Raw genomic sequence first — 53,971 nt, forward strand, 5'->3', positions numbered from 1 at the left:
TCAGTATTTATATCATCTTTACTGACTAAGAATTTCTGCCAAACAACATGGCAACGGAGTCTATGTTGGAGTGAAGCCTGTGCACACTCGTCCACACTGAACTGGATACCACATAAGGTCCTAGTTGGACTGGGGACAGTATAATTACATGCTCGCTCACTTCACTGACTGCCCTGTTGAACATATAATGAACACATCACATCTACCAGGAATCCAGCTGGTGTATTAACCACCTTATCCGTATTAGCATTGGCTTGGACGGACTACATCCTGAGTGCTGGTAAATGATCACAGTGGAACAGTTGTCACCACAGCTCCCGAGTCATAGGGGAGTTTATGTGTGTTAATGCACTTAATAGAGCACAGCTAACACTCAATACTCCAGTTTAAAGCAATCTATATGTAAATTAAAACCTGCTTCTACTTGTCAAATTGATTGACAGGTCTTTTAAAACAGGTACAAACAACTACCTCTAAGATGTTAATGTTTTCTGACGCTGGTATGGTTGGCTTGGGTCAGAATTTGTTCTACATAGCAAGAAACACGCTTTAATAGTGCTCAAGTGAGGAATGTACAAAATGCTTAGTTTAAAAATCAATAACTCATTAATCATATATGTCAATGTGTATCAGTTGTATTTGTCTACTTGGATTTTTTTTTTCTAATTGCAAGATATATCTATTACATTTTTGATTGGTATTCAACTGATGAATGTTTTTTGCCCAAATCAATTGGGATTTTGAATATGTTTACATCTATGATCATCATTTATACTGACACTGTGTGTGTTATGGCCTCCCCACAAATGACTCAGTTTAGTCTGTCTAGGGGCTGGAGGCAGCAACATATGTAAAACAGAGGACGCCAATACCGGTCGTGATCTTTTCACCCAATCTTTATTTCACACACACACAAACCCCAAACCACCAAAAAGGTAAACAAAAAGGACTGGAGACCCCAGCCAAAAGGAACAAAAGAAGGGAAACGCCAGGCCAACCCTGCAGCGGATCGTCGCTCCTGACGTCTCCGCCTAACCTAATAAAGACAAAAAGAAACTAGAGTAAACCAAAAGACGAATAACATAACTACCGGCGATTTCCAACCCAAACTAAAACAACAAAATCCCAGCCTCTAAACGGGCCTGGAACTAAAAGGGTGTGGAGAAAGGAGAACTCAAAACGGAGGAGGGAAAAGACCCTCCTCTCTACCTGTATCAGGTAACGTCCGCCATGCGCCAGGTATGTCACTATGCGTCTGCGTGTCTCTGTGTGTCTCTTGTCTGTCCACGTGTCTCCGTGTGTCTGCGTGAGTCCTCTCCCTCTTATGCCCCTCCTCCTCTCTACAGTTGATCAATACCAAAGCTAGGGGAATTTCTTCATTCAAATAAAGTCTATTTTATCTATTTAATCATAAGTAAGTTGCAGAATGTGTATTATGTAATGATAAGTACCTCTAGATCAGGGGTGTCCAAACTTTTTTCACTGAGGGCCACATACAGAAAAACATACAAAGGGCTGGGCCACTCACTAGAAGTGAGCTATATTGCTAACTGTAATCCACTAGAGGTGATGTATATCGCCTCACCTCTAGTGGATTAAAGTTGGCAAACTCAATAAAATGTAAGTAAATTCAGCTTGATAACTGAACATGATTCAAGAAAAAAAAACAGCCTTTCCATTAGTGGGCTTTCATTTATTAGTTGTGGTACAAGCTGGTCTTTGTAGACTCTTGTTCAGTGTGTTAAGGTGATCATTGAGATCCACTAAAAATGCCAACCAGAGAGGGTCACTGAGCTCATGAAGAGGTCGCTCCTTCTCTCTTCAAAACTGGTCCATTTCTGATCTCAAGAAATAAAACCGCTGCAGCACAGAGCCACAACTTAGCCAGCGCACATGAGAATGATAGAGCAGCCCGGCCCCCAGCACCAGCATCAGCATCAGAGAGGGAAGCTTGAAATAGTCTGTGCCAGAGCCCTGGTGCTCAAATTAACAGCCTTACCTCCACTTTTTTGCCCCTCGGCGGACACCGTAGAGGCCATTCCTTTGCGCTTGCCTTCCCAGCTGGAGCCCCATCCATCGTACTTCCACACAGCTCGTCCCATTTAAGTCCCATCATGCCAACTGCATCTGGCACAGCTTCAAAAACATCCTCACCTGTCGTGGTGCTCTTTAGACTGCTAAGATCAAGCAGCTCCTCCGTAATGCAAAAGTGATCGTCATTAGTTATTAGCTGTGCTCTCATCGTACACCGCGTCAGAAACTTTCTACACTCACTTGCTCTCTTACGTTTCCTTACCTCTGCCATTTTGGGTCACCTGTAGCAAATTTCTTCTTCTATTACTCATTTTATAGAGAAGCTGCCTCGTTCAAGACAGTTACTCCCCCTAGCGGTGAGACTAAGAAGTACAATACAGTCCAGCGCAGGTTCCATGTATTACAATACATTTTTAGAATTTCCTGCGGGCCAATGAAAATTGGATCACGGTCTAGTATTGTCTAGTTTTACAATGTGCACATTGATTTGCATATGCTCAAAAAGATGTGGCATTAAAAAAACATAACCTATCAAACCAATATTCACATGAATAATGCAGGTGATGGAGTTAGATTAAAGTTCATATTCAACATTAAGATTTGTTAAGTCAAATTTCTGCAGGATTGAACATTTCTTTCCTAACGTTTTCCTGAGATGGAGGCCACCGCGGTCAATTTCAGAGTGTTTCTCCTTTTCATTATCCACCTTCTCCTTCTGAAAATAGTGAATTTCACACTTGGCCACCATTACAGCTCATGCAACAGGATGAGATATATTGTGTCAGAATCGAACTGCATAATGGTGACGCTTTGGAGACTAGATTAATGATTTTGCCCTCCAGTTTTTGCGTCTTTCAGCTGCAGATTTCATCTTTAGTGACACATCTGAATTGCACAACCACTGAAAGCCCTGATTTTATCCAGGCTGTTAAACACTATACAGCAGACGCCACAGCTGCACTGAAGGTCATTTGATGGGTCCAAGTAACAATTGGCATTGTACACAGAGCCTGCGTTGGAGCCTTTCCAAGGTACATACCAGTCAGACAACACACTAACTCCAAAATAGCAAACTACACAGGTCTTGGATGTTTCAAGAGCTTGACTCTATGCGGTTGGTCATGTTGTGAATTGTTGCTGCAGCCTGTCAATGGCAATCACCTGGTGGGATCTGAAAGGGGGTTGGCGCTGAGCTATGTAGGGCTGGATCCATTTATACTCGGACTGACATACGCAGTTTCAGTCTGTGTCTCTATGTGGGTTGGCTCAAGCCAAACACTGACAACTTCAGTCATGTGCTGCTTGAAAATAATGAGGAACAAACTGCAGCCATGACTTATTATTATTATTATTTTCTCCAGCACACGCTAATCTGGTGATTCTGTTATGCTCCGATGTCCAGTTCCACAGCAGACGAGTGGACGCACAGTGAGTGAGAGCAAGAGAAGCAGAGCGAGCCTAATTATTTTTCAGTGCGCTTCTCTTAATTATATCTAAATTATTCTTGTGATCTATATGTCATGTGATGTGTCACAAAGTCTCTCAGTCTTCAGCAATCATAAACCAAACCATGTAAATCCTTGTTATAAATTGTTACTGACAGGTCATGCTCATGTGAGCTACTATGTTAGTCTAAAGCCCATATTGTCTCTGACATCCTCCACAAGAATGTTAATTTAATCACCTAGTTTTGTTTTGATAAACCATGATAACTGGGTTATCATCACTACGGTGAAATGATCCCGCTCGGGATCCCACAATATTGTTGCTTATTCCAACCTGTCATTTCAAAGTAAAGGAGATCAGCTTATTTAATGTTCATATGGACCTCAAGCCTTTGCTTTTAATTATGAACAGGGAATTTCAAACCTCATTCTTCTCCTGTGAAAAGGCTGCATTTTAAGGTTTTAAAGGCAAATGGTTCGACATAATAGGAATGTCGGGGGTGCAGCATTACAAGCCCTACAAATGACAATGAAGGCCACGCTTTGGATGCACTTGCTTACAGTGGCTTTGCCAAAAACTCCCATTTGTCACTATAGACTTGATTGGTTGCCACTTTTGTCACATGAGATGAGTGGGAGCTCTTGCTTTAAATACAAGCTCAAAGCAACTGACGAGTAACATCTGTCAGTACAAGGACAAAGGGATGTAATGAAGCCTGTATGATCGTGGATGAGCAGTCAGAAGAGGGAAAAACACTTACTGGGCACATTGATAAAAGATTTAAGAAAAAAAACCTGGGGGCAAGGATGAATTTGTATTTATGGTATTATTAATGGTCGTGTTTCAGCTTGATCAAACTTTTGAGGTTGTAGGAAATGTCTTTTTCATTTTTTTAAGCTTTCATTCATCCTTCATCCACCATATGTCAAAAGATACTAAATCAAAACAGATTGCAGGCTGGCACAAAAATCAACCCCCCCCCCCCAAAAAAAAAATTATAGAAACAACAACAACAAAGTAAAACAAGGGAAAATACTGAAAAATTGTGTCTGGACTGAATCATACAAACAACTTTTAATCTCACAGGACTGTGGGCTGTTGACTAAATGTCTCAGTCCTCATAATTATGGTAATTCTGATTATTATTTATGACTTCAGTCTTACATGCTGTGATGAAATTTGAATTAGCTGGCCTACTGTGACCCAAAGAAATGACACGTTCTTCCTTTGGAGGATACTCCACTCTTAATTAATTTCCAAATCATTTAATTGTTCGCTCAGATTATTTACACTCGTATGATTTGTACTCCATAACAATGCAAACACCAAAAACATCACTTTGGCTGCCACTCTGTCTACGAGCTCCATTCAAGTGTGAATGGCAGCATCACAAAGTGGCACTTAGTGTCATCCCAGATTACTTTCTTGATTTCTATGTTCTTGACTCTCAGCTGCAAGAGAGGCTTGTTCACATACAAGTAAAGGTCTGGGATCATGCAGAAATGATCCTATTTTGGGGCGGATTTGAGTTAAATATTCTGCAAATCCTTCTGATCAGACCTGATAAGTGGTCATTATATCAAGGTTTGTCCTGGTACATCATGTGCACACTGAATGCCACCTCATTGGTTAAAGTTTTGAATAATAATTGAGGATAATTGCGTGGGCCCCCCTCGGCAATCAACATTTTCCTCCTCCCTTCCTCCCTTATAACTGCTACTTCAATGAACAAGGTCAACAGTCCAAGATAAGGGAGGTTACACAAGGTCTCACTTGTTAATGGAATAGCCTGATTAGTAGAAGGTGTCAGGCCTGGGTTTTTATGCCAGTGCAGTTTTGCATCATCTATATCCTGATGATGTACACACAACAACAACCTTTGTCTTAAATAGAAGCACAAAGGCATATCCTTTTATAGTCCTCCTCCTATTGTTGGCAGTGTGATTGGGCATGGAGGGGGGGGGGTTGAGATGACTCTTGTGGACAGTGGATAAAGGGATCGAGCCCTTAATGGCCCACCTCCACCCGCAGTGTGCTGGATCCCTCAGTTGTGTCAGTCCTCCCCTTCATCTCCTGAGAGCATCTTGCAATGGCCCCTAAGAAGAAGGAAGAACCGAAACCTGCAGCGGCCCCCAAACCTCCAGAGCCTGAGCGCCCCAAGACCCCGGAGTTTGAACCTTCATCAGTGACGGTAAAACAAAACAAAAGCAGCAATTATAAGCAGTCCAGAGACGAATTTTAATCTTTGAAACGTCCGATGATGACTCACACTGGACATTAAGCTATAGATATGAAATTGTTAGCACAGTAGACTTTCTATTTATTTTACAAGTAGATTATTACTAATGAGGATTTTTCATAGAAATGTTCAGTTGTTGCCAGTCAAGCTGGTGTTTAAAGAGCATCAGAGACCCCATGTGCCCTAAACTTGGCAGTGCAAGCAGAACAGGACTTTCTTTTCTCTTTTTTTTTCTTTTCTATTTCTTTTCTTTTCTTTTCAGCTCTTTATTAAACTTCAAACATGAATAGCATGAATTGTGTTACACTGTTAAAGAAGCTGTGACTTCTTGTTATTGGGAGGTTCAGAGGCAAACTAGCTGATACAAGACATCATGGAAAGATCTTCTGCTGACTTGGCCCCTTTTCAATGGCTAAATGTTTTCCTGTTACAATGGAGCGCAGTTAAAGCCACAAAATATGATTTTCATTATGTCTGTGAATAGCAGACCACCCGCACCATTCCTCTGAGGGCAAAAGGGTGGAAAAACCGGGAGGAACAAAAATACAGATAATTATATCCATCACCATCCATCTTTAAACATGCTTAGATAAGTGTTTGGATAATATTTTTACATTTTTACTAGCGGCTGGGGTTTGCAGATATCCAGACATCAGACAGACACCGAGGGCACCGCCTGACGAGAGTCCAAAACACACACGGAGCATAAATAGTTAAGATTTGTCATGGATGTTCTAACCATGATTTATTTTAACACATTAAACTGAAGTGCAATGCAGGCTGTTAAACTGAATTATCATTCAGATGCAGTAGCTGGTTTAACATTAATCCTTGATTCTGAAAAGTTTATAGAAACACCAAAATACTATATCGAGCCTACATTCGGAAAAATACTACATTCTTTTGAACTTTTACTGTTAAAAAATGTAAAGTATTTGTAAAATTTTTAACCACCTCCATGTTTCACTCAACAAGTGGTTTATGAATTAGCTACACATGCTCTAATTTAGTCCATCTCACTTAATTTAAATCTAAATAAAACTGTGCAGGACTTCATTTATTTTTTCAAGCATCCACTCTTGCTTTTCCAGTAACCCATCATCATTAGGTTGTAAATTTTTGACCCCGTTGAGATTGTATTTTACATCCTGGCAGTGTTTATAGTAACAAGGATTGTTTGCCACATATTGTTTCTAAAAATAAATTGAAATGAAACTGGCAGTAGCGGAGAATATACACAATGTAAGAAGAGGGTGTCAGACCCAAGGTCACTGATAAACAATCTCCTATCATCGCAACAGATGCAGCCTGTAACTAGACCTGTTGGACATGCATGATAAAGGTGGAGACGAAGTCAGGGGTCATGCTTAACAGTTCTCTATCTCGTTTTTTTAACTTGATTTCATCTGCAGTCAATCCCATTAAGCTGCCTTGTAAATTCTGCAAACTCCTGAATGATCAGCAGCATCTAACCGCCTTTATTGCTTTGTGTCTTTTCAGCTGGAATTCACCCCCGAGCAAATTGAGGGTAAGGTTGAGCATGTTGTTACAGTTGTCATTTGTGTTGCATGGGTGGACCATCACCTATTTATAGAGGGAATGAATGGTTTGTGTGTTCCATTAGTGTGTGAGCAATGCTCAGTGACAGCTGATGATACAGCGGTTGAGGGATATGCTTTTAGAAGTAAACACATCCATTTAGCTTTCCTTTTAAAAGGAGATGAAGGGACATGCCAGTCAAGGTGATGTAGAACACCTTAGGGTTTGTCCTTAACAGAAGGCCTTTTTATCCAAGGGATACCATTATCCATCATTACTTTGCAGCATCTTCAAGGCCTTTCCTCAAAGATTCGACTTGCACTCTTGCATCATAATGAACTGAATAGTAATCAACAGGATTAATCTGTTTTTCTTTGTGCTCACAGACTTCAAAGATGCTTTCCAGCTGTTTGACAGGACACCATCCAATGAGATGAAAATCACTTACGCCCAGTGTGGTGACTTGATCAGAGCTTTGGGCCAGAATCCTACCAACGTAGAGATCATGTATGTCCTGGGAAAGCCTAAGCCTGAAGGTGGGTTGTATGCACAGTCAATATGATGAGTGATTCTACTACTCTCTGTGCACAGGCAGATTGGATTACACTCTGTGTTGAATCTGATTCTGGTTTCTCTCAGCGCTTTCATTATTTTCACAGACATGCAGACCAAGATGCTTGACTTTGACCAGTTCCTGCCCATACACCAACACATCTGCAAGGCCAAAGACCGTGGAACATTTGAGGACTTTGTGGAGGGTCTAAGGGTATTTGACAAGGAGGGGAATGGCACAGTAATGGGAGCTGAGCTCAGGCACGTTCTGGCAACATTGGGTGAGTTTAAAAGTCACAGCAAATGCCACAAATTCATTTTTATGAAGCTGTGGTTACAAGGATAAATACTGAGCTGACAGTTCTCCTGGTTTCTTCCTATGGACCACAGGTGAGAAGATGAGGGAGGACGAAGTGGAGCAGCTCATGCAAAACCAAGAGGATGCTAATGGGTGCATAAATTATGAAGCTTTTGTAAAACACATTATGGCATCTTAAAAAGAGTACCTCATTGCCATTCTGGTGCTAACTCTGAATTATGACACTGAATTCTTGATTGAGATTATGATTCTGTAAATCCCATTTTGTAGTCTATATTTCTCCATGCGTCTGGAATGGACCTATAACTCATCAGTGTTTCACCTTGGTGGTCTAAGACAGCATGTCTTGACGCTGTGTGTACCTACCCTGCTCATGTTGTAGATCCTGCTAAATAAATAAAATGAATTTTGATGGTGTTGTTTTTCTCAAAACAATCCTCCTTAGCTTCTGGTCATTGTCTGTAACCCCCACAGACTGTTCGCAATGTTAGATAACTGATCTGCGGCTTATTAAATAGGGAATTATACACGCTTTATGTGTCTAGAAGAAGTTGAATCATCGCACACTGTCAGCACTGAGCTTATTAGAAAAGAAAAAAAAAATCCTTCATGGACCTTTGTCTGGCACTGGTGCTTAGGAACTCAGTACTAATGGCGTGCAGAAATTAAACCTTTTTCTTTTGCATGATGTTGGTGTATCCAATAACCAACAATTTCAGCTCCCAGAAATCCCACCCACAAGTGAACATGCTGAACATCTTACCCTTTTCTAATAAAGACAGATCAAAACTCCAAGTTCAAGATCAAGGACCGGAGAAGGAAAAAGGTAAAACATCAGACAAAACATTAAATATTGGTCAAAAATCCACCCACTGTATAATGATACAATACATACAGTACATTCATTCACAGATTTAATTCATGGATCTGTAGTAGTAATTCCCCTCTTTGACCAGCAGGATGAGCTGTTGCTCAAATAATATCATCATTCTAATTACGGGGATTCAGTACACACCATGGGAGAAAACAGCATGCCCTTCCTCTGCTGAATGAATGAAGAATCCATGAAAGCTTGACTCAGGTGTGTGACTCCGTCAGTACAGATTCAAAGCTCCAACCCAGATTTCAACACAGAAATGAGAGCATAAAAAATCTCTCAAATTCACCTGTCACAACCATCTATCCTGCTTGGCACAGTGAAATCCTCACCATTGATAAAGCACCTGTTTTAACACCAATACAGGCCCATTATCAGCCTATTTAACATAATGGCTGGAAACTTTTGCCCTCAAAATTGAAACACACACATTAACTTTCTTCTGGTTCTTTAATAACCCCCCTTTCTTTCTCTCATTCTTTCAAACCTTCATATGATGGGATTCATTTTGTGCTGTAACTTAGTTCACTGTGCTTTGCAAACTTATTTGTTATTAAAAGGGCTTATTACATCATGAAGAATCAGTTTCTTTGCTATAGGCTAGCATGGTAGCTATTAACAACGGCAACAAATGTCAGCGTGTTCACTTGGGGGTTGCTGAAGGCTAAAGACAGTTAGTTCCTAAAGTTTTCCCTTTTTTCTCTCAAGCAGCTTAACATTTGAAAAATTATTTTATTCCACCAACAGTATCATATCAACTTGTTTCAACTCATAATTGAAGCTACAGTAAATTACTCTTAACACATAACAACAGAGTGAAATATTCAAACCCATGTGTCAACTTTTTGACCACAATACATAGACATTTGCTATCTTTGGAAATGTTAGGCTATAGCCTAATGAAGTTAAACAATGTTTGGCAGCAGATCATGCGCTTGTAATGATGTTATCCCATCAGCTTGTTGGGGGATATATATTCATTTGGAAACAAATCCGCCCAAGCTATTTTAATTTGAACATTGATATGACCTTCACATTCATCACAAATAGCCTTTTCAAGCCCCTCTCCTCCTCTGGTCTGCTGACCCTCATCACACCACATCCTGTAATCTTTGTTGGTCAGCTCTCCTCATTCAGCCCAGAGTGTCAGATTATATATTCAGCCATTTTTTGTGCACAGCCAATTTTTCACCGGACCTCCTGGATGGCACCGGCTGCTGGGATATCTCGACTCAGCTGCACAGTCAGAGTAATTCAGTGAGTCAGCTGTATCATAATGGAATTATTTCCTTAATGTGATTCCAGGTAAACAGAAAGTTGTCCTTGTTACTGTGCACTTAAATCATACTTATCCCTCGCTTTTGAAGGCACACCCTTATCCGGTAAATATAATGCTAATGTAGATTGTTCTTATTTGACATTCTTTAGTTTAACTTTATTCATGATAAATTAGACTGATATATTCGGCATATTCTGCATATTCTGCATTTTTACTAGCCAAAGGTTTGATTTACAGTATATTATTGGCATTCCTCTGACATTCACATTCAGTGTCACAGATATCAACTAAAGGAGTACTCTACCTACTTTGTATTGCATTTCCAAGCTCCAAAGATACTGGATCCTGCATTTCCCACTCATTATGAGTTACCCCTGCATAGTAAAATTTCAAACTCCATGTCCAAAGCAGAGTTGTAGCTCCATTGAGGACACTAAGGTAAATATACACTGTGGAATTATTTTTCATTATACACAATATACATAAATGTGACTGCTTTTAAGCCAACAAAATAAATGAGTCAACAACAGATTCACTGTTTTCATTGTACTCCCCTGCAGTGTGTGAAAGGCTTTGAAACTCTAAAACTTGAAAACTAGAGCTTAGTGTTGGAAAATTTAACCTTAAAATAGAATTGGCCTTCCCCTTTGGTATGTGGTCTTAATTATCTGGGAGGGTTGGGGGGGGGGCTTACGATCCTAGCTATCCTGAACAATGGCTGTTTTAAATTATTCTACAAGCCAATGTTTTATCAGACTTGACAAAGCTCCTCAAAAGGCACAAAAGACATTATACAGCTCTTACATTAAAGGCTTAATAGTACTCCCAATGATAAATAATGTGTAAAATCTTATGCATATTAATGTGGTGCTTTTCAAAGGATGCCACTCAGAGTCTGTACTGTGAAGAAGATCATCCCTTCTAAAATAAATAACTCCTTAAGTGATAGAAGTGTGAAACATGATCTAATTGACCTTAAGATGAGTTGTGATTTTTTGTTCTCACATTGATGCAAAATGTTGTGGTATATACCTCATCATATCATTATAAATGATGAAGCATTGTTGGACTGTATTGGCAGCCTCAGGCTGTCATGCCAGTCATTTATTTCTAGCTGAGCTAATGACTGGTGAAATGCAGTTTAATATAGACACAAAGGAGCTTGAGGCTAACAATCCATAATCAAGTGTCGTTGTGCTGTTCGCCCCTGGCATCGGTACATTGCAGAACGTCAGATCCACTGTCCGCCTTTCATACTGCTGTCAACCATCAAAAGCATTAATTGTCACAACAAGCCTTTATTGGGCTGCATCAGAGTCTCAGCTAATTGTTTGGGGATGTATAACTCATCGAGTCCTGAGGGTTCTGGGCACAGGCAGTAGTTTCTGCTCCACTTCACTCCAGCATTGCCTGACATGTATGAAACTGTATCTCCATTCACATTACGTAACTTAGAAGGCACTCAGAGGGCATCTTCACTTCCCTCACTGAAAACTATATTTACAATTGAGACAATTACATGCCACAGTAGTCAGTAGACAGTAGTCTACTCTATCATAAGATAAGCATTCATCTCAAACAATGCTTGGAGATAGGGGGATAAAGAGCAAATTAATCAACTAAACACATCCAATTAGTGCAATCTGGAGCTTATGTCAGCCTGACCGGTGTGACTAAATAGACATAATGCATCATACATTCTGTTGTTTACAAACTGCCTCAAAAATATGAGATTTTTAACATGATAAGTCAAAGAGTAAAATAAGAGCATAACTTTATTGAAATCAATATTTTTCCTTTTACATGTGTTTGTACAAATGTATATCAGTAACACAATGATACATCATTTACAGACACGTTAGCTTCCTTTTCACAAAAAAAAAATGCATTTCCTTTTTGTTTTTAAGGCAACATGGGTGGTTCAACAAAGAGTTTTCCTTAAAATCAGCAGGTCAAATGTATTCATGTACAGTAATAAGTTAACAAATCTGACATCACAACGCACTGAATACATTTCAATTTGTAAATTTAATGGTGTACAAAATAAAAACAAGATTTGGTCTACAAAGTGCAGTGGCAACAATAGAAATATGTAGACAATAAATATTCTGGATGCTGGTAAACATGGTTGGTCTCTTTGGTGAGTTTGAACAAATGATTTCTTTTCTTATTTCTGTATGAAAATATTTCACGACCAGGTAATGTTCTTTTTATGTTTACATGATACACTGAGGTCATGGAAGGGTGTGCAGTATGAAAACTGCACAGCTTGTGATGCAGAAAACAGAAATGTAGGTAATTGTTACAATAAAATATTTTTTTTTTAGCATTATTATTTTTTTTTATCAAAATCGCTTTGAATGATCGTTTGATGTAACTGCTAATGTCAGTCCAGTCGCGCAGCACATTAAAAATGTCTTCGCCAATGTAGCAAAAATTACAAAATACAAATGTGAATTGTACATTTTACAACACGGAGTATGATATTTTATTCCTGATAAAAGTGTCGAATAATTTCAGAAATATGAATAAACAAATAAAAAAATTAAAGCCAACTAAAATAAAGCAAAATTATTTTTAAAAACTGCTTGATATTCTGGAAAACATGTGTATTTGCTTTCTTGCTGATAGTTAGATGAGAAGACTGATTCTACTGTCATGACTGTTGGCTAAATGTAAAACTAGCTCTTTCATACCAGCTCCTAAAGCTCACTTATTACACACTATCACGTTCTGTTTCAGTTATTTAATTCATACAAAACAACAAACTATTTGTATTTTTAATGGGGCTTATTTATGGGACTATTTCTTGGCTAGTAGCAGTGGAGCCACTGGAGTCTTCTTGTCTCCATGAGACCATGAGTCTTTATGCTAAGCTAAGCTAAGCTAAGATAAGATAAGATAACCAGTTGCTGCCTGGAGCTTGATAATAAAGAGACAGATATGAAAGTGGCATCAATCTTCTCATGTAACTCTCGTCAAGAAAGCAAAGAACTATTTCCGAAATGTCGAACTGTTCCTTTAAACCAGGGGTGTCCTGGTTAACTTAAATGGGACGAGCTGTGTGGAGGTACGACGGATGGAGCTCCAGCTGGGACATCAAGCGCAAAGGAATGGCCTCTACGGTGTCCGCCGAGGGGCAAGAAAGTGGAGGTAAGGCTGTTAATTTGAGCACCGGGGCTCTAGCACAGACTATTTCAAGCTTTCCTCTCTGATGCTGATGGTGGTGCTGGGGGGGGGGTGCTTCTAGTGAGTGGCCCAGCCTTTGTATGTTTTTCTGGATGTGGACACCCCTGCTTTAAACATTCTCAAATGTGCCAGTCAATGGTCAAAAATACTCTTCTGAGCTCTTCTTTTTGATTGTTTTGATTTTTGTAATCCTTTTCAAAGCCCATATTTCCTCTTCGCTTTTTATCCTTTTGCAGAAAACAAAAGTATTTTTGGAGTTTGACGCTGCAGATCGATGGTTGTTCCCATTATTGTGTGAGTGTCCTGAGCAGATGTAAGAGTTGGCATTACAGACCAGGCAAGTGTTTAAGGAAGCTATTGGTGCTCACTTCATTAAGCCCCTCTTCTCTTGAACCGGCAGCTTAGTTGTGACACTGATTACTAGAAAGCCACAAGGATTTCATAAAGCCAAAAGGATTTAATCTGCTTCCACTGCGGCTGCAAGATAAATCCTTGCATGGCACTTAACATAAATATACATTACATAAATTACTTAAAATCGCTTTCCAATAAATACTCTATGCCTGATTTGTATATATTCTTGTTTGGAGGAGCACTTTAATTTGGGACTGCTCATCCATTAGCCTCAGGTAGTTCAAATACATAACACATTAAATTGCTCTTGTTCACACCCTCCTTGTCTGAGGACAAAAAAGCAGATACACAAGAGTGAAGCAGAAAGTAGTGGTGGAAAGAAATAGCTGAATAGGAACAGAGAGGAAGCTTCACTTGTGAACAAGTATTTAACAATGTTTACAACAATACAGTACAAGACGAACTTCATATAAAAGAACACAGACTTAAAGGAGAAGGACTCAGGCTTCTCCGAAGACACATTATAAATTAGAATGGCTTGTTTGTATAAAATCATCATCACACATTAACCAAAATGTGTCATGTGTCATGTGAGGTGGAAACCAATTATTCACTTCACACTTAAGTATTTTTAATCCCTTTTCACAAGAGAGAGCAGCGCCTCTTTTGAATCTTTTATACTGGATCGTTTTTGATATTCAATTCACGCGAACCAGCCTCTTCCTCAAGCCTCTTTCCTGGCTGTCAAAAACAGCTGTTAATGCCAAAGAGCAATTCACTAAAAGAGCATTTTTGCATTTTGATTTTCATACTAAATACAAATGGCTCTTTGGGCAACATTTGGAGTACATCTCGGTTGATGTATCTAATTAAATTGCAAGTATTCCTTGTCACCCACGAAGTTAGAATGGAGCAGATGCCTACAAGTGCGTAAACTGTTGAAGGATCCTGCTGCAAATCCTGTGGGATTATCTTGCTTCACTAATAACCACTAAGCAGTCAAATGACAGTGATGATAACACTGTAAATTCAGATGATAAGACGATTGATGCTTTTATGCCTTTTAAATATTCTAATTTCCAGAAGAATTCAAACTCTGTACCTCATGTACAATATACTATTGGAGATAAAGAATCCAAGAATCGAATGTGTCCAAACATGGTTCACGTACAGTTTAAGTGTACTTATAGATGCTATCAATTGTTCTCACCACACAACAAAAAATGTGTGTCTCTTCAGTCACACTGGACACATTGTGGCCTTGTTAAAGGAATCAGTCTGCTCTGTAAATAACTTCATTGTTTGTACTGGACAAAAAGATTAAGTCTGTTCTCGTAGATGTTTGTAGTAGAGATTATGTGTATGCTCCCCAGGTCACACAGCTGTGGTCTGTTTGATGCTGTGGAAGCTGATCCTGGTTGGAGATGTGGGGATGGACATAGCTCGTGCCACTCGCACCCGAAGGGCGTGGTTGTCCTGCCAGCGGTGCCACCGCTTCCTTACTGCAGAACGCACCTAAAATGTTGAGGAGAAATATGAGAAATGTGATATTATTATAACTAGTTCACAGAAGAACAAATGTTCTAACATGACAGGGAACAACTAACTTGGTGCTGAACTTCTCTTTTTTTGTTACAGGATTAGTGAAGTTTTGGGAAATATGCTTATTTGCTAATTGAGAGGACCGATACCACTTTTATGTCTATTTATTAAATATGAAGCTGCAGCGAAGCCATTTTTCCACACATGGGCCCCTTTACATTAATCTGGTGCCGATTTAACTTGTCAGTCGTATGCCTGAAAAAGCACCCAAGTGCTACAGAAAAGTCACAACAACAAACTTTGAGTTGGATCTATTAACATTTCAGTATCACTTTCTTCACAGCAAATACTGTCAGAGAGGACACCTGCGTCTGAATGAATAAGAGCCATCACTCACGCACTAAGATGAAGCATGCTCCATGTCTGAAAAGTGCTTTTGATTAGCTGAGCAAAAAGACTGGAAGCACATCTAAAGTTTCCTAATCAATACGAAAGTTTTTATTCGGTTTTTGGATAAACAAACAGATGTGTCATATTATACGACAAAATGAGCTGTAAAGGAGCTGGTGGGTGGATTTTTATTTGGACAGAGCATGATTAGCTATTCCCCCTTTGTTTTAGATGAGAAAAATTGATACCACTCTCCTATCTGCTCGTTAAACATTAAGCTACAGCGAGGGGGTGGTTATCTTAGCAGAAAGATACCAGCCTGGCTCTGTCCAAATGTCTGATAAAAATCATCCTTTAATACCACACAGTGATTTTTGGCAGTGACTGTCTTCAAATTGTATTAAATAATTTTACAAGAGAGTGACTCAGATTCTTCACAATTCCTCATCAAATTAACCGCCTCTCCACCCCTGAGTTACAATTAATCGAGGGTTGGAAGAGAGCAGCAAGAGGGTCCTCCATTTTTCACAACTACTGACAAATGTGTAATGCTTGTAATGCCATTAATGACTTTCAAACAGCTGGGATCCCAGCAATTTGCTTTTATTTTAATTAGATGAAAATGACAGAGCTCAATTACAGTTTTTTCATCATATTTAAAGATCACTATCAAAATGCTACATTTTTCACTACTGATTTTTTTTTTTCTTTATGAAAGCTCCCTCATCCTACCCCTGGAAAAAATGTAAGTAGGAAAGTAGTTAGGAAAAATAGCATAAACTAATCAAAGAATCCATGTGGGGCTTTATTAAGATTATATATCAAGAAACAACCATTGAGAATTTAATTAGATTCATAAATACTGACTGTTTTGTAAAGCACCAGTGACTCACCTCTCCATTTAGAAAGCAGTAAAAGACGGAAACAAAGAACCCCTGCAGAACAATGCACATTATTAGAAGTGGTAAATGCAGATGTATTGTGTAATGGCACCTTAATTAGACATCAGAATATTCAGATGGTAGAGAAAAGGCAAGATAAATGAAGCACTTCTTTTTAGTAACACATTTTGTCGTGCCAAATGTAATTCTTGACTCTGCTTGAAATCCCTTTTTTCCTCCCACTCAGTCTTACATTTAAGCACAGATGATGGCAAGATAAAAAATAAAAAAGTGGCCACAGAGCAGAAATCGTGCCCACATGGCCGTGGTAATCCTGTCAGATGAAAGCACCGAACATGAGGCAGGAGGGCCATATTGCGTATAAGAACAGCCAGGATGCTACTTCAAATCATCTTCCCACAAGAAGACTCATAACCTGAAAACTCACCCCAGGAGAAGTGACAGAGTTCTGCGATAAAACGCATTAAGAAATCGGTATGATTCAGATTGTTCACTTTAATACAGTGTGTGTGGGTTTTCAAGCGTTGGCCAACGTCACACTGTATCATTATCGGGGTTTTTTTTCACCTGAAAAGACTGTAAAAAGGAGTTGAAATAGATGAAAACGATTTGCGAGATGTCGTCCTCCCCCGGATTCACAAAGAAGAGCATGTAGGTGATACCCAGCAGAGGCAGCAAGACCAATGTTGCTTTCACAGCTTTTCTGTGAAGACAAGGATGAAACGTCAGCTGCCTCATTTATAAAATTACTATAATAAGAACTTGGATTTCATCCCAGTTGATTTTGGAAAATGCATGACTCTGTGCCAGTGGTGGCAAAAACACACAAACACCCATCACTTTGCTTAACAAAATACCAACACATTAGTAGAGATGAAGCCTACTTTGCAAGATGAATACAATATGTTCTGTTAAGGTAGTCTCTATTAGGGTTATAAGATGTAACCAATAGCTTCATAAATGGTGATTAAATATTTTACAATGCCTTATAGATCAAGTGCTAGCCATTAACAAAAAAATTGGGTTGCCAGGTTTATGAAAAAAAAATCCTTTTGATGCTTATGATCATGTTTATTTGGTAAATGGCTTTATAAATGTTCATACTAAATGATACACTAATGGTTATTACTTGCCAATAAACCATCAGGTCTGCAAGTAAGAATGTTAATAAAGTTTTTACAATTATCCATAAAGTCTGCTCATGTTAATGTTAAGTTTTAACAAATTTATTCTGGTTGGAGCTTCTGCAGCAATTCCACGGGGGGTAAGTGGTTGGACTGTCAATTGGAGAGCTTTTCTGTTGAACTAGCTCAAATCCTCAAATGATGTGGAAATCTCAGATGTTTAAAGTAAAGCTGGGGTTTTAAAGATAAGAATATATATTCTTTAAAAATATGTCTTATTTAAACTTGCTGTACTATGCAAGCAATTCAAAGAACACTTCCATTCCATTTTGACTTTCCTTGTCAGAGGTTCCCCGCTGTTTATATTGTTCATGCAATTCTGGTAAAACTGACGGCATTTTGAAGGAGCCATTATATTCTATTTTTAGGTCAACAATTTATGCCTGACAGTCCTGTCCTCCACTCACTGAAATCTGCGTGGCTCATGTCTGCATATCTGTCACACAACAACCATAAATCCAGCTGTAGCCTGAAAACCCTTAATTAAAGCTGTCTGAGCTGTGATAATGCAAACACGCAATCAGAAAAAACACGGAAAAATACACAGTAAAAGTAAAAGGTGAGAAGACACTCACAATTTAGCAGTCAGGTGTGTAATATAACAATAAAAAGAAAGATTGCACGCAGCTCACCTCTCTCAAAAACATAACAAATCTCTACATCAATACTTGTAAAACACCACTAAAGATTACCTCTTTAAACATTGTAACTACCTTGTGCCAACACAGTCAGTTTGTTTGTCTAGACTTATGACTATAACTACATATCTAGCATAACATAACCAAAAATCCTTTCTACTGTATCTTTTAATTCTAAACCTGATGCCTGCCATAGGCTGAAACTGAACTGAAAAATGAATAAATTAATAAATACTAAGTAAAGAATAAGAGGGGAAATGACTTTGTCACAAAAAAGATGATTTACAGGAAATATTTAGCCTGAAAGAGGCCATGACAACAATAATTGATCTCCACTAGTACAGTGATTGGCAGTGCTTTGATCCCAAAATAACCCTCTAAGATATTTGGGCTCACAGATTTGTAAGAGACAAAGTCAGAATTTAAATGATGACACTAATTATGAGGGTTAAAATTAATCTGCTCTCTAAATTGGCTACTTTGATGCTAAATGCATTTCTGTACAGCCTTAAAGCACTGCATGCTGTCAGTGGAGGGAGCAAGAAGTCATTCGCATTATCACCTCACCTGTACTGTATCGTTTCAGATGTGGTAGAAGCTCTCAGTTTAGTCATAAGAATTCTTACTATATTGAAGAGGAAAACAAAGTTTATCTAGGAGAAAAAAGAAAAACACACAAAATAATTAGTTTTGAACCCCGTGCTAATGGCTTATGCTGAAATACCCCAAGAGCAATTTTCTGCTGAGAACAGACTCCGCTCATTAAACGCTGAGTGGGAGGAGTAGAGGGCAACACAAGTCAAAGCCACCTCCTTTCTCAACAAGACAGTGCTAGAGGAGCACACGCATCAGAGGTGGTCACTACTAACAGCACTACATGCTGGTAACAGCCTGTACATAACCATTAGCGTATACATACACAACTTCTCAATTTCAGCATTCTTGCGCGTGGAAATACCTTCACCCATCAGGAAGATTTATTCCACCTTTCCAACACACTAGGTGCAGGATGGAAATGGGTGTCATTATAAAACCATTTTCATTTCGAGGCAGAATTTTTTTCATCAGTTTACACCTTCAAGCACGCATTAGTGATGAATCTCATATTGGTGTAAAGTGCATTTTGTATGAATGGATGGTTCAAACAAATAACTGGATGTGTTTTATGCATTCTCCTCACCAGGAGCACAAGAATGACTGGACCCTGGTAAATGTAGTCCATATATTTCCCAGGCTCTTTACCAAACCAACATCTGTTGACAGAAGATAAGAAAGAATCAATCGAATTGCAAATTAGAGAAAACATTTAAGAAAAGATTAGAGGGACTAGGCTAGAAACTTGGATACTTACTGTTCATTTTCATAATATAACTTTCCTATGGCCCAGGCCACTATTATAGGGCATGGAATACCTGGAAAAAAGAAATAAAAAGATCCATGTAAGCCCGAAATAACAGAAAACATTTACAGTATAAGGGACATATAATATTGTTGAAAAAATGTTCGATATAAACGTAAATGAATTATTGCAGTTATCCACAGTAAAATACATTTGGTATCTTAACTCTAAATAGCTTTTTTTTTTGATGGCGCTGGAAGAAATAAGTCTCTATAATGCAAGTGAACGTCACAGAATAGTTTTTTTTCAACCAACAGAACCGTTTAACTTTGTGCTGCTATTATATGTCTATAATAATATATGTCTATAATAATAGACATATAATAATGCTGGTCTTCTCATAATGAAAAAATAACACGCTTAATATGAGAAACATTTGTTTTGCTATTTCGATAAGCGACAAAACAGATGCCAGATATGTATGAAAATCAATTAAAATCATCAACAGTCCATGTTAAACTCTCCATCGCTCACACAGGCCTACCACAGCTCTCTTGACACAACGTGGACCACATTTCAACAGTGATCCGTCAGATCAGCATGACTTGTCTAGTGAAATCACACCAAACGTTAAGCCCTGGTCATGGCAGTGACACTTTCTAAGGAGAGGATGGATACATGGCTGCAGGGAATTTAGTTTACCATGTCAAAGTTTAAAAAAGACAGAGTGAATGTAAGTCAGCTGTGATGAAATAAATCCATTTGAACTTTTAGAGCTAATTCCCCAATTTTGAGGACCACCTATGCAATACAGATTTCTTTTTCACACTCCAACACTCACATTTATTTTCACGGTAATGTGATCTGTGTTTCTTTATGTCTGCCTCACAAACTGTTTTGAGACTGAGCTGAATTTGGACTGCTTTTGCTGCTTTTTGCTGCATGTAAAAAAGTAAAAAACAAACCCTTTGGAATATTCCACCTCTACCCAAAGGTATTCAGGACTGCAATCGAAGTTTAAAAGAAGGTCTGCTTCTTTTAAACAAACACCTTTCTCACCCTGCCATTGAGCCGACAAGCTAATTACAGCAAAACATCTACCTAAAGTGACGGAAAGCTGACCAGATACAGGTGTTGTAAGGAACTAGACAAAGGGATCATCTCATCTGTTCATGAAGGTGAAATGATGAGTGAAATGACCTTTAATGAATACAGGTCTAAATCTATTTCAATCCCAGCTAAAATCAGGCCTCTGGTGGAAGACAGTTAATTTGACCCACTTCCATCATTTCCTAATGAATTATAATTAACAGCCTCTGAAGACATGCATCAACGGCACAATGAGAAATGCAATGCAGCAGTTGAAAGAATGAAAGAACAATCTAAACAGAAATTTCCTTCATTGTTATACCTATGGACCTGTATTTGTGTGATGTATAGTCTGCACACTAAACATGCCTCTTTCTACTTTCCTTTCCTGCAGTAACATGTGAATTTCCCTAACATTCAAACGATGCTGTTCACAGACGAAATGTAAAGAAAATGACACTATAATTTTTCAAGATATTGTGATAACTAAAAAAAAACACCCCACAGGGTAGGTGGCAGAACAGATATATTGGATTAAAATGAAAACCAAGTTTAATCTACACCTCCAGGAGTGCTTAGTGAATTTCAAGCACCCATGAGTTGATCTTTCTCGAAGAGGAAGATAATCTAATCCAGATAATCTAATCATCATAAGAATCACATTAGGTCCTTAAAACTAGATTGATATGTGTGATATCTGCCCTTGGTTACCTCGATTTCAAAGCAAATATGAGCTTCCCAATTATCATCGAGTCATCCATGTGTCATTACCAATCATTTGTCATCTGCTCTTCTGCTGATTATCTATTTATTTTTCAATGTTGTGCTCTTAAAGCTCTGCTGCATGACCCAGATACAGTAAAGTATGAGTTTATTTTTCTTCTTGCAAGAACACACAATGTCCATTATATAAAAAAAAAAAAGAAAGAAAATGCCAGACTGGCTGAGGGGAATCATTGTGTACAAGGATGTGCATTTTTCTGCCTCAAGATGGAATATTCTGACACTATGTTTTTTCCTAATAACTTAAGTAAGGGTGGGCATAGATAATTTATGTGGTCATGACGGGGCATCTGCTACATGCTCAAAACTTGTTCTATCACTGGAAGTCAAGCACAAAAAAATGACATTTTCCACACTTCACTGCAACTCTCTTCTCTTATGAAATCAAAGTGTCATCTTGAGTCTGAAGCACTATAGGATCTCCCTCGGCTTCACTCGCTGACCACACTTCACTTGAGTGCATTCACTCAAGCAAATGATCACTTTGAATTGAGGAGAAATGTCATATAAGACTGTGGTCCAGCTGTTTCGCAAACTACCGTACCTGTGCAATATATCAAAATTTGGAACAGACATCTGATATATTTATAATAATTCAATATCATGTGATAAAAGTTCCAGAAAAGCCACTAAATGGACCATGATTTGAGATTGTTCTGTCAATTAGTGTTTTCAAGGTCAAGAGTGAACTCAGTCAGCCAATTCAGATATAAAAGCATTTTCAATTAAAATTCATGAGTAAAACTGTGAGATCATAAGAAAACCTGTTTTTCTATCAATCCTCATGCATAGGAGGTAACAGGAGCAGTTAACACTTTGCTCACACCGTTTGCTATTCTTTAATTAATTAAGAATAAGCCTACCCATCTGTGAATCCTGTGTATTGTACACAACCAAGAGCTGAGTGAAACATTACTCATGCAGCGTCAACATGAACATACTCACACCAGCCGATGAAAAGGAAGACCCACTTTCTGAGTTTATCAGTTGAATAAGTCATTACGATGGCTGTGTGAAGGTAACATCCCTCAACAAACATCCAGAAAAAATTTGTCACCACAAAGTAGTTGTATATTGTTGTAATTAATCGACACCAAGGCTGAAAAAGAAAACAAGAAGACTCACGGTTACTCGTAAATTTCAACATAAATTCAAATACCTCTCTTGATATAAAACTGTTTTTGGCTGAACTTGTTAAGACTTCTTTATATCTTGGAATATAGATGGAATTTCCCCCTCTGGGGGATCAATAAAAGTGAATTGAACTTGTGTGTATGTGCAGCATGTAGTACTGTCAACCAATGCCTTGTTACCTCATTGCTCTCATGGATGTTGTGGTCAATCAACTGAAGCAAAAACCACATAACATTCCTCAGTATGAAGGTGGTGATCAAGTTCCAATGGATGATGTTTCGAAGACATCGTATGCTCCTGTACCACAAGTCAAATAACAGGCATGTTTTATTATCAGGCTTTCATAGTGGCAGCACAGCTTATCCAAAGTTAAGTGACATCCCAGGTCTAAATATTGCCAGACCTGCGTTGTTCATTGTACAGATAGACTGCTGTATTGGCTTGTTTGCTGAGAAATTAGGGCAATATTGGCTTTTCATTATCCTGTCCGTAAGTTATTGGCTGCTAATTTCACTATGCACTATATTCAACCTTTGTTTTTGCATAATTTAGACATAAAGCTATTTTTTCAATAAAAAAAATAAAGATTAAAACCATGCCAAATTAGAAAGTAGCAGTTCCTGTTTGGACCATACACATGGATGTACAGGCAACTCTCAGTGGATTATTTTCATACTGAAGAAAACTTAAAAATTTAAAGATTTTCAGGCAAGCTTTATCACGATGGACATCAGATATCAGAAAGTGCATATGACACTGAATTTAAAAAACTAAAAAAATATACAAAACTAAAATAATATGTGTCAAGTTTGCATGATCAAATCTGACTTATGACTCAAGGAAAAGGGAAGGCTATTTTTGACACAAATTGGACTCTATTTAATACTGTAGATATGTGGGTCATGATGCTTTCAAGATAAATGCTGAAGATAGATCATTTAATTTGACAGGCTTTTCACAGACATGTTGGGGTTCTAAATGTTGCTGCAAAGAATAAATGTCTCAGGGGAAAAAAACTAAGCAGTTGTAGCTTGTTACATGAAATCTAAAGAGATTTAATCTCAGAACAAAATATTGACTATTTTTGTTTTTGTCTAACCTAAAGAAATCAATATTTGCCTTCACAGGCCCACATTGATCAAACCATTGCGAATAACTCAGCTGAGGCTGTTTAGTATCTGCTTTGTTCTGTCACAGCAGATGTGTGTGTGTGTGTGTGTGTGTGTGTGTGTGTGTGTGTGTGTGTGTGTTTAAACCAGAACATGGACAGAGGTATGACTGCTTGGAGTAAAGACTTGTTATGAAATACATATTATGTTTTTCTTAGCCAGGGTTCCAGCTGAGCCGAGCTGCAGATATCTATTCATTTGACATAAGCGAGTTAATGATAAGCAGTCCAAGAATATTATATGAATTTCCCTGATTGTCTTCCATGAGGTCTCATGCATACAGGACACATTTAGAAGGGTACTATTTCTGTACTTGCCTTAAGCACAAGAAGAGAATGAAGGCCACGACTAGAGCTCCCACGGAGATACAGTGGCCTAGGTAGTTGATGATCAGCGCTATTTTATAATGCATTGGATATTTCCTCTGTAAAGTCAACAAATTAATTACTTCTTTAGTCTAACTGCTGGATGATAGAACAAAGAGAAGAGGTTAGGAATACATAAATACAGGCACAGAACCAGGATCTCTCTCTATTTATTTTCTAGGTTTCATCTTTTCAAGGTTTAATTTAAGTGACAGACAGCAAATGTCACTGACACACTTCAGATGCTTAAAATTATCTGAGAAAATAGAGCAAGACCCAGAAATACACATAATCAGGAGAAATGAAGTGAGGTAATCAGGCAAAAACTCATTACATACAATACATCAGTCTTACAGTTTAGCCTTAGGCTTATAGGGACATAGACAAGACTGTACTTATATTATTGCCTATTTGTTAAGTCGCCAGGAAACAGATGTGTAAACGGTTTAACTGCACTGCATAGAAAAAACTAGTTTAATAAGCGTTAAGCAATCAAAATACCACATTTTCTTTGCTGTATCTGATTGGTTTTCCTTGTATGCCATTAGTGTAGTGTTGAGGATGATGCCGTGATGAGCATTCATCTAAGATGATTAAGAGATTGTGTGAAAGACTGACGGACATAACAGGATTGCTCCGATGGTGCCACACTTACCTTCTCCTCCAAAATGGGTTCACAATTGGAGTAATTGCTCTTCAACGCCCACGTCCCATTGTCCATACATTCCCTGTAAGCACTCCCTGCAGGAAAAGGAACACCGTTAAGAAAACAATGAAATTGTTTTGAAATACTTGCTGAACTCTAAGATTTGCCCGTCTGTTCAAATCTCCCTCCTGTATTCATCAAACACACATCAGACACTACATTCAGCCGGGTCAGGGCTGGGTGAGCCAGCTGTTTGTTGTGGCAAGGTTATAGTGACATGTTTGCCAAGCAGTTAAGGTAAAACATCCTTCCTCAGAGCTCCGTTAAAACTCAGGCACCACTATTTGTCTGAGTCTTACGCAGAATACCAATTCAGCAATACACATTTTTATTCATGATGGGGTAAATGCAAAGCCTCTTACTCTGTCAGTTTATTTGCATATCTTTTAAAAGGCGCTTTCCACAATCAACTTTGAACTGGATTTTTCATTTTGCAGCTCCTCGCCAAACATTCAGTTCGCCCTTTATCTCCTTAACACTGAAAAACGTATAAAGAGTTGAGCAGAAAACAGAGCAGCAATAAACAAATGAATGAAATCTTTTTCTTCTATTATAACCGGTTACTTAAAGTGACGAGTTGAACCATTCTGCTGCCAGGACACACATCATTTATTATCTTCTATTATCTCTTATCTTATTTCATATCATATTAAAAATTGCTACTGTTTATACTATATCAAATTGTTTTACGTTTTCATTTTTTCTTGTTATTATACCAAACAATATTTTCACTAGTCAAGGCCTCCAGAGTGCATTACAAACTCAACTCCAAATAAATGCCTTATAGTAGTTGCTTCAAAAGATATTATTTTCTTTGAGTAAATGAATGATATTTCCATAAGAATGTGAACGGATGAATGAATAAAACTGTTTATCTCAGTTTTCAGAAAGTTGCATAATACCTCCCCTTGGGGATTAGCAGTGCAGAGGAATCTCACCCAGACTGATGTTTATATTCACTCATCCTGAATCGACGATTCTTGTCAACACCAAAACAATATGGTAGAAAGTAAGCACACCATCCACCTCAGACATGCCTTCAGCGACTCTCGAAGCAGCAGCAGCAGCAGAGGAAGAGCCTTTGCATTTGAATTAATGTTACGTAATGTGACATTTGTACTTGGGGAGCAGGGAGAAGAAACCTGCATGTGGCAGCTAGAAACAGAGGAAGATCCTCTGAAACAGGCTCACAGTATGCTTTCATTCGACTTACGGCCGCACTTACTGTATTGTGACTAGACAACACTTTGTGCTGTTCATATAGAACGATCCCAACTCTCAGCCATTTGGGTGGGAGCTGTTATCGCTGGACACAGGGATAAATCAAAGTCGGTTAAATCAGTGAAGCCCTTGAATGAGTGGAACGTGTATCCCCTGAGACGCAGTAAGACTCTGAAACACACTGTGCTTGTTTGTTTGACTTTGTGAAAAATAATGCCTCAACATGTTCATTGATTGTGGCAGTTACAGACTTCTTGTACAGTCTAATTAACTGTGATATGACAGCTAATGTCTCATGTCTCATGCATGGTTTGAACATGAACTAATTCAACTAAACAAATCAGAGCTGTGGTTTTTTGTTTGTATCATCTGCGAGGGCATCAAATCTTTTGCAGGAGGGACGTTACCTCTTTTCACTGCATAATAGTGACAAATGAAGTCTGAAGCCACTGTGCGGCTGACTGTTGTGCACACTAAGTGACAAGAGAAGGTGGAAATCCTTGTGCATTGTAATATTATAGACTCAAGTCAATGATAATTTTAAAAAGCTTTTGTGTGTTGTGAAGTTAAAGCTTAAAACCAACAAGAAATTGCACAGAGAATGTGAAAAATATGCTGTGAAATTTTCCACTGAGGTGAGGAAACATGCACTTTTGTTCACTACAGCATGATAATAATGACGGTGATGGTTCATCGTCAGAGCATTGTTGACTGGCACAACTTCTCTGATGGTATTTGTTGCTTTCTTGTTACCTTTCAGTTTCTTAGTGGGTAAGCAATGAAATTTCATTTTCCTCAACCCATCACAATCATGAACACAAAACACATCACGGAAAATCTGTGCTGACAAACAGTCTAAAGCCCTTTGCGTCATTGTAACTGTTTTGGAGGATCAAGCTGAGAGTCGTGAAACAGCGTCAACAGGACACTGGAATCACTTCAGTTCGTCAACAGCTAAATTTCTTCCGGTCATGAAAATCAAAATCATGAAACCTAACAACATTTTTATAGCACCTTTTAAATTGCCGGACAAGGTGCTTTCCAGACAAGATTCTCAGTCTCTCCAAGGCAAATATCACACTGTGTTTGTGAAACAAGCAGTGATGGTGAAGAAACAGAGGAAGAGGAGCAGGTTGTGAGTTTTGTCCCTGTGAGCTATTCCACTGAGGCAGGACTAATTCAAGGCACTGGTGCAGGGAGAACACATTTCTAACTAACCATCTGTGCATTACGCATGATGAAGCTATTTTCTTCACTTTTTCTTCACACAGTTGAAATAAAAGTCAACGCATGACTCAATAGTGCTTAAGTTTGGGTGAAGGTAAAGGATAAAGCTGCCGTGTGATGGTGTTAACAATGCTGTAAGCAGACTTCACTCCACTGATGTAAAGATGCATAAGGAGACGAAGTAAATGTGCAATTTCCAGCCGGCCTACTCTGTGCCAACATTGCCCACTTCTTAGCCACCCTGCCAACTTTCTTGCTTTTCTTGGATGCACACATATGCACACGCAAATGAACACCATATGACTAATCAAGGGTTGGAAGGAAGCTTGTTTGTTGAGAGCTTTGAATTAAACAAATTTAGCGCGGATCGGTTGTACGTTCATAAGTGGTACTTCAGTTATGGATTAAAAACATTAAAGATTCACTTATTAATTGTGACATAAATTAGTAATACATTCTCAGAACTAATCTGGAAGCTGCTGCTGCTGAGCTTGACCTGTTTCTTTTTAGCTGATTGTTGCCGTGGTACCGACCGTGGGACCTGGAACAATGCCACAGGAATATTACAGTACAACATTTTTCACTTAGAGTTTCTGTAAAGCGTCCTTTCTTTGTCTGGTGTTTTGTTCTGCCCTGTGCTTTAGTTTGTCATCTGTCTCTTTACCGCCTTGTTTCTTTTGAGCCAGTAGGTCAGTTTCCTGATTGACGGAAGAAAAAAAAAAATGACATGACTGCTATTGCCTCCTCAAACACCAAGCTGCTGCTCACGGTTTATCACAAATTACACACTTGTTTCAGTTACTTTGTGAAATAGTCAGTAAAGCTGGAGCCTTCTATTTGGATGAGTTTCAAATTGTAGTAAAGATGAAAGGCTATAATATCTCAAAGTCGAGTGATCAAAACAGCTCATGCGAGGCGTACACCTGAGTCAGACATGGCAGCGTTTCCTTCAAGCCATTCGAAATTTAATTTCATGTGTTGGGGACAGAGTAAACTAGGCCATACCAACAGCATGGGAATCTCACAGCCCTTTGCAGTCTGACATTTCTTTTAGGCAGCAAGAACTGGAGCAAAAGAGGACATGACGGCAGGACTCACGAGGATGCAAATACAACATGATGACATAAAGAGCATGACGAAGGAATGATTTGTTACAATTCTATCATTTCAGTCTTTACATATTGCGCCTGCAGTGATTTAATTAAGGTGAAAATAAAATCACTATCTTAAAAATGTATTTAACAATACCACAATTATTATCGTAATATGGATATATATATTGAATAATGTGTCAAGAAATGTAAAAGTTTTATTAAACTGGCCCAGAGGTATCTTGAGGCTGGGATGATTGACGTGATTTTGAAAAATATCGTAACTTAAGACGCTCTTAGAAGTGATCGTAGATCAACAAGTGCCTCCTGCACAGCAGTTTGACAACAGTATATTATTTCAGCCTCCATAAGCAGTGCTCCTCATGGTGGCACTGCACTGCAGGGAGGATCTCATATCAGCCAAGTGCAGAGCAGAGACCCAGGAGGGATCAGCCTGAGCCAAGTTATGACCCAGTTGACAGTTTTAGATGGCTGCAAATGTATCAACTTGTAGGAGGAGTTTTAACAGCCGGAAGAACAGAAAACAACGTTTCACTGACAATCTAATTTTTGTCGATTCTTAAATCTTTTGTCGTGACTGCTGATGCTCTCTGTGAGTAAGTGACAAGTGTGCCTGAGAATAACGTCTGCCTTTGTCTTTGATACACTTCCTTCCACCCAGAAATGAATCATAAATGAAGCAAGCTGAAAGCTTTTGACTGCATTAAAGGGGAACTCTGTCAACTTTACACATCAAAATCTGTTTACAGATCCTGGGAGGCACTACTGCATCTGTGAAAAGAGTTGCATAAAGCCTCTTTTATCTGCACAGAGAGTGGGATGAAATGTAATAAATTGCCTCTAATGATGTCACAATTGAGTCAGCGTCAGTTGCAGCTGCTTGAGGCTAGCGTCTTCAGGCTACGTTAGCCCCTGCTAGCATAAAACACCTGAATCTTTTTTTAACTGTCCATCAAGAGCTTGTAGGAGTGCAAACTTGAATCAGTGAAGTACCATTTTAAGTGTATACTTACGAGCTGCTTTGGGAAACGTGTAAAAACCTGAGAGCATTCAAAGAAATGCTGTTAGAAAACACTCATCTTTTTCCATTAATTGAGCTTTCAATAATTTCATACAAACATTTGCTCTGAAAATCATATCTTCATTAGTTTTACAATGACACGAATAATGGTATTTCTCCCAGATAAGTGAGTTAAACTATTCATTTATGCTCGTATCACTGTGTGAGCTGTGGGTTTTATGAGGAACCACATGAGTGCTGAATCTTTGATATTTTATAATAATGTAATTTTCTGGGTAATGGTTCTTACTATTCTGGGACTTGAAGGTGACCACCTGTGCCCTTGTTGTCTTCGATGGAAAGGTGTCCTTTTCAAAGGGCAAAACATTTCTTGACATGATTTCTAAATGATATGTTTGTTCAGAATACATAAGAGAGGACACAACAGAAGATGGTCTCTGTGTGCAGTTCAATAGAAAACTAAAACAGTTCTCTATCTGGACAGAAACGATTGGACTGCCTCCAGCTTCCAGAAATCACATATTTATGAATCAGATGACCTGTGGTTCAGATCATAAAGTGTTAGTCTTCAGTGAGTCTAACCTGTCAACACTAACATGCCAACAACGTAACATTAAAATGCAACTGTTCCCAAGCCCTTGATTGACCCAAGTTTGATCAAATACAACATGGCAGCTAAACCACTTCACAAAAAAATACTGTCCTGCCCTTGTCACACTCACTCTGTTACATTTTGTCAGTGTGCTGATCTTTTTCAAAGCAAAAAACATCTCTGGCTGTCCAAAAATGACTGGCTTACCTAAAATCTATCTCTGGGGTTACCCTGCAGGTACCGAAAGCCCAGACTACGGTAGGTCACAAGTCACATATACATCACAAATCATTTCAACTCATCCCACCAGCTAAAAGCTTTCTGGTACCATTGCTGCTATATAACTCTATTACTCTGTATACGCTTTTATCTTTTCAGATCAATCTATTTGACTGTTGACTTCAACCAGTAATTAGCTCTTCAATGCTTACAGATGCAAAAGTAAAAAGCCTGTTGACTCATAACCTATCTTGTATCAAAAAAAATCTGTTTGTTTCCTGGGATTATTTATGAATCTAATCATGTCCTTTGAATTAAATTGTTGCAACAAGCTCCACATAAAATAAGAATATAGAGACACTATATACAAAGTTTAGAAATCAAATACTAATTTCAACAAACTGATATGTCAAAGATTTTGGCTTTGCTTTGTCATCCGTTCCCTCTCACACTCATGGCTTCTGATACTATTTTGTTCCATTAAATAAATCACCATGACTGCCTTTTTCCACTTGTGTAACATAGCAAAAATTAGATCTTTCATGTCCATTCATGTCTTTGTTTCATCCAGACTTGATCATTGTATTGTTTTAACAAAATCTTTAATGGGCTCCCACCTTTATACTTGTCTGATCTCATTGTACCTTATATCCCAAACTCTGCTTCTAAGCTCTCAGAAAACAGGGCTTCTCTCTGTTCTCAACAGGCTGCAGGGACTTTTCCTATTGTGCCCCCAAACCTCCCTGCTGATATCAGACAATATGACTCTGATGTGTCGTAACGTAAAACTCATTTTGTTGCAACATTGACTTACAAGAAAGACCACCTTTCTTTCCGTCAGTCTGTGGCTCAGATCTTGTTTGGCCTCTTCCTAGATTCACGTTCATATATTTTATAACTTACATGTACTGTATAAGCAGTTTTGTCATTGGAATTTTATATATACTGTGATTCTGTTGGTCTCTGCTGGTTCTGTACACAACATCTGTTGCATTTCTGTCCATCCCAGGAGAAGTTTCTCTCCCCTGTTAGTCTTTCTGAGGTCTCTTCCACTTTTTCCCTGATAAAAAAAAATGTTTTTTATAGGAGTTTTTGCTTATCCCAATCAAGGATCTGAAGTCAAACTTGTACAGACTGTAAAGCCCCCCGAGACATATTGTGATTTGTGATTTTGGACAATGTATGATAAATTTTAACTTAACTTGACTCAATTTCTATAAATTGAACAGCCAAAGGGGACGAATGACTCAAGAAAGACTTTTCTGCCATGCATTTTTGTGGCTTGTGCAGAGATATAGTTATGCTGAAAATTAGACACCCACTTGTACTGTGAATAACTTTCGTACTTTGAAGTATACCTTGGGAGAGTTACGAATGTAAGTGTAGGTTTGGAAAACAGAAAAAACATCATTTATATTAGAGCCAAAAAAGAAAATGCAGAGAACCTGTCAGGGCAGAAATCCCACTGTTGCTTTACTATTTTCTCAGAGTGACTGAAAGCCTCTGTGTCATTTTCTTCCTCCAACGTCTGACAATTGAGATGGCAGTGGGAGATGTGGCTCTAGAAATGCTGTACGACTTTTAAAGAGAGAAATTTCTCAGAGTGAATTAGACCTTGTGCAGGCTCATGGACGACCAATCAGCCCAAGCTCGGGCCAAATGCCACTAAAAACAAAAACCAACAAAAGACATACACAGTTAGTCCAGAGGCTTTGGCTGCTTGCTTGACCAAGCTGCTAAAACATATGAGAAATTATACAGTTTAACAGTGGACAACAAATCGTTTGGTGTTACTGCATACTTTTTTCTTTAAAGGTTGTAATGAGCAAAGTCCTAGATGAAATTCTGTTACTAAAAGGGGAAAGTGAAAGAGAAGGTGGCAAAAATCTGAAAAGCTCCCTTGGTTATTGTGCACACAGATAGATAGATAGATAGATAGATAGATAGATAGATAGATAGATAGATAGATAGATAGATAGATAGATAGATAGATAGATAGATAGATAGATAGATGAGAACATGAAGAAATAGCTAAATCACTTATTGTATTATCATTCTCTTACTGTTTCACATGCAAGGTCATAGCCTCATCTTGTTAATCTCTACATTTTAAACTACAAACTTTCACATTATGTAATCGCCACCCAAGGCAAATATAACATTTTTATTCCCCAGATATGGGCCTATTAGGTCATCTGACGATCTTTGCAGATGGAGACGAAAATACTGAAAACGTCTAAGTCTTCAAAAACATGTTAATAATGTGTGAAAGACGGCTTCATTTCTGACGTGGAATTACATGTATTGGTGGTAAAATTAAAGCTCGGCTCATGCAGAGTCTGAAATGCGCTCTGCATGAGCTATGTATGTAATTACTTGTGATAATCCATTAGTGCACTGAACAGACATTAGCATACGAATTAATGATATGCATGTGCATTTCCTGTCTGTTTGTACATCTCCTGAGACACAGGATACTTAAATGTCATACGATGTAACTACTATTTTAATGAACTGTCATGAAATATGATAAGCATTCGTTGCCCCAGGCAGCATGGTGGTGTGGTGGTTAGCACAACAAGAAGGCTCCAGGTTTGGACTTGAGGGCTTTTTGTGTGGAGTTTGCATGTTCTCCCTGTACTTGCGTGGGTTTTCTCCGGGTACTCCGGCTTCCTCCCACAATCCAAAGACTGTGACTCTAAAATTGCCCGTAGGCGTGAGTGGTTGTTTGTAACTGTGTGTTGGCCCTGTGATTGGCTGGCGACCAGTCCAGGGTGTACCCTGCCTCTCGCCCAAAGTCAGCTGGAATTGGCTCCATCCCTGACGGATAAGCGGCATAGATAATGGATGGATTATTTGTCCCTCAAGTGTAAAACCTTGATGATCCTCTGACTTCAACCTAAGCAGTAGTTTTGTAAGTCAGACCATTCTCGTGTCACTCAATTTGACTCAAACAGTAATTTTTGAAAGCATGTCAGAATTCAGTGAGTATCCTACCAAACTGCGGTTTCTCAGACAGCCTGACGTTTGTACCCTTTCAAATCAGCATGTCGTTTGAAGGATCAATACAACAAAACATTGGGCAAATACTTCGGCCTTGGGTCGACACACATTGCTGTGTGGGGAGTGATGTTTTCTGAAGGAGAGGAACAAGCCAGCTGTGTGTGTGACTTGGTGGCCTGATCAGGGAGCGCAGCTCCTCTGGGTTGCTTAGGCTGTTTCCAGAGGCAAAGTAGAGAGTGCAACCTTCTGAAAATTATGCCACTTCACAAAGAGTGGCTTTTCAGTTTCAGGGCCAAATTTGAACACACCTTGGAGTAGGATTTCAGCAGGCAATTGGAGGTTACTGAACACCTTTGTGAGATTTCTGTTTTATCTTTGCTGGGAAATTGAGGATATTTCATGTCTCTTGACACCTCTTGTCAATTGTATAGATGGGACTGAAGAATTATTTCCCCCTGTGACAGGAGGAAGGGAAGAACTTGGCACTTTCATTATACTTGAGGTGGTTCATTCAATTTCATAAATGAAGAAATGGGAAGAAGCATGATGTACATACTTGACTTTAGTATTAATGTATTGCTTATGCCCTATGGCGAGGTCATATAGCCTTTAGAGACATTCGTAAATCTATCTATCCCCTCTGGTAAAACATTAATGAACCTGAAATAAACATGTTCATTTTGAAGTTGAGTGGTATTACTCAGATGTCTAATAGGGTGACTATTTTCAAGACGAGAGCTTTTCTAAGTTGAGTGTTTCTAAGTGGGCAGGTTTTGTTTGGGTTTCAGAGTCAGTCGGCTGGAACTGCTGGACACGCGCACAGAAAGAGACAGAACACTGAAAGAGAGAGAGAGGTAGTACAGCACATAACTCTTATTATTCCTCTGAGTAACGATTTTGTTTGTTTTTCTTTAGAAAAATAATATGCAGATTTGGAAGGCTGTTGAGGTCATTGCATAAAATTTTGTTTCCAACCACAGCTGGAGACCATGTCAGTGGCATGAAGCACAGTTCAAGGAAAAGCTTTTCATTTGAATTAATAATTATTCGTGGCGGTTTATTGTTGGCTTAATAAAACCCTAAAGCTTAATGTTACAAAAACAAAAATCTACTCTATGTTTATGCTATTAGGTCTAATAAATACATAAATGTTTTCCGTGTAATTTACAATATGGTTGATAAGTCTTTCTAATGTGAATATGTGCATAGATTTGATGTAGTTAATCTAATTCTATGGGAAAAGCCCTGAGATCACTAACCTTTAGATGTCGTGAACATCTGTACAAAATGTTGTCTATCCAATTGTCACTGAGACATTTCAGCCTGGACTTAAGTGGTGGACCGACAGACCGACATAGAGTCATGCCACTAGAATAGCTAAAAATGACAATTAATATTTTGTCTAAATTGTTGCTGGTTAATTTTCTGTTGACTGACTAATCAATTAAAGCATTTCAACATCCAGTTTAATCATTTGGATGGCTGAACAAATGGTTTGGATAAAAATACTGCTTGTGGCCTCACGACACATGTCTTATAAGCAACACACCATGAACAATAGCAAGGAGTTGACTTAAGGGAGTTTGAGTAACTGCCAGTCCATCTCCTTTTGTTCAGCAGGGAACACTGAATCTCTCTTAAAAAGCATTGTGCCTTGAGTGATGACCACTGAACCAGACAGGCCAACAGAGCCTGAAGAAGAGTTGCTGGGAAGTCTTTTACTCACAGCTGTGACTCTTAAGCTTCTCTGTTCCTTTATATGCCCTCATGACACATTAGTAATAACTACAATTGTAGGTCATAGATTCAAACGCTTGCCAGCATGTTTGCTGTCAAAGTCTCACACCCTACGATACTGAAGGCAGTTGGTGAGAGGAAACAAGCAAAAACTGATGCACTCCATGTCTGTGGCTCTGAGGGAAACCTTCGAGGCAAACATGGAGGATGGCAGGTTTAGATAATGGGAACATTATAATAAACTGAACAGCTAAAAAGAATACAGATGCTGTCACATCATATAAGCACTTGATCCAAGTCATTAAGGGTCAGGGCAAAAAAAAACCTTTTATGTATGAGCATTAATATTAAGATTAAACATTGGTCCTGTGGCCTTTGAATTTTATGTAACAGTACCACAATACAGAGCTCCCAAGTCTCATTTTTCACCGTCATGTGTAATTTCATACTTTTGGTGGGAAACATTTTGCTTCACTGGGTTACACTCAAGGAATTGTGGCATCCCTCTACTCCATGAGGCTACCACAGTAAAGCATCTGGTTAAGGTTACATAATTCAAGGTTAGGTTAAGAAGGACCTTTCGTGTTAACTATAATATTGTTTGTCCTAGGTTTGTTGCAAAGTGGAGCTCTCACACACACAAGTATATAGTATATGCCCACACATGAGCTGGGGGATTTGCTTTTGTACCTTTCTAAAAATAGCCAGAGACACATATCAGTGTCCATTTCGTAGAGGATGTCTGCAGCCAATCATCACCATAGATGTAAGCTGTAGAGTTCTTCATCTCAACAGAAGTAAAGCAGAAAAACAACACTGGCCATAATGGAGGAGAATGAAAATGATAAATATAGCTGAAACTTGCCAGGTATTAATGCACAATTACAAATATGAGGTAACTTATTGAGGCACATTTTTAAACTTTGTCGAAAAAGTAAAACTCCGACAATAAAAAAGCAACAGTGAGTAACCAGAGGGAGAAGGATATGGGGAAGCACTGAAAGGGTTTACGATCAATATCACTGAGATCTTTTGCAAGTAGGTGCTGAGATTTCTAAACAGCTCTAAACAAGAGTTTTCTCCTTTGAGTTTTGATGTATGAAATGGGAGAGAAAGGAAGGAAAGGAAAACACCTACCAAGTCACCACTTTCAGACTGATTTGAATGTAGCTTTTTCGGAGACATGGTTGGTTCAATTCAGTGTCATTTGGGGAAACATTCAGAATAAGATGAGAGAGACTGTCAAGACTTCAAGTCTGAGACAAGGACTTTGAAATGTCTTCTTGGAAATGTTCTTGGAAAACAATGGAATATTTGGAACAATTTAAACAATTTAAGTATTCACTGATTGATGGGGGACAATCCAGTGTTTAGTTTTATTTTGCACAGACACCAATCAAAAGTGGGTCAGTAAGACTGGGACTCTTTCTCAGCTGCTACTACTTAAATAACACCAAAGACAGAGCTCCATACTCAACAGTAATAACCAAGCTCTCTAAGTGTTCCACTTTATTGTAGTGTATGTGGATGCTAAGCCAAAGGAACGTGGTGCTGATTGGACCCCCCTGGACTCGGTGTGCAGTGGCTAGTGAAATGTTGCGACACATGCTGACCTGAATTTGCTGACTGACTGACCTCTTCCTCAGTCTCAAGGTGGAAAAGTGGATCAAAGGTTTTAAGGGGTTACTGTTCATTCACAGCAGGAGAGGTAATTCTCAGAGGTCTTTGGCGCAATCACTGGATTCAGTAATGAAACGTAGCGTAAATGCTGAGAGACAGCACATGGGAAGATGATTGCATTAGTAGGTTGAGTGTCTAAAAACTGTTCAGAGATTTTAGAAATTTCAAACCAATAAATATAATTTTAAATGTAGACTTTTTCCATGCATGACTTTTTAAGGTAGAAACATGAATTTTATAGAATTTCTTCACAGGGGAACCGTGGAGATATGACAGATGATGCAAAGCATTATTAAGCTCATTCAGACTGCCATTACACTTAGTGGTAAACATTGGTGAATCATTCCTTCATGCTACACTGAGTAAGCCTTTGACAAGCAGAAGGATTTCTGTTAACCCTCTTGGGTAAATATCGTTAACTTCTTAAATCAGTTACATAACCATACCTCCTAACGATCTACCTGACATCTTCAGACAGCCTACAGATCTATCCTCCAGTATCCCTGGTGGCTCCTGAACAATTGTAATAGGAGATTTATCTTTGAAATAAATCATTTAAATGATTAAACAAATCAAATTAAATTGAAAACAACAAAAACGCATCTTAACAAGCATTACCATGAACCTGTTGAACTGATACTTTGGTTTGAGAAAGCTGCCATTTTCACATTTGATGATCTCAAATGTGAAAATGTTTATTCAGTATCATGTTTCCCTTTGGAAGATAAGGTAATGTTGCACAAAATAATCTGATTTAAAATAAAGCCTCCAGCTGTACTGCCACACATGCAACGCTGTAGCAGCTCCGCTCTTCTCTCTGAATCTGATGCACACCATGGAGCTGATACGTCTTGGACTTTATTAATCCTGATAAGAGAATCAATAAAGTTCTTTGGCTGTGTTGACTAGACAGGTACGTTGTGTGCTGACAGGATGTCTCCTCAGTGACAATGAACAGAGATGCACGGAGAGGAGGTGAGTTTACCGAAGGAAGGAATATGATTCAGTGAATAATTACAGATACACTCTAAGAGTCTGAACAGAGAAAGCACGCAGGTCACTGAGATATGGCTCGAATTTGAAAAACTGACACATCAGTGTTGATATCATTCATTTCTACTGCTGTGAACATCTTGTCTTGCCTGAGGCTTGACAGAAAGCACATCACATGGTGGTGACGAAGCAGTGACAATGAGTGACTTTAAGCCACATCTAACAACTCTGCTCCAACTGTGGTGATGTGAATTTCATGTAAACCACAGAGCTGCATAAACACACCAAAAAAAAATGACAACGGGACACGGGAAGGTTTAAAAATGCATAAACCTCTTAAGCCACTCTGCAGAGACATTAATATTTATATATGCTTGAAGAAATGGGAAGGAATTTATAGCACCTTACTGTACCTGAATAGGCCTGTTAAGTCTGTGAAACCTCTGATTTTTGTGAGAGAATAGCAACATTTTGCTGACATTAAACTTACTCAGCCATTCATTTTAAAGTACTACAGAAAGCCTACGAGGTTACACACAAGATACTGCGTTAATGTCCTCCAGTGATCGAACAACTGGGAGTACAAAGCATAGAGGTTTGTGCTTAAAATACAACAGTAGCCCATCCAGTCATTCTTTTCTAATATGCAGGCCTGTAGCATTAAATGTTTAGCTCTGAGACATTCCAAGGAGGCAAATGGAAGAGAATCTATTGTTAGTCCCATAGGTCCACCACTGTATTTGGCCAAAGGGAGAGATTTCAAAGAACGCACATTCAGTGCGGCTTTAGCTTGCAAAACAGAGTGCTAACATCAGATTAATGTTCTAATTCTGTGTTGTTACACTCTGTGTGTGTAACAGTGTAATTGCACTGAGTTAATTATCACCTGCAACATCAACACTGCCCTCATGTGATGTTATCACCTATTTCTATTCTTAGTCTGGCCTATTTTGTGATTTTAAATGTCTGTGTGTCCGTGGAAGCAAATGTTTGCTGCTAAAGTAACCCAGCAGGATGAACCATTTCCATTGTCTCAGGACACGTGACACTTTGTTGTACAAGCATCCTGTGCAGCATGCTGTGATTTATAAGTTGATAAGTACGGATAAGAATCAATTATGCAATGAATAGTTTTGTAAATTATTCCCTACTGTGTTGAACCAGAACCTATTTAAGACAATGCTATGCTTGCACTGACTCATTCACTATTATTCAAACATTAAAATTGTGCCCCACTCTGAATGATCTCAACAACCAGGGTGCCATTGCTTTCATCCAGGGTTCTTAAAGATTAAGTTCAATAACAATTAAACTTGTTTTTGATCCATGAAAAGTCTTTGCTAAGGCAATCCCAGCCATAATCTGCAGAGACTCTAATGCCCTTTCACATGATCAAAAGTGCATTAAAAAGCACCATACAGCAAATTCCCCCCTGCCTATTAAAATTCCTGTGTTTTGTTGATCACAGACAGCTAAACCGATCAAGTCTTCCACAGTGGCTCTGATACACAGTTCCACAATCCAAAAGTCTGTTATCTTCCGCTACAGTGGGACTGGAACTAAGACTGAAAGTCCCAAGACACTGCAGTCAATGTGTGAAACAAGCTGTAAAATACTTTCTCTTATATGACTACAAAGTGGCCAAACAGTCAAATTCACACATATGCTTCTCTACTTCGCTCCCTGTGTGAAACCTCTTCCATAGCGTGGAGAATGCTCTGATGGACAAGCAAAAGAAACGGATTTCTTCACATGCAGCTGTAATGATGTTTATTACCTTTATGATATCAAAGCTTATTTCATGCACAGTAGAAAGCACATGTATGAGACGAATCAACAGTAATAACACAGCCCAAACTGTGCTTTGGATAAATTGACCTTTTCAATTATAAATGTTGTTGATGGTGCAAGATGAAAACCTGTGCAATCTACTGTCAGAAAGACTGATTCATGTAATTACCATACTCATGGGCTTTACACAAGGGAGCAAAAGAATCTGTCATTTAGTTTCAATCCACCTCAAAACTGCAATCTGTTTGATGATGTGACTCAATTTTCCAAAATGAATTCAATTTTTTCTTTGATTCTTTTACTCATTTCCTATTTGGCTTGTTAACACCTTCAACGCAGCAAAAGTAGTGCAATTATATCATCACATCCAGCTTAAAAAAATGCCATTCGACAGGTCTATTGTTTGATTGGAAGATCAATTTTACAGAAATAGTCAATCACTGCCATCTCACCACAATAGCAAACCCTGAGCCTGTCAAAAATATCATATTGATCCACAAGGGCGTCAATAAATAAAGGTTTACATCACTGAAGGTGTTGGCACATGTTGTCATGGCAAATCACTGCGTTTCTCACAGCGAGTGGATCAAACCACCGAGCATGTCCGGCTACCACCGAGCACCAGCAGAGCAAAGGGTGAATCAATGCAATAAGAGGTGACTAGGCACACTGCGGGGTGTGTGTGAGTGTGTGCGGTGGGGGGTTACTGAGTAATGACACTGCACCTGAGCCTGTTACAGAGATATCAGCTATGTTAAATGAAAAATCCAGCCTCTGACACCCTGTCACCCTGAGCCCGTGCACTTGGGTGCATTACAGGAGTTATTTTCTTATGTTATTTCGTGAAATTCATACTGTAATTTACTTTTTTTAATGTGTCAACAACAACTTCATCCGTCTTATGATTAATACAGGAGTTACATAACGTGACAGTGTTGGTGTTATACAGAGTTGTGATATGCTGTTCCCAGCTCTTGGTTAAAAAATGTTGGCAGGCACAGTCCTGGTTTGGCATTGGTCTTTCAAACCAGCAGATAAATAACATCCCATCTGCCTACTGTAGAGATCAACAGCAGGTTGAAAATATTATCGCTGAAGACTTCAGAGAGTAACTTTGGCTGTAATTTGATGTTAAGACTTGGTGTCAACGTGAATCTGATTAAAAGAGAACCAGCTGCATGCTGACTCCAAACATGTTTGTTTGAATACACGACATTTGGATCCCAGTGGGATCTTCCCTAGGTCATAATCACAACCAACGGGCTGATGGGCTCTATGATGACAGGCGTAGATATGGTGAAGCTACAGTGCATTAAATTTAGGCCAGCCAAAACACATCTGATTGGAGGAGACCTCATGAACTCAACTCTGTGACAGATTAAGAGGCCAGAAAATGGTGCAGCCAGGCTGGCAGTCGAGTATGTTACTGATTAGTAGCAGTCTGCATGTCTGAATTTCTTCTTTTTTATAATGGAATTCTTCTTTTATATGATTGCTGACCATTGCAGCAGATTCATACTCCTATGACAATGTATTTTACAGCTGAATACTAATATTTGTTTTTCTCTATAACGCTCTGTTGTAGCTACAACACATGTATCTCAACATGTTGACATATTCCCAAGTTTGGGTATCCTCCAATGAAACAATGAAAACTAAGCAGAAGAACATGCCAAGAATTGCAATCACATTAAGATTTCAAAGATGTTCAAGTGCAAGTTCAAGCACACATGCTCATGCTCTGATGCAGCGGCCCCAGTGACGGGAGGTGTGATGATCAGTGAGATTCACTGTCATCGCTGCTTTACACCAGAACAGATGGGCTTCAACAGCCCTTCTGTCGTTTTGGAGAATCATCATTAACAGGAAAAATCATACGGTGGGTCATCTACACAGCACTGACACAGATGAAGTAGTTGGATTAGTTTGCCCTTTGCCTGAGGACGTCTGTCTGTCTTATAAATGATGAACCAATTCTGCATAAAATTATTTCATCCAGATAAACGCATGATAAAAAAAAAAAATAAAAATAAAAATTTACTTTTTGACATGACAGCTAAATATCTTACTGGTTGTGTTGTACTTCACCCCGTTGATGTACTCAGGGCACGGTCTCTCTACAATCCTCCCGGTGCTGCTCCGCGGCCAGCAGGTTCCAATCTCATCGGTTGTGGCATTGCAATATAAACCTTGGGGACAAAAATAAAGTAAAAGAAAAAAAGGCGATCGCTTATAGTTTCCCTCATCCAAGACGAAAAACACCTCTCAATACTGAACAGAAAAATGAAGCAAATCCACCTTACCATCAGCGCTCAGAAATGACAATGAAGCGTTTTCCAAAAAAGTGTGTTGGAAAGCGTCTATCAAACTACAGTTCAAGTCCTCGAGCTCTCCAAATATGATCTGATAGATGGTAGCATCCATGGTGCGATAAATAACGAACAATGGGAGGCTTAATGCCAAGTCCGAGAGGAGATGGGCACACTGAGCCCAGCGGTGTTCACGGGCTTGTGAATCGGAGCAACAGTAATGACAAGTAGAGAGCACAGTGCTCCTGCTGGGAGCCGCGCGTCTGGCCAATCAGAGCCGCGCATCCGCTCATCCATTAAAGTGCTGCAGCAGCCCGGTGAAAGACAGCTGACACACCGTACCTCGTCCATCGTAGGGCTTTGTCACTCTGACATTTCGCACCTGCCACCCACCTGTTGTGTGTGTGTGTGTGTTTTTTTATTTTCATGGGGGGAAAAAGTCGCTGCATCCAGATGGGAAAGTAAAGGTGTGAGAGGTACAGAAATGCGCACAGAGCCCGTTGATGAATGTGGACGCTGCCTGAATGTGACTATAATCAGCGCATGTGCAAAGTGGGACACAACAAGGGAATAAAGTAGGCCGCTGTATTATAAGTTCAATAAAAGTGATCTTTAGTTACTTTCTGTTGATTAAAACTTAAATCCTAGACAGATATTAGTTGACTTCCAGCCTAAGGGTACTTCTAAAAAGCCTTATTCTGGGGGGAGGTTAAAGCTACATACGAAAAATGGCTGAAATTAGAAGGCATCCAGGTCACAGGATGTCTACAAGTGCTACATCAAAAGCAACTGAACTTGCCTCTCATCCAAAATCAAATTGCCTTTGATGCAGCTCCTCTTAGTTAATGAGTATCACTGTCTATGAGCATCCTATAAATGAATTTATCAAATGTAATGTTGATTTGTGAACGCAAAACGCAAGAATCTCTGGCAATTACATCCATATTGGACTTTCATGCCTGAGCTCAGAGCTCAGAGCTCAGATCTTACTGCAGATCTGTAATTACTGTAATTTCCATCAGCCGTAACCATAGAGCTAGCCTGAACACCTAGCTGTTAAATGTGACTTTCCATTGCGATGTAAAATTAGAGTGGATCAGAAAGGTAAAGCTCTGTATCTTAACAACAAAATACTGCAGGTCTTTGTCGTTGCCCTTAAGCTCTGTGGTTCAGGTTTGTTTAAGTGTAGCAAATTACTACTAAGTAAAGGTTGGCCATTGTTTAAAGAACCAACGTTGACTGTCAGTGGGAGACAGGATGAAAGCCACGGTCTCTGGTGTCAAAGTCAAACACTTAATACACTCAACCATCCACTTCAACCTCCTCCCTAAGTGGTTTTGTGGCATTAAAACAGCATCATGTTATTTTCACATTTGTCCCTGTGTTTAAACAACCAGAAAAGGTCAGTTATCCAGAAAAATATGAAAAACAGTCATCTTAAGCATTTCAACAAATGGCAGACCGTCGTTTTTCTTCTTCGATGAGGCATTGGGTTTTCGTACTGGCTCAAATCAATTAACAATGCTTAAATACAAACAAAATAGTTTAGTGTGACTGCCCTAACTTAGTATGACTCCACACCATCGGTGCTTTGCTCTTTTTCAATGGAGCAGAGCCTGATTTTACACTTCAGTGACAATAGCTTTAGAAATAATTAGCGTTCTTAAAATAAATAGTTCACCCCTTAACATTATATTTGCGCTCATTAAATGTGAAAATAATTATGACCACATTGAAAATCCGCATGAAGTTCAGTACTCCCAACACTTAACATTTTCCAAAACACTGCAAATTACAATAAGGCTGAAGGATTCTCCTCTCTAACAATCAACTGCTGTGTTCGCTTGACAGCACATTTAGCTGGGTATACAATTTAGTTTAAGTATGTGTCACATGAAAGCTAAAACCCTTCACAGTACAGCACAACACAACACATTAGTCAGCGGATCAAATGGATAAACACTTGTCAATATAGGCAGACATTAGTTTGAAGTTCAGTCAGAGGAGGTTGTTATTAATAGTGACCTTTACTCAGATCTTCTGAAATGGCTACTTCTGGCTGTTTATGCAAAAAAAAAGCACCATGATAAAACAAAAAAATCAAAATAGAGATTTTCTTGAATCAGTAATGTGCTTTTAATTTTGTTCTAATGAAAAGCTAAATATATGAAACTAAAAACAACAGTGTATAAATTATACAAAATATATTGCTTCAAAACGTTAAACCCGTCCAATGAAAAGTGTCTAGACGAGACATGTGCCTCATAACTGAGTCTAATATCTTGGCTGTTTACCTGTTAAATTTGAGACGCGACCTTTTCACCAGCGCGAGGCTTACTCTCAGAGCTCCCTCTAAGCCTCCGCACGCCGCACTCCATCTCATTTTACCGCCCTGTGCTTTCGGATCACGTACTCATAGATCTGTAGCGCACAGTGCTAAATCTGCCATTTAAATGTTAACTTGACCATGTGATGAATAATGTTATAATTGCCCCCACTATTAATAGAACACCAAAACATAAATTAATTCTCCCACAGCACCCTTTCTGAGCCACCCTGCTTTCTGTGCTGGGAGGAGAGAGGCATGTTTTTATCATGACTGTTTTTTTATAATGTGACAGAAAAGGCATATTATGATGTTAAAAGAATATTTCTGTATTGTTTTGTTATGTTTTATGCTGTCACACAATGTATTTTATGTGACATGTGAAATGCAGCAGAGCACTTGTGGACGTCAATCCCTCTCTTTGTTCACCTTGAGTATCCACTTGGAGCAGAGCATTATGAAAGCTTTTATGGTTATGTTCGTTCATTTAGGGACAGATCGTCAGTGCGGGGCATAAAGGTTTGTCAACATAAGGTAATTGGGAAAGCAGTTTAGTATGATGTAATTCTTAGACACAGGGTTGGAAATAAGATATAAATACATTAAAAGTTAAAAGACCCTTCTCTGCGCTCCTACAGAAGTTTGACTATATCCTCTCAGCTAACAGCAAATGTACCCTCCCCTTTTCCTTGTCCATCCTCCCGACCAACAATTTTCAGTGAGTCCCTGACATATATCCATATAATTAGCTATATCAACTTGGAGCATAGAAATCAAGTAGGAAAAAAGAAATTCACATTAGTACTTTTACTTTAATTCAGCATAAACGCAGTCTTGTATTGATTAATCCATACCTTTTGCAAAATGATCATCTAGCATTGTTTTTAGCTCAACATGACATGCCCCTTGCTAAAGATAAGGGAACTGTATATCACAATAATAAGATCTACTTGAGGAGCACGTTTCAGGATTTCAGCTTCAGCTTATATAACAGAAAAATACCCAAGACACTTTTCTCTTCAGACATTAGATGACACATACAGTATGTTTTCATGCTTCAGCAGCCTCTATTTTTTGCTAAAATAACAGACTATTCACTATCAGTTAAAATGAGGGACATTTCATGAGGGTTGCAGGGCTATCTCAATAAATAAACTTATTTCAACCCAATCCCACTTAAGTCAGCTCGACCATGGATTGTGTTGACTTAGGGTGTTGATTTTAAATGGTAAATGGTCTGTAGTCATTTTGACTACTCAGAGCACTTTTACATTGCATCCTCATTCATACAGGAGCAATCTAAGTTGGAGGTGGCGATTCTTTTACACGCATTCACACATTGAAGCTCTGCTTCAGGAACAGAACACGTCAACATGCTGACTCATAGGAGCCGGGGATCGAACCACCGATCTTCCGATTGAGCACGACCCACTCTACCCACTCTACCTCTGAGGCACAGCTCAGAGTGGGATTTCTCTATTGATTCTGATGACTTGATGACTTGGATGTTTATTTAAGTATGTGTATGTATAAGCAGCAGACAGGAAGCCAGTTTCATCTCACTGGGGATGATTCATCAGATGTACAGTGGATCGTAGTGCAGGGGTGCAACTCTAATTATTATTGGTTTACACTTGTGCTTTTTGAGGCTGTTAATATGGTTACAGACCAAATGAATCACTTCAAATTAATGGGAAATCCTCTTGTTTTCTTGCAGTTTTGTTGCCACTGGCATGTTGAAATCCCTTTGAAGGAAATCCTTTACCCTTTGAGTATAGTTGACCTAATTCAAATGAATGAAAGTGAGCTTTTTTGCACTATAAAAAGGGCATTTTTTTCTCCTTTGGCTGACAAAGACTGAGCCAAACTCCAAAGAATGAGAATATGCAGGCCGACTGTGTTTCGAAGGATCATGGAGGTGTGGCTCAGACCAAGGGCATGGCAAGGAGATACCCTCTGCAGAGAGGTAACTGGAGGGAGGGCACAAAGTAGTCCTTGGAGCCTCTGAAGAACCTATACAGTTCAGAAGAATTGGCTAAATGAGGCAAAACAAGCCAATACCTTTAGCCAAATTAAGAAAAAGGTCACAGTAACACATTGTTTAAAATATAAAAAGCCAACACCACTACATTATATTGCACACTGACAGGATTTGATTAAGCTTTAACATGACTCTTTACAGTACAGAAGGGCAAAATGCTCTCATGAGTCAGTCTGAGAAGCTTTGCATGACTGTGGGGTTTAGTATGAGCTACTTACTCTACTCAGTGAAATGACAGCTGCTGAATAAATATCCTCATGCACAGTGGAACAGGCCTCAAGGTGACTTAATCAAAGCCATTTGGCAGTGCAGCTCAGCATTCACATACTGAGCTCTGCTCAGGTGGCACAATTGATAAGCCCAGCTCATTGTAGCCATTTGACTCCCAGTTCATCTGACTGACGATGTGGGCCAAGTCCAGTCTTTTTCCGCCCTGCTGGCCATGCCCCTCTCCTCTGAATCACTGTGCCGCTAAACACTAGAACGGCACGTTGGACTCATGCCTCACAGAGAAAATCCTTTGACCATTCGTCTCTGTGTGATCTGAGAGGCAGAGCCTACATACAGCAGTGATGAAAACCTCCAGCTCAATTTATACAGATGTTTGTGTTTAAAGACCGAGGCAGGCAACTGCACTACAATTAATATGCCGAACTAAATGACCTGTTGTCACTGGTATCTGTGTAAGTCTCTGCCCACATCTCGCTGCGAGCTCTGCTTCCACGCTGAGCCATGACGTGCCCGGAGCCCGTGCACGCAGAAAACTGTCCAGGGAATATGAGGGATGAATGGAGATCCCATATCTTCTAAACAGTGTTTGCCAAGCAGATCATTACGATGGGCTGAACTTGAACTGTGATGCTGTAAATTCTACTGTAGGTAAACATACAACTTCATACTATTGATGCTGGTTTTGTGTCCTGGATCATTTTGTTGAACACTCAAATTTCAACTGGCCAAACTGTGAGTAAGAACACAGCTTTAAATGCAAGGACAAGGAGTCCCTCCTGGAGTTAGCGCAGCAGTTACATTTAGTGGGGCCTTATTGCTTGAGTGTATGTGGTGTGTTTGCAGTGCTATATGTGTACTGCATGCACTGTTCTGTGTGTGTGTGTGTGTGGTACACGTGAATGTGTAGCTGTGTGCATGTGTGTAAGGACTTTAGCACAGTTAAAAAAACAATACATTCATGTTTAGACTGAAATTGTATCTCAGGCCCTAAAAGCAAAACCCTGTGTTAAAGAGAGACTTGCCTGAGGATGGTACAGAACATAAAAAGCATTAAAAAATACATATTTTCAAGGGAGTGAAAACTCTGGTGGCTGTTGGTATAAGAAGCAACTCCAAAATGAGACCAGTCCAATTCTGTGGGTGGAGAATGAATACTCTCCCGCTGCCTCCAGCTTTCACCCCAACAAATACACTCCAAAGTTCAGCTCATGCTTTGACTTTTTATCCCAATTGATGTGTTTGCGCTGTTTGTTCATGCCTGTTTAAGTGCATGTGAGTCTCTGTGTGTATTTGCACGCGTTTTGTTTCTTTGCTGTTGTGAGGATAATCCAAGTGGTTGTTTTTGCAACGTGGAACTCAAGTGGATGATCTGAATTGAGGTTCAGTAGTTAGTGTTATTATGGGACTCTTGGGAGTCTGATGTGTGATTTATCACGGTGCAGATGCGAAAAGTCTTGCCAGCTGTAGTTATTGTTTTTCTAAAGTCTTTCTCTCTGAGTTTTTCTCAGTGAGTAAGTCTGAGAGCATACAGCACAAGAATGGTTCTACCTGAATTTTATGACTAAATCTTGTTGTTGACTTGTTGTTAATGCAAACAACACAGATAGCTATTTGAAACCAGGCTGTGGTCTCAGAAAGCTGCAGAGGTATGCAGGCGCATGCTGTGAATAATCACATCTGTTCTGAAAACACCAATTTTTATCAAGCTAAATATTTCAAAACATTTTGAAAGTTTTAAGTAGGATTTGTGCAGTAAAATATGGTGACATGAAATTTCATTCTGTGTGATTGTGAAGCATAATTTGTCCTTAAAGCAGTGCTTTTGATATTAGCACCAAATCAAATGAAGCGAATGAGCAGCCTTAAGCTCATAGTTTTGGTTTTCCAGACCATATGCTTCAATTCCAGCAGCTCTAACCAGCCTCCTCATATAAAATCACGGACAGCAACGTCTGTACACCACCTGCTCTGTCAGTGAGCGGTTGGTGAAGGAAGTCAAATATTTAGCAAGCCAAGGACAACCACATATAATTAAATCAGAAGAGACTAAGAGGGCTGAAAGAGTAATTCAATGAATTTTGACATCAGCTTTTGATAATTAAAACCCATCATGATGATGCATCTGGAGTCTAAACACTGGTAGGGATGAAAGAGTGAGAGAGCAAAGAACAAACCTAGCTGAAGATGTAGATGGATGTGACGTAGAGCTCACTTTAAGCACTGGTTTTGCTGAAACTCGAGGTGAATGGGGTGGAGGGGGGTCACATCATTCTTACACTGAAATGGCAGCTGACAACAGCACAGACAGCATTTGGAAATGGAAAAGAAAAACTAAACAAATTGAGCAACCATGAAGATAGTCTTCCCAATTGCATTTTCGCTCAGCTCAGTTTCTCAGGAGGTGGCGAACCATAAAGATAGTGTGAGCAGAAAAGAATCCTCTGTTACGTAGCTTCAGCTCAGGACTGGCTCCAACAGCATGACCACAACTTGTGGTTTTCCTAAATTATAGTAGTAGTTTTTTTTTTCTTGAGCCAAAGCAAGCAAAAAATTCCCAATATTTAAAATTTTGTCACCATAGTAGCTTGATGCGGTTGGTATGTGAGTGGGTGAATGAAAGGTAATTTGTAACATACATAACTAACTATCCTACTAACTATATTGTAACTATATAACATTATATCTGTTTTTGAGTGTCCACAAAATAAACAGCACCCCTTCTGGGATACTATGTGTCATGTGTTTGAAACATGAACTGAACCTTTTGAAGTAAACTCAAACTTTCAAATTTTATATGCATGATTAATGTAGGGTTTGTTGTATTCTGTATTCCAAGATTTGCAATATGGTATATACAGTATTTCAGAATGTTAAGAGACTTGTTTAAGACTTCATATTTATGGCATCTATATAGTTTCCTCTTGACATCATCATTCATCATTGTTATCCTGTAGCTTACTATGATTTAATGTGTTTTTGGTATTCCACTAACCATGCAAAGGCTCTTAAAATAGAAATATATTTGTTCGTAAAAGGATATCTGCAGGCTACATGTTCCACGCTATATTTTATTTTTAGAAGACCTGTCTGACTTCACTTCCTCACAAATTCCTTCCTACACGGCACCACAACACTGCAAAAGTGAGCATGCTTAGCTTCAGGGTTAATTTTACTGGCCTCTCTAAAGGTACAGCTGGCCCCAGTGTGGCTCTTTTAGTTTAAATGAACCACAATCAACACTGCTGTACTGATTTGTGAAACCTCTAGGAAGCATCCAATATAACAGAACAGTGAAATTAAAAAAAAAAAAGCGTTTCAGAGATTGCTCTTCCCTAAAGGAAAAACAAAGTTAATTTCCTGCATGAAATTATCATTCAAATGCAGTTTAAAAGCGTAGCTGGCAGCACAAATGAAGCTTTGTTTCATTTACAGAGAGCTTCTCAATGAGAAATTTGGTGTTACTTCATAGACTCCTCAATATGTCTTTTAAAAGTGGAGAGGAGATACAGAGCACTGCCAGGGAAGGCATTCAAACTACTGCAGATATTTCTTCACTTATTTAAAGGTATGTAACTCAATAAACAAAACCCCCCAGGCTGGAGATGATGCTGTTGTGTGTAGAATGCTCATATTGAATAAATAAGAAAAGTGTCACTCTGTGAGGCTGCTCATGTGAGCTGGTATGTCAGCCACTGCATTTGCTCACTGAGGAAGAAGAAATATGTTTGAGCAGCAACTGTATTTCCCAGAGGCCGATTCCCTCCATGAGCCTCATCATGCTATTGCTAGACCAATACACCCTGGGTGCCTTTGCAAAGTAGCCTGACAAAGAGCACCACCTCACTGGATCTTATTCCCACGGCCTCAGATTAACCATGTGTGAAATGGTTTTGGGTCTACGGCCTTTTTTTAGACTATGATTTGCATAATACATGTCACAATGTTGGAAAATGTTCTGAGATGTTGCATGAGATGTCTGTTTTAGATCCCTCTTGAGAGCTGTCAGCACCAACACAGTGTAATAGCAAAGCCACACATTACCCAAGTTCAAGATTTAGTTCAGTGATGCCACAGTGTGCCTCTCGATCCATGACGCTGGAAGATTAAGATGTACCACGATTCTGTCAGAGCTCTCATTCAAACCTTTAAGGTCTGTTGCTGCTGCTGCTGCTGCTGCTGCTGCTTCTGAGGTGAAAAACCAGTATGAGATTGTGTCAAATGTAAACACTTTCATTAAAGATTGTCTCTGCATCCTGAATAATTTGGCTATGTGGCGCTCCCACGTGAGTAAAAGCACTGCAAACATAATTATAGCAATATTAGATCTTAGGAGAGAATCTCCACAAACAGCACCTCGAGGACGGAAATAAATTTCAGGACATCTTCTGATGCTGAGAATCTTTGCAGTGTCTTCTCTGAGAACAAAAAGCCATAATGATGGCTGGTTTGCTAGAAAACTGCAAGAGTGCATTTAAACACTGGGTGACTGGAGATGTCCACAATATTTTTTCGTCCTTCTCAGAGGTCTCTGGCAAACAGTTTTGATTTTCCTCTAAAGCAGCATTTTACTCTGGAGGAATATTTACACAGTTGACTATACATGCATCATCAGTGAAGGGTGAATGACAAACAGCCACCAGGAGGATCAGACCAGCCTTAAAGAGAGAGCATGTTCTCTCTTTCCCCATTGAATATGTGTAGCCTATTTGTAACTGCAAGAAAGTTAAAAGCATTTCCTGAAACAAAACTGCAGATTTACTAGAATTATAAAAATCCGTATTGAAAAAGCTTGTAAATGCTGCAATTGTTACTTTAAACCTACCCAGGTATAACGTTGTGTACATTTGTAAGTAAACATTGTGTTTTCTGTGATTGCTGAATAGGCCCATCTATTTCACAAGGTAAAGTAATATTGTAAAAGTGCCAGTATTGCAGTGAAATTAGTTACATATCAATCATATCATATCAAAATTATGGTATACTTATGAAGTTTGGGAAATGACTATACAATTGAATGATTTTCAGGAAAATTTGTACCTGTGTCAAGTACACAACTGGAAGAGCAATTCAATTCAGTCCCCACCTCTGGTATTTGTATATTAATTGATTATCCCACCAGTAAATATATAAATGAATACCAGATTGACATCCATTTTCACACACTGTCACGAGTAGCACTCACATTCTGCGTCACGGCTTGGATTTACTGCAGCACCTTAATGAAGAAGTGACTGAATGAAGCCGAGGTCCTGGCCATCTAAATCGTGGATAATAGAGGTGATACTTCTGCCACAGGCTGTCATATGACGGGAGAAGCAATTCTGTATTCTGCATACCTTTGGCCAGATGTCATTATTCAGGAGATTCGTCCCTTCGCTTGTCTCAGAATTGAAGACGTGCAGGTCAGCGTGCTGAGGAAGTCTAAAGAGGATTTCTGATATAAGCCCTTCTGGGTATCTGAGAGACTGAACAAGTGGAAGAAATGTTAAACATGTAGCAGAGTTTAAGATGCCACATTTTCCTGCTCATTCTTTTATCATTTTTTTATCTAAGCGTGCAATAGATTTAAAAGACATGTAAACGTTTACATTATGTTTGTTTATTGCTCATCTCAGCTATTACATAATGGTGTGATGACATTCGGTATGGTATGATGTACGTGGGTTGGACTGGCAATAATCATTGCCTATTTACTCACCTGTTCACTAGCGTGGCAGTGAAGTGGAGAGGGGCTAAGTTTGGATCCTCATATTTTCTGTTGACCACAATCTTCACAGCATCTGCATTCACTTTTACACTTCATGTACTGGATTTTGTTTTTGCTTCCTTCTTTTGAAACAGACAATAAATCTTTAAATGCATATCTTTAAGTGGGACCAGATTATTTTAAAATGCGCGTCATACACGGCATGTTCCGAGAAGTTGCTACAATTGATTTGCATTGTGCTCAGTAACATCCGTCCGCATGAAGTGCTATTAGTCTTGACATGTCCATGCTGAGGCTGTTAGACCTTTAATTAACTAGGCTTCAATTTGTTCAATTTGCCGACCACATTCTGCAGGTTGCCCTGCAGTATGATAAGCAACCAGAACGAGGCTTCAATCAATAGTTACTCTTCTATCCTCAGAGTAATTCAGGCTATACCTCTCGGGTCAATACCCTGTCTCCACTGTCTTCTACTGCATGTTTAATTTCATTAGAGACTACATGACTGCAAAGATGTCATGGTTAAGCTTATCCCTCCCCCTTGAAAAATGCTCAGTGAGTTACAGTACGATTAAGCTGGGTTGTATTTTATGACCTAATATTTCATCAGAATGTTACTATCAAATGTGTATGGTAATTTTTCTCCTTAAAATCCCACCTCCAAAATCATGCCATATAATCATATTACATTAAACATAGTGCAGAGCATTAGCCGTGACACAGCACAATCTTTTTTCGGGATCATATATTTAGTGAAATTTAGGTAAATGTGTGAAATTTCCTGATTTGACCAGCTCTCAAACACCATCTGTAGATTGTTTGGATTGTAACCTGTAAGAAATTGTGACACCCTTCAAGATTAAAAAGCTGGTTTCACATCTCAGCTGGGATTTAATCTGTGTTGTGGTTCAGCGTGGGATGCGGATGGCATTTCAGTGAAGTCTGTAATCCCTTAAAGACATATGATAGCTGCAGTTTGTGGTATTTATTTCCACTTTGCCTCCAGAGGTGCAAATGTTGATGAGCACAAGGTTCAAGCTGGAAAAAGCTGGTGGGGACTAAGATAAGTGTGTAGCAATTTTACCTGGCTTTATCTTTGGCTATAAAATAGTTTAGGACTTTTAACATATCATCAAAGGAAGCTGAAATACAATTTAGATCCTGACGTGCAGTATATTGAGTTGTAATCCCCTGCCATCTGTCTTGTGCTGTTTTGAATGTACTGTAGGTAACATAAGAAGCTTCAGCTTCCCCAGAGATGTCAGGCTCGTGTCAGAGAGAGAAGCAATGTGTACAGAATGCAGCAGAGGACATATAGTACTGAACTGCTGCCCTCAGGAACTGTAGCATGTTGAAGACAGACATTTCCCTGCAGTTAATCATACACCTCCATTGTGGTCTTTAATGTTGTTCAGAATATTTAAACTGAAGCATGTTGTATTATTTGGAATTATGGCATAGTAAAAAAGGCTGTTTGGAGGCATAAAAAAGTAACTCTTTGTACCTCCAAACATGGAACAAGTATGAAACAAATATTCTATGGAATATTAATTTGGTTAAATAGAAAAATGCATAAATCAGGATGGCGGGTGTAACTCGACACTATGCTTAATTCAGCATGCTAACATGTTCACAATGATGATGCTAACAAGTCGCATGTTAATATTGGCATTAAATACATACTGCAGCTTG

The 53,971-nt window shown here is 39.0% G+C and overlaps 2 protein-coding genes across 2 annotated transcripts; one reads left to right on the forward strand and one right to left on the reverse strand.

Annotated features, from left to right (window-relative positions):
* Positions 1-5,520: 5,520 nt before the first annotated feature.
* On the forward strand, positions 5,521-8,546 carry myl13 (myosin, light chain 13). The gene is made up of 5 exons (XM_070844509.1): positions 5,521-5,671; positions 7,220-7,247; positions 7,645-7,794; positions 7,918-8,091; positions 8,201-8,546. The coding sequence occupies exons 1-5, from the start codon at positions 5,570-5,572 to the stop codon at positions 8,305-8,307; spliced, it is 561 nt and encodes a 186-aa protein (XP_070700610.1). The 5' UTR covers positions 5,521-5,569; the 3' UTR covers positions 8,308-8,546.
* A 6,656-nt stretch (positions 8,547-15,202) lies between these two features.
* Positions 15,203-42,089, reverse strand: LOC139214070 (corticotropin-releasing factor receptor 2). The gene is made up of 12 exons (XM_070844809.1): positions 41,969-42,089; positions 41,735-41,854; positions 25,019-25,104; positions 24,316-24,422; positions 23,009-23,126; positions 22,641-22,794; positions 19,836-19,896; positions 19,665-19,737; positions 19,052-19,137; positions 17,230-17,365; positions 16,654-16,695; positions 15,203-15,343 (listed from the first exon to the last, which is right to left on the reverse strand). The coding sequence occupies exons 1-12, from the start codon at positions 42,087-42,089 to the stop codon at positions 15,203-15,205; spliced, it is 1,245 nt and encodes a 414-aa protein (XP_070700910.1).
* Positions 42,090-53,971: the final 11,882 nt, after the last annotated feature.

The sequence above is a fragment of the Pempheris klunzingeri genome, chromosome 15 (genome assembly GCF_042242105.1).
Source record: "Pempheris klunzingeri isolate RE-2024b chromosome 15, fPemKlu1.hap1, whole genome shotgun sequence".
Taxonomy (NCBI): domain Eukaryota; kingdom Metazoa; phylum Chordata; class Actinopteri; order Acropomatiformes; family Pempheridae; genus Pempheris; species Pempheris klunzingeri.

Bases quoted from the DNA above. Each gene is read 5' to 3' on its own strand.
- LOC139214070 (XM_070844809.1), bottom strand. From the start codon at position 42,089: ATGGATGCTACCATCTATCAGATCATATTTGGAGAGCTCGAGGACTTG. The intron at 41,855-41,968 runs GTAAGGTGGATT...TTTGTCCCCAAG, and splicing joins GTCATTTCTGAGCGCTGATG to GTTTATATTGCAATGCCACA. The intron at 25,105-41,734 runs GTAAGATATTTA...CTTTTCCTGCAG, and splicing joins GGTGAAGTACAACACAACCA to GGAGTGCTTACAGGGAATGT.
- myl13 (XM_070844509.1), top strand. From the start codon at position 5,570: ATGGCCCCTAAGAAGAAGGAAGAACCGAAACCTGCAGCGGCCCCCAAA. The intron at 5,672-7,219 runs GTAAAACAAAAC...GTGTCTTTTCAG, and splicing joins TTGAACCTTCATCAGTGACG to CTGGAATTCACCCCCGAGCA. The intron at 7,248-7,644 runs GTAAGGTTGAGC...TTGTGCTCACAG, and splicing joins CACCCCCGAGCAAATTGAGG to ACTTCAAAGATGCTTTCCAG.